Source organism: Pagrus major, chromosome 11 (assembly GCF_040436345.1).
Source record: "Pagrus major chromosome 11, Pma_NU_1.0".
NCBI classification, from domain to species: Eukaryota; Metazoa; Chordata; class Actinopteri; order Spariformes; family Sparidae; genus Pagrus; species Pagrus major.
In genome coordinates, this window is record NC_133225.1 from 32,035,197 (window position 1) to 32,107,285 (window position 72,089).

The following is a 72,089-nucleotide window of genomic DNA, read 5'->3' on the forward strand; positions in this document are numbered from 1 at the left end:
ATCACTCTACCTGCTTGTTCACACACACACACACACACACACACACACACACAGGGAATTCCTTTTGTTTTGACCTGTCAAGTGGAGATTTGTCCTTCCTTTTTTCCGAGCAGTGATGACGGGAGGAAGAAGACGGGTGAGAAAGAGAGAAAAAAACAGGGAGACACGAGGAGCAAGTTTCTCTTTTTATGTGACAAATAAAGAAATCAATAAATCATTGTGGGCCTTTGACAGGTTGTGGTGAGGAGGGGCCGTCCGCTGCTCATGGACTATTTATGAAGCTGTCGCCGTCTCTCTCTCTCAGTGTGTGTGTCTGCGTGTGTGTGTCTGTGTGTGTGTGTCGGCTGGGTGGTGGTTGGTTGGTGAGTCGGAGTACTGTCTGAAATATTTAAATGTTTGCGTGCATTTCACACCGGACCTGTGGCCCCACAGAGGGGACGGAGACTGCAGGAGGAAGAAGAAGAGGAGGAGAGTCACACATTCAGTGGGTTTGTTGTTGTGAGACTGAGATTTGTCATCATGACCACCAGCACTCGCCCTGATACATGCAGATACAGATAATATAAATCATGGTTTGTCCTGTTGTATTTTTGAAGAGCATCATTTCTTACATTGTTTTCAATATGTTGACTGTATCAGCTTGTATCAACACAAAGTGAGACAATCGTCAGGTTTCCATTCAAATGTAAGAAAACGTTTAACAGATTTTTCTGTAAAAGGAAATGTGAATTTCAATCCACTGCTGTCACGCAAATATTAGGAGATGGTTTATCGAGATAAGCAGTAGGTGGCGCTAATGCTTCAGATGATTCCCATCATAACAGTGTAGAAGAAGAGGACGACACACTCCCACCAGTCAAACCTCAAACTGAGGGAGTTTTGTGTCCAAACATATCACAGCTCCAGTGATCATCATTTATTTGCTGAATCAGTTTCCATTGCACTTTGTCATACTTTATTTTCATCGATACACAAACTTTCCCATCTCCTTTTAGCATAAAAACTGAACCACATTTCCACATCAAATCAGGTAGAAACTCCTAATTTTTTCACCCCAACCAATCTCACTCCTCATACCTGAACATGAGCTGCCCAACCAACAAAGGCAATAGTACTAGTTAATCAGAGGGCAAATCATGATTTTGCCACGCTAGTAAGTTGACAACATGCTAACGCTAATCTGTTACAATCAGGCTCTGGAGGGTGCTGCTCAGCTTTACTTCAAATCTGGCCTTGTGGCCACTCACGGTATTGCAGCTAAAGATTCCGCTGACCCTGAAGCATTTTCCTTAAAAAGCACCATTATAAAAGAGACGTCTGTAAAACTGCAAACAAGGTCGATTATGAATCTTTCTATAATGAATTTTTGATCCATGGAGGTTTTATATTTGTAAAACTTCCAATAAGCTGAGAAAAGCAATTTTAAAAATGTGTGACGTCATCACAATGTAAAATCTATGGTCCGAGCAGGAACTTAACTGCGCATATTAAATGGTCCGCATAACCAGGAAGTAAATGCCATCTTTGCATCTGGTATCATCTGGTATAAATGGTTACAATTAGCTCTCTAAGTTTCTTTCTATTTTTTTAACATTCTGTTGTGTTGTATAGGTTTTTCTAACTGTCATGACGTGCTAGCAACAAGCTAACAAGTAAGCTGTCAGCTTGTTTATTACCATGAACACAAACATACCATTTATTTTGACTTAATCCCACACACCATCCGGCTGCCACAAATACTCACTAGGGCACCAGATTTTGATGATCTGCCGCTGAAAATGGTCCCCAACTGAATCACTGCTTCCTCCTGTTTGCTCGATAAAAACTACAATGACTAGCTGTTAGTAAATTACTGAACATTTCTTTTTTTTTTTAAATTATATTTTTTTTGACACAATTTGACAGATTGACATCTTTGGGAGGAACCAATGGGCTTGGAACTGAGAGTCACAGACAGGGAAGGGAAGTCAGAGGGTATTTAAAGATGAACTAACACATCATATGGACTAACAGCAGCCTCACCTTAACAATAAAGTTCTGTGGGTTTGAACAATGTTTTTCTGTGTTATGACGGACCCAGCAGTGGCTTGAAGCTTCCTCTCAGAGCGCTGCTGAGTCTCTCTGCGTCTCTAAGGAGGCCGTGAATGGGCATTAGTTGATTAATGAATTAGAGTTAAGATCCAGAGGAGGGCTCTGCCAAACACTACAGTCTCTCTAACCTGCTGTAATCCAGCTATTACAGGCAGATTATCCTGATTATTACATCACTACAGGCTCACCAGGCCCACAGCTCAAATTATCAAGAGGGCTGGTTGAAAAATTTGTCAGTTTTTAATTTCAGATAATCCCTAAATGAGAGTCATTACCCTGTTAAACCTCTGCTGGGTGTGGATATGGGTGTGATTGGTGGAGTGGATAAGAAGCACTTTAAAGCCATAAAAACATTCGATAAAATACCATGTTTTTCTTTGTTACTTTTGTGTTGTCCATTGAACCTTTCACTTATAGTGTATCTATCTGTGAAGCCCAATATGTGCAGTGTACAGTATGAATGTGTGTGTGTGTGTGTGTGTGTGTGAGAGAGAGAGAGAGAGAGTACAAACAGTAGATGAAGCAGTGTGAGAGCTTGCGGCGATACTGAGATTTAAACTCATTCTGTCTACAGCTCCATCAGATAACGAGCTGAATCAGCACGCACTGTGGATATGCACAGAGTGGGATGCTCAAACACACACACACACACACACACACACACACACACACACAAAGAGAGAGAGAGAGAGAGTTAAAGTGAGCATCCATCTGACATTCATAGAGATACGGGGGAAAGACAAAGACTGACACCAGGCTTTATAATGAGCAGGAGTCCTGTTAGAGACACAACCGTCACTTCATCTTCATCCCTTCGTTGTTTCTCTATTTTACTCTCCTCTCTTCTTCCTCTATTCCCTCTCTCTAATACAGTGGTTCCCAACATGGTAATGGGGACCCCAGGAGGGCTCACAAGATAAATGTGAGGGGTCACAATATATTTAAAAGTACCTTGTTGAGTTTTCTTGAAAAAAGCAGTGGTGAAAAGTAACTAATTACTATATTTAAGTTCAATGTTAAGGCACTTTACTTGAGTATTTTCATTTGCAGCTACTTTTCAACTCCACGTCTCTACTTGCACAGCGTGATGGATCTGGTTTTACAGGTCTGTTTACTTCCTGTCAATTCTACAGTAACATTACCTGCGCCTCCATAGTGATCACACTGCTTTTCCATCCTTCACAGTTAGCTTTGTACATTTTGTCAACAATATTTACTGTTCCTTGTAAATAGTCTTTTTTTATAGCATTTTTGAACTTTTTTATAATCACCAATAAATAGCAGGTTTATCCAGTCAGCTCACGTCTGTTTTGCTAGACAGTGTTCATCATGCACTTTAATTTTTACCTTACGTTAGTAAGTTCTGAAAATCAGGCTTCTTGCAATGTTGGTGCAAGACTGAGTGACTAGCTAACACCACTAACGGTTATCTAAGACACTGATGTGATTATCAAAATGATCAGAAACACTATATACACAAACAAGCAGTAAATACTGTTAACAATATGTACAACGCTAACGGAGGCCGACCTAATTGCCAGAATAAATGTTGCCAATGTACGTTTGTGCAAATCACAAATATGTTGAAACTTGTTGTCATTACAACATTGTGCTTTCTTTCGTTAGGTTTAGCCACCAAAAGCCACCTTTTAGGTTAGAAAAAGATCATGGTTAAAATACCTGGTTTGGTTGCAACAAACACGGCTTGAGATGCCTTAAGTTCTGTCCAGTGGTTTCACTCTTACAAATGTTGAAACGCAGCCTCAAACTGCCGTCACCAGCTTGGCAGCCTTCTCACCTGAAACTTCACATTGTACAGTATATATATATATATATATATATATAGATATAGATATAGATATAGATATAGATATATAATTCATACATTTATGTATATAATCTTTGTTTTTGTTTTTATTTTAATTAGTTGAATTATTCCATAATCTTTTTACACATTACCCCAGTTACAAGTTTGGAATAACATTTATAACCACAACTTGAATTGTTATGACTACCCCATATTAACGGCCTTTTCATAGGCTATGTGTTAAGTATGAACTTGTTGGATTATTAGAAAGTGAGAAACTCATGACCCTCTATAATCCTTTATTAATGACTTATTTGATTACTAATGTCATATAATTGATCTATAAAGCATTAGCAAATTATTTATTAACAAAAAATAAAATGTTAGAAATTCTATCCACACTCTTCAAGAGTTCTCATCTATGTTAAAGCTAACAGTGAAATTCTCTCTGCACCTTGTGTTGCAAATATTTACCTTAACTTTAATAAATGTGCTTTTGAAAGTGAAATACTTTTTTTTTTCTTGTGAAACACTGGAGGATTTTTACCTCCTCAGGATCTAAAAATAAGCCTAAAACGTTGAGATCCGGGGCTCCTTATGGTTCCCATCTTCCATCTCCCTCTTCACCACTGCTCCTCATCCTCTCTCCTTCCTCCCTGGTTTTTCTCCTTCTCTCCTTCTCTCCCGTCTTGTTTCCTGCCTCTCTGTTAGCACTGCTGCTGGATCACTTTCAGAGCCCTGCTGTCAGTGCTAACCACACTGTGACCCCGCTGACCCCTCTTATATCCGCCGCCTTATCTCTCCCAGCCCACCACAGCACCCTGCACCTCAGCCCTCACCACGTACTCTGCTGCTACCTCTCCCCGTGGAGGAGGAGGAGGAGGAGGAGGAGGAGGAGGTCAGTGACGCGCTGAGCTTCATGCCTGTCCCTGCTCATTTCAGGTTAGCCCGTCTGCGTTAGCACCAGCCAAAGTGACAGCTGTCAGCGCCACTGAGCGCGCTCCAGATGCTCCCCCTCCATCCGTCCTTGGAGCGCCGCCAGGACGAAGGAGAGGAGAGGAGAGGAAGAATAAGAGGAAGGAGGAGAAGAAAAATTAGGAGATGTTATGAAACAAGATAATGAGAAAAGAGAAGAGAAAGCATATGAGCAAAGAAAATAAAACAAGATGAAATGAAAGGAGAGGTAAAAGAGGAGGAGCAAAGAAAATATAATGAAGGAAAGAGCGGAGAATAAGATGGAGAAGAGAAAGGAAAAGAGGAGGAAGAAGGAGGGGAGGAAAACAAGGAGATGTAACAAGGGTAAAGGACAAAGGCAAGGAGAGAAAAGTAGGAAGCAGGAGAGGAGGAGAGGACAAGGACAGGTACAGAGGTGAGGAGGAAAGGAGAGAGAGGAGGAACAAGATGAGGATTCAAGGAAATGCATGAGGAGAGGAGAGAAGAGAGAAGTAAAGAAGAGAGGAAGAAAGAGAAGAGAAGTCAAAGAACAAGGGAAGACAGAAGAAGAGGAAAAGAGAGAAAGGATACAAGGATGGAAGGAAAGTGAGGAGGAAACAAGATTAGGGTGCAAGGAGATGAATAAGGAGAGGAGAGAAGAGAGAAGTAAAGAAGAGAGAAAGAAGAAGAGAAGTCAAACAACAAGAGGTAAGATATAAGGAGAAGAGAGAAGAGGAAGGAGACAAGGATGGAAGGAAAGTTAGGAGAGCTTAGAAAGAGGAAAGGGTCAGGGGTGAGGAAAGGAAACAGGGATAGTCAGTGAAGAATAGAAAAGAAAATATGACATGAATCATTGGAGAAAATCAGCTGATAAAGTGACATTATTTGCATGATAGGAACATTGAATTCACCACTGATCGATATTAATATCAACATTAACCTTCATACCTCTCCAGCCTGTGTGTTTGCTTCCAGGTCAGCTCTGATCCCTTGTACTGTCACTCCGTTGTTCTGTGGCCCTGCTGCTCTCTTTTGGCCCCTCTGTGGCCCCGGAGCTCCGCCAGGTTCGTGAGCGAGCAGCGCCGCCTGGTGGCCGGAGGAGGAGCCGCAGCCCGGCGGCAGCAGCAGCAGCAGCAGTGTGCCGCAGTGCCGCGCTCTGTGCCCGGTGCTGGTCCGGGCTGCACACCGCTGCGCTCACAGAGACCGTGGAGGACCGAGGGAGGAAAACAAGTGTTCAGGTGAGACAGACACACTGTTTTACTGTTTACTACAATACGTTTTAATTTCTCTTTGTCTATTTTGTATTTTCATGAAAGACATGACGAGAGTTTGGAAGACGAATCGTAGCGAACATAAATTAAACTTGTTTAGTTTTTGTCTAATGTGAACACAAGCTAATAAATGAGCTTTTATTAATTAATTTTATGTAACACTAACTTTCCATGCACATGAAAAATGTCATTTGCATGAATAATAATAGAAAAGAAAAACGTTGTATTAATCTGTCTGACCCTGACTTGATCTGTAGTGTAACGTATCTAACGTGTGTGTGCAAAATCAGTCCGTCCTGAACATTTGCTCAAATGACTTTCTTGTGATTTATGACTTTCTTTGAATAATATTAACTCCAGTATTTATATTTTAATGATGATTAAGTCAGAATCCATCAATATTGTAGCCTAAATTATTACAGTTCTAAGTTAGTTAGAATATTAATATAACTAAATGTTTCTGGAAATGTCATTTAATTTCCAGGAACTTAACATCTGCCATGTGAATGATCTTATTTACAAATGATTCATACACAACTTCAGGTTCATTATTTCATTCATTCAGAATTCTGAGGGCTAATTGGACATGATGTTTGGTCTCACTATTAAAGAAAAATAGGCAGGAAGAAGATTTACTTTTCATGTTATTATTATTATCTTGGGCTTTTTAGCCTTTGATGGATTGAACAGCAGAGAGAGAGAGTGGAGGAAGAAGAGCTCTGACCTGACGAGGACTTTTAAGGTTGAAATGTCACAGAATGTCTTTTAAAAAATGAGGTCTTGCTTGCTTCTCTTTTTTCCTTAATCTCACTTTTTCCGCCTGCTTCTTGGACATCTTGCTCTAGTTCTGTTTGTGCTGCTGGTTCAGTACTTGAATCTTAATGCAAATGCAAAATGTTCAATTTCAGGTCTGAGCCGAAAGAAAAGATTTGACTCACAGACAGCTCCTGTAGTTCTACCAGACAGAGACGTCTGATCAGTGCCATAAAAAGCAAAAGCATAAATCCCTCAACTTCAAGACTGCATCTATCCTGGGTGCAGCATTTATTTTCTGGGATTTGGGAATGTGATTTAAAGATGTAAAGATTGTGTCTAATCCAGGACCCTGACCTGAAAACCTGAAAATGAAGCTTCAGAACTCTCAGATCTAAACCATCTTCATCTCTTCAGTGTGTCCAGCTTAAAGTGAGTGACGCCCGCCACAGGATGCCCTAATAACTCTGTGCATAAATAAATAACACACACACACACACATGCAGAGCTATCGGCTGAGCAGCAGAGCGGGTGTCTTGATTCCTAGACAGACACACTCATGCACTTTTAATGGGATCCCTCTCTAAAACGATGGGATTTTTCTGCCAAGCTCGACCCTTTTCACTGAGTGTGTATGTGAGTGAGTGCTTCACCGTGTGTGTGTGTGAGAGAGAAAGAGAGAGAGGGTGTGTGTGTGTGTGTGTGTGTGTGTGTGTGTGTGGATAAGGGTCATCCATCGGCCCAGGGGTGCGATTTCAGCTTTGCCGGAGGGAGGGTAAGTGAGTGGTCCCAAGACCCCGAAAACCCCAAGGCTTGAAATCAAACCTCATCGCACAAGTTACACACTGAGAGCGACGGCAACACGGCAGACTGAGAGAGCAAATAAAAATAGCTCTAAGCTGCTTTTACATGATCCAGAATACATCTCAGTATCTGGAGACAATCATCATGTCTTTTGAGATGATTAACATTTAAGCCTCCTTGTTTTCCCTTAAAATTTCACCTTATGGTTCCTGAAATCAGGTGAAATTTCTGATTTTCTACACCGAGAAACAGCATCACATATTTCATGTATTCTGGGTCTACCTGTTCAATGATTATACTCTGTGAAATATCCAGCCATCATGTTTTTATTCTAGATGTCATCACCCAAAAAGAAGTTTATCCTCAATGGTCTGCTGGAGCTTAGTTATTACAGATCCATGCTGCAGCCAAACATCGCTCAGAAATATCAGATGTTTCAGGCTGAAGTTTTGGGAAATTCATATAAAATGACAACAATACATCTAGAGTATTTCCTTTTGATTGATGGAGGTTCAGTCATAAAAAACATGAAGTAATTGTCAGGACAACAATCTCATGACAACGTTCATTCAACAGCTGTTCTGGCACTTTCCGTCATAACACATGATCTTCTTCAGGAGATGGAGTTAAATGTCCATGTTTAGATATGAATGCTTCACTCAGTTTAAACAGGATTCACTGAAGAACAAAATACATGATGTAATGAAAGGAGAAAGAGGAGGGTGGAGGAGAAATAATACAGGAGAGGAAGAGGATTGGGAGTAGGGAGTAGGGGGAAAAGGTGAGGAAGGAAAAAAGACAAAAGAAGGCAGCGTTTGCCTGGAATTGTAGATGTTTAAAATTCTGTTAAGAGTCAGAAAAAGCCACTTTCAGACGGAGCAAATACATTTATTTTGTCTAACCTTAAACATACTTATGTGAAATATGATGGTATCACAGGATTTTTCAAGATGATCTCAAACTTGCCAAAAACACTAAATATGTCTGAGTTCTTGTTAAATTAGTATACAATTATGCACAAGGCAAAGGAGATTTGTAAAGTGTGGCAGAAATTAAGGTAAATATCAAGATTATGGGAGGTTATTTACATGGAAAATATGTCAAAATAAAGGTAGTTAATCCAGATAATAAATGTCTGTATTGGGCCAAATGGGCTGCAGACTACAATTATTTAATTTATTCTTTCACATCATGTTTCCATTAACCCTCCCTTGTTTAAATCCAGAAAAATTGGCATTTCCACAACATCACATTATATTCTGTGTCTGTATAGTCTAACACTTATTCTGAGTGAAATATTCAAAATCTGCTCAATTCCAACACATTTCCCCAAAATGCAGACATATTTGGTGTCTGTGGAAACTTACGTTTTTCAAATAATTGCTTAATCATTCCATATATATATCAAATGTCAAACAATATTGAAAACCACCAGGGATGTAGCCAGGATTATAGAAATACTGAGTCCAATCCTGCCAAGCACAGTACAACCCCCTAATGAATTTTTGACTCCACCAACCAAACTCTGTACAATTTTGGGGGCATTTGAAAACAAACAAAAAATCCCATTTAACTATTCAAACAATTTTATAAACTTTATCGCTTTGCATCATGCTCTTAATATCATTTCAAAGCCTTCTCTACCAGATGTTATTATGGTGGAGAACACAGTATAATCCCTTTTATTTTAATGCATTCAGTTTTAGCCACAAAACATAAAATTGCAATATATTTAGTCTAGAAAAGCATTAGAATCAGTCCTAAAGTGTATGATATATCATTTAATCTCCCCAAATCCCAGACATATTACAGAGGACATGACCTCAGTGTCCTCAAAATTAGCTGCGACTCTGAAATATCCCCACCACAGCTTCCCAGAGCTCGGTTTGATGGTTAACATATTCAGTTTACAGTTAGTACACAGAAAAATCTGCAATTCCTCACATTAGAGAAACGGGGACAAGAGGGTGTTTGGTATTTTCGGTTGATATAAACTTTATAACAATTAATCTCTCGTTAAAATTAATTTTATATCATAGCAGCTCTACCTGGCTGCAGTTTGTGATGATGTATCCAAATTTTAAAATGTCTGCTCTGTCAACTTCTTATTTTTAAAAGATATTTGCACTTTTGCTTTGAAAAACTTTCTTACACATCTATTGTTCTGAGGCTAAAAAGGGATGCATTATGTGTGTGAGTGTGATTTTGTGAAATGCTTTTGGAGAAGCCGATTGAATAAAAAATGAAATGATAAAGCAGCTGTTCCATATTTATTACATGGTGGGCACTTAAAGGCTGAACACAGGAAATCTGTGCGTGTGTGTCGGCTGCTGCGTTACATGTCTGAGCACGAAGGAGCAGCAGTGAACCAAATGTTTGTGGTTTTTGCTTTTGCTTTACTTATTTATTCATTTATTTATTTGTTCTCTGGTGAGCGGGATTACCTCTGAATTATGGAACAGTCCCCTTTCTCTCCTTAAGTAAAAAATAACATCTGTCCGGCAAATGGAGAGCTTAGTGTTTCTCTATAATTAATGATAAAAGCCTCCAGAGTCGCACATAAAATATACATCTTCCATGCAGGACCCCCATAACAAAGAGAGCAAGAGAATGCAGAGAGAGAGAGGAGAGAGGAGGAGGAAGAGGAGGAGGAGGAGGGCAGCAGGTCAGTAAGAGAAGAGGTAGAAGAAACAAAAGCAGAGAGCAGATTAAAGAAAGCGGCCGGCGTCTGACAGCACAGAGGAGGGAGATGTGAGTTTATAGTCGCAGCAGATCTGCAGAATACAAGAAAATAATAGTGAATTTGTTCTGGTAAGAATCTCACATAATGGTTGTTTTTCTGATTTTATTATGATTAACTCTGATTTCTCAGTACACTTTTTGTAAAATCTCCTGTGTTGTATCCATTTTGAAAAGTCAAATTCTGCCAGATCTGATCTTATAAAACAATTCTTTTATTCTTTAACCCACTCAGATAGGGTGAATAAGGCAAATGTGGCACACTGCCTCAGCTCCGGTGGATGGAGATAAATTAAAGTCAATAAAACTATTTATTGCTACTTTATTAAAACCACATGACTTCTCAAATGTCCAATCATAGGTTATCAAACTGGAGGCCCCCCATGTGAAGATGAAGGTCAGTGACGTGGTGTTTAGACGATCTTAATTATGTGTAGCTTTACATTTGTCATGAATAAAACAATCCTTCTAGTTCTTATCAGGATGTGTTTATGATATGTTTGTTATCATAAACATTGTGTGTGTGTATATATATATATATATATATATATACACACACACACACACACACATATATATATATAGACATACTTAAGAGTCCTGAAAGCCAAAACAACCAGTTCGATCAGTCACATAGTGTCAATAACCCTGTAACACTAAAACACCCACTTTACAAATTATAAATGATATATTTAGTTTCAAATAGAAACTGTGCTCCAACACGTATCATCAATTATCGTCAAAAAATATACATCCTGCATGCTGTATAAACTGTATTAAGAAGTATTAGTAATCTATTACATACCCATTCAATATTTTTGTCCGTTTTACTATTCATATTTGTTTATTATTTCCATAAAGATTTGCCTTGTATACATGTATATTGTACAATAGATGTACATTTTTATTTTTCTACCAGTCTCTGTCGCCAAGTGCTTGCTCATGGGGGATGTTTGGTGTCTGTAAATTAAAGAGTATGGTCCAGACCTGCTTTAATTAAAAAAGTGTCATGAGCTAAAGTATGTTGTGATTTTGAAGCAATATAATATATTTAGATTATTATTTGATCACAGCCATTCTGTCATATTCTACTATTTTTTCAGTTTTACAGAGACTCACCATGACCATCATGTGCTGCAACATCAACTCAGCCATGACCACTTTAGGTGAGATATAACCTTTAATCCAAATGTAAGTAAAAGGGTTGCCAAAGCACCAGAAATCAAAACACAGGATTTGCAACTCACTGTCACCAACAACAAAATCTGATTATTGATGTTTTCTTATGTATGGTTTAGTCTAATAATAAATAAAGGGCACATTTTCAGCTACAACTAAAACTCTTCAAATATGGATGGAAAAAACCTCAAATTTATATTTGAAATATTTGGAAGTTCAGAAATACTGTGAGGTCACATCAGGTCATGATGGAGACATATCACAAGCAGGCAAGATAAAACTACAACAAACGTTACATAGGACAATGTGAAATAATCCTCGTGAGGAACCACACACAATTGCAAAACACATCACATTTTTAAGAACATAAACATTTCTGCTTCTGTGTGCATATCGTGTGATGGGCTTGTTGTAGGTATGGAACATCTCAGTTATCTAGACTTAAATATTCTTGTTCTAATCCATTTTTTAATTACTTTTAGAAAAATCAATTATCATGATTTATGATTCTGTAGTTTCAAAAAAACAAATAATTTTTTTTTTAAAATGCAGCTGACACCCACACCTACTACACACAAAAATCACACGACTGCTGTTTTAAAATGTATTTCTCATACACATAAAGACATATGCATTAGTCAGCATCATCATCTGCTGGGTCCCAGATGTGCATTGAACTGCTCCCATGCTGCTTTGTGTATTGATTAGTGTTTGGAAAAATGATTGGCTGTGGAAAGTAAACACAGAAGCACTCAGACGGTCATCAGGGAAACACATGCCATTAAATTTACAGCCAGCTGCACACACACACACACACACACACACAAACACACACAAACAAACACACACACACAAACACAAACACACGGAAGGATGACAACATCAATGACTCTGGAGAGTTTGAGCTGATTGTTTACTTAATTTATCTCCTCATGTATTTGTTTGTCAATCTTAGCTGTGTCTGTGAGGCTGCAAGGATTCTCAGTGTTCTGATAACAGTGAGGACTCATTAATGCATGTAAATATACCCAGGTGGTTCTCAATGAAGAGAGATAGTGACCTCCAGTGGTCTCAATGTGTCAGGACAACAACAACAGCTGTGGAGGATTTCAAATCTTCATTATTCACTTTTAGTTTTTGTATACATACAAAAAGACTCTTGAAATCCCACAAAACTAACATGAAAAGGCTAGAGTATGCAGACAAGTGTTTGTGTGCTTTTCTTGTAGGTCTAACTTTACTGGTTTGTTTTTTTTGTTCTAATGAAGGAGAATCCTGATCCTACAGCTGATAGTTATATTTTTTACAAAATTAATGAAGGTTCTCAGTCATCCAGGTCATGGTAATTCTAAGTGCTGTATCGTAGGCAGCTGGACATGTTTCAGTTTCTTGAAGACGGTTCACCTCTCATCCAAGAGGCTTCTTCAGTTCTAACTAACTGGAGGGGAGTTGCAGGCTTTTATATTCTGTGTGGGAGTGTCCTTACAGAGTTGTTAAGGACACGTGTGAGATCTGAGTTTCAGAGTCGTTAGGGCCACTTCATGTGGGATGCTAGGGCTAGGTGAGCCCAGGTGTGAATGGTTGTTAAGCTGACTGGGGAGGGAACTCAGTACTGCATTGTAGGTGGATGACAAGTAATGTCGTAGGCCACCTCCTGTGTTCAAGACAGTCATTCCGGTTTGATGGATAGATGGATTCTTTTACTCCTCTTTCAAACCATCTGTCTTCTCTGGCCAAGATGTTCACATTGTTGTCCTCAAAGGAATGATTTGTCTCCTTCAGATGTAAGTGGACAGCAGAGTCTTGACCTGAGGAGTTATAAACTACATTACTCTGTTTATGCCTGGGTGTTTTGTCCTTAGGATGGACAAGTTTCTGCCTCATCGTGTTGGTAGGTTTGAAGTGAACTGGGATATGATGTTTATCAAAGATCCTCCTGAGAAGAGTAAAAAAATGATGTATTTGTATTTCAAATCCAAGCAAAAATTAATACAAACACATTGTAATCCTCACAAACCTTCAATGTATTATGTTACCATGACAATATAAGTCACAAAGACTAAAGTTATGCTTATTATTAAGTAAGCCTATTTTTTTTTATAATAATTATATAATTAATTAATAATTTGGGGGATTACAAACCTTTTCTTTTCTTTTCTTTTCTTTTCTTTTCTTGTCTTTTCTTGTCTTTTCTAGCATAGTTGAGGCACAAGAGATAAAACGTTTCAAAACATTATAGAAATAATACAAATAAAAAAATATAATATACATATGTCATAAAATGTAAAACTTTTCGTACTTTTCGTCGTATTTTATGTTACTAATGTAATAGTACTTGTGTATTATACTATTTTTTTGTTATTATTATTGTTATATATATTTTTTATTGATCTTTAGCTTCTCCTTTGGTCTAACAAAATATTGACCGTACTAACATAATGCAATATCTACAATAATTTCTCGCGGAACCAATGTATGAAAACTGCTCCCCGTCGGAACATTATAGATGCTGGACGGGGGCGATGGAAAGATGGCGGCGGCCGTGGTACAAATGTCATGTTTGTACCGGGGGATGTTAGCGGTCAGGGCCACCGGCATCAGGACGTTTATCCCAGGGTTGGTACCGGCGCAGTTCCGAGCCTTCTCCGTGAGGAAGGAGCCGGAGCTGGAGGAGAACCCGTACTTCAGCAAGTACCAGGACAAGATCCAGAAGCTGCGCAGGTCAGCGGGCTAATGCAGCTAGCAGCAACAACGTTCTCCGCGATATCCGGATCCCTGTTAGAAAAGTCTGTTATTTAAAAAGTCACCTTCTCTTTGATCAGTTTAAATGCTATTCAGACTCTTCTTATCGAATCGAAATTCTGATTATTTAATGTTATATTCGGATTACATTCAGACCATCAAGCTGTTGATCCATGTCTGAAATCTTTAACATTTTCAGCCGGCTCGCTCCTCAACTCATTCATTTATCGAACGTACCGGCGTGATAATGAGCTGATGAGTCCAAAAAACATGAAGTTGATTCATACAAATGTAGTTTTATGCTGAAAGTAATAACGTGATTGAATGTTGTGATTGAAGGGGCTATGTCTCTTCTGTAACAAAACTGGGAGTTAAAGAGAAGTGATGGAGAGTTGATGGCTGGTATTTGAGCACAGCCGATACTACAATTTTGGGGCTGATGTCGATATAAGTAGGTAAAAAATTAAGACATATATTGGCCGACATTCATAAAACTGTGGCTCAAATATGGTGATCAGAAACATAATATGATGTTTATGTTACAGAGGCTGGATATTTTACAGTTTATCTATTAACTTTATTGTATAAAATGACATTAGTGCACTGAAACTAACACATTTCACTGGGAATTTAATAATTATAAATTACAATGATAATTCCTAAAGAAAGAAAGAAAATAGTTTCAGTGTTGACACACTGAACAACATGTATGCCGAGCAAACATTTCATTATAACTAAATCTTTGTTTTAGTATCTTGGCAGATCATTTTCAGCTGTTCAGTAGTTAAAAGTGTCACATATTCCTTTTGTCTGACCACAAAACAAAATCTTCACTTTTGCGATTCCTTAATAAAAAATGTCAGGCCACTTTTGCTGTTGGATGAAGCTCAAACTTTGGACCGGTAACACTCCTGTGAAAATGTGGAATAATATCACATGATGACTTTTATTCATAGTGTTCTGAAAATAATGTAAGTAAGTAACTGTCAGGGAGGATGGAAATTACTCAATAAATGGTTAGCATAGACAACTATTATTTAATGAGGTGAAACATGCAAAACTACTGTGAATTAGTTACAATGCAGGCTGAGGAATGTGGTAGGTGGAGGTGGACAGGGCAGGTTGAGGCACATTTGCCAGAACTATAAATTATTGCTTGCTTTGTTTGGTGTTTCACTGATTTGTCCATCTTGTTTTCAGTGCCAAACCACAGGAGTTCAAGGCCCGGCTGGAGAAAAGGAATGAGTCCAAGAATGAAGTGCTCGGACACTCGAAGCAGGCAGAGTTCGTCAGGTTCATGGAGCACGAGGTGGAGAATCACAACACCTTGAAAATATTCATTGAGAGACCAGAAATATTAAACCTGAAGTCAGAAAATGAAACACAGGCACACATTTTTAGTTTAAACTGGTAACGGTGTGCGTTGAAATGTCCTCAGTAATTTCACAAAGCAATACTCTCGTCAGCATGTGTTCAATATGGACATAATGGAGAATGATTAGACAATATTTTTCTCTAGTTTTAGTTCTTCCTTTGTCTGTGCTAGCTCCTGAGCACATTGTATTAATGTGAACTTTTGTTGTTGGAATCTTTGCAGTTGGAGAAAAGGGACAAGATGGCTGCTGAAGACGGAGCGTCAGGAGGTTTCACAAAGAACAAGGTGAGATGAGAGTGGAGGGACAGTTTAATCTGCCTCATCCTGCATAATATTTATTTTACTTCACTCTAAAATGGTTCTGTTTCTGTGGTTATATGTAAAAATCCTCTTGATTTGAAAAAAAAAAAAAGAATAATTAACAATATTTTACCATCACCAAAGTAATTGCAAAAGTATCAACACAACTCATCAAGTGATGTCCCAATTTTTTTTCCCAACTAATGGTCAAAAAACCCCAAAATGTTAATTGGCAATGATGTAAAACAAAGAGGAGCACCAAATGTTCACATCTGAAAATCTGCAATCAGAAAACTTTTGCATTTCATGATTGTCACAGATTAATATGACAGTTAATTTTTGTCATTGTTCTGTCCTGTCCTGAGATGTGTTTGTATTATTTGAACCAATGACAAAAATGAAGACTAAACTGTTTTCTTTGTGGATTTCACAATGTAAAAGAAAAAGATGATGATGATGATGATGATGTGTGCACCTGTTAGTGACTGTAACGTGTTGTCCTTCAGACGCTGGGCTCCATTCTCAACATGGAGATGATCCGGGACAAGACGGGGGAGGAAATAGCAGAGGTGAGGGGGGTTCTGTGTTCGTCACCTGAACCTTTTATCTAATTTAACTGCCAAGAGTCACATCGTCTCCTGTTGCAGTTAAACAACTTCTGTGTTCTCTTTCTCAGCTTTGGATGGGATATTATTCGACCAAGGACACAGTCAGCGCCGTCATCCCAGTGAGTTTCACACCAAGAAACAACATTTAAATTGATTTAAGTCATTTATGTCTCTTATTTTTTATTCCATGATTGAACTGAATTAACAAAATCAGGTTCGTGCCTCAAACAATTTTTCTGTGTGTCTGATTTTTAGTCTTGTTGCAGAACACAGTTATGTTTTCTGTTCCTGTGTGTTTATTTTTGTCTGTAAATTTTTTAGATGACATGATATCTGATATCTATAGTGGACGGTCACACTATGAGTTCTGGAACATGGGATTTATTTTTGTTGTTAATCCAGATCCAATGGCACACCCAGATATAATCCCTTTATCTTTTTGCTTCAAAATCCTGAACCCTGAGGTGTTGAAGCTTATTATTCTATCTGGATTCCCGAGTTTAAAATGAATCATGTCCATTTCCGCCATGTTTTTGGTGTTGTACAAAGGAATGATAATGATAAACAGACAGTTTCAAAGATCTAACAATGATGAACAATGTTCACACTGGCTCATGTGTAGTGATGATGTAATAACCTGTCTTCGCTAACATTACAGGCTCAGATCTACGAGTTGATTTTCAGCAGATCACAGTCCTGCCAGACGGTACGATCACTGCTGCTCACACTGAGACATAATGATGAAACACTGCTGAAATTGAACTGGAGTACACGACCCACCAGTCTGTCATCATAACCAAAAATAGTGGTTCATTTTGTGTTCAGGTTTTGGCTAAATGGCTGCAAAGCACCAGATTATGAATACTTGAAATCATTATGAAGAATCTGATTAGCCAGAATATGCATCACATATTTCCTCCCTATTTTTCTGTGGTTTCCTTCCCCCTCAGTTCCTCTACGCGTTGCCTCAGCAGGAGGGTTATGAGTTCTTCTTGGGTCAGTGGTCGGGACACGAGCTGCACTTCACCTCCCTCATCAACGTGCAGGTAAACACTGCACTCGCTGCTATAAATATATTTCTTCTTCTCAGTATGATGACTTTTACCTTGATGTGTTAACTACTGTTTTTTTTTCTCTCCTTGTTGTTGTCCAGACGATGGGCGAGAACGCTCCCAGTCAGATGATCCTCTACCACTACCCAGAGCTGAAGGAGGAGAAGGGCGTGGTCCTGATGACGGCTGAGATGGACCCCAAGTTTATAGTAAGTCTTAGTTCACCTGTGTGGACTCATTCTCTTTAATTATTTAGATTATTACAAAGTTGACTCCTTGTTTAACTAATAAATAAGACATTTTTATTTGCCGTGGCTGCAGGCTACACCTGTGTCGGTGGACCTTACCGCCCTTTTTCCTCATCTTTAACAATTATTTACAGATAACATATGTTATATGGCCAAAATTATGTGGACACCTTTCCCCACATTATTTTTCCACTAATCTTCCACTTTTTAATCATTTTGTGAAAGCTCTTATAGCAGCAGATAAATGCTCACGGTTTTGGAAGAATTTTTTTTAACCATGTTCATGTCTAAATATTAGACCTAAAAGTCATTAAATAGTGTCAAATTTGAATTTGTGAGTTTAATTGTGATTGATGTAGTGTTTTCTAGGTAAAGGAAAACGGACTCAAAAATAACTGTATCATAAATTTATCTTTTCACTTGCAGATTAACCTTACTCACTCTAATGACCATATTCCTACATAAAACCTTCCTCTGCATGAGAACACATATGCACTTCATACCTTTATAGTTGCCTACAATGCTTGAATGAGAAAAAAGATGAATTGTCCAAAAAGTCATTCTTAAATTTGGTTAAAATTGTTTGGAAAGGTCTTAAAACCGTTGAACGGAGTGTTCGCTAAATACCGTCTGTCCCTCCTCCTCACAGACTGTCCACCAGGCTCAGTGCTTGGCCAATCAAGTGCAGCTGTTCTACGGCACGCAGAGGCAGGAGACGTACCGACTGGTGGAGACGTTTAACCACCACCCTACAGACTTCAAACACATGTTGGTGATCGCGGAGCTGGAGCAGAGTGGCCTGGGGCCAGCAGTCTCCCCTGGAGGATCGTAGGGAGACCAGAGACGGACTGAAGCTGGATTATGAGGAACTGTTGGTCTTCATTTAATATGTGCTCCTTCGCTCAGCATTTTTTCCACAGGGATGCATCTGTCTACAGATTGTATGTATGTAAAGTTTGCAGCAGCGGCTGTGATTTGGGTGAAAGAATTTAAAAGAGCATCAGGAGCTTCTTATGAACTGACTGTGACTGGATCATCTCAAGACGTCTCCTCCACATCTTTTCATTTTGTACAACCACAGGAGAATAATGTGGTATTGATATGTTCAATAATACATACTTGTATCTTGCCCTCCACAAAGACTGTTAGCTCGACAACTACCCCAGCAAACCCATACAGCGTTAAATAAATTATCTAAGAAAGCCCAAAATCTTTTAATCCGACTGCTTTTATGCCTCTATTTCTTCTTCTCACACTTGGTGTGTCATTGGAGGACTACTTTGATTGTTATGAAGTATGCAGTGGTCAGGGGGACATAAGGGGACACGTATTTCACTTAAATATCACCCATAAGTAACACAATTATATAATATATGACTATTTTGGTCATTGGTTTCAGAAACCGTGTGTAATAAAAGATTTAAAAGCAAAATTCTTATAAGACAGGGACCCTGGGATAAAAAAGTTGGAAAAAATTCTCTAAGTATTTTTGTAATACCTATTTTGGCCACAAGAGGCTGGAGTGCAACACTACCTCATTCTTTTTTCACACATACATTTTTTTCCGCTGAAATTCTTTTCTTTAAAACATTTTTTGTAATTTTTTTTTAGTTAGAAAGATTATCCTGACAATACTTTTTTCCCACCAGTTCTCAAGTCATAAACAAAGGAGAAAAAACTATTTAGATCAGAGTTACAAAATGGATCACCAAACATCAATAAAATGTTCACTTGCCCCCCAGGGCTTCTGTAGGATTGCTATGATGAAAACCTCAGATACAAATGTTTATGTGCAAACAGTAATCTGCAGTGTTGTAAAAAGAGTCCAAGTCATACTGAAGTCAATGTCTTCAGTGTGTTAAAATATTACTTTGGTTAAAGTGAAAGTCACCCATACAGATAGTGCTTGAGTAAGATATTTAAGTATATTATTATATTTGAGTAAGATATTTAATGAACTGAAGCATCAAAAGTATTTTTTTTCTAACAATAAATGTAGCATTAAAAGTAAATTATTTATATACATTTACATGTATGCATTTAATGTATACTATGGGTTAACTGATTATCGTCCTTTTTTTATTTGATTGCAGATAAAATAAATAAAGGTCTGCAGCATGTTACCTGTAAAGTAACCAAAGTTATCAAATAAATGTAGTGGAGTAGAGGTATAAAGTAGCAGAAAATAAGTACAGGTACCTCAAAATTATACTTAAGTTCAGTATTTGGGTACATTTACTTAGTTACATTCTATCATTGGTAATCTGTAATATCTAATTAAAGCCAACAACCTCATAAAAATGTAAACGTTGGCTCCTACTACCGCTAGTAACCCAAAACTTAAAGTAGTAGTGTGAATGAACTACATCTGAATCAATGACGTGATGTCAAATTGTGATTTAAAACAATGTGTTTGGATGGATAAAAAAAAATAAGACCTGGTATTAACGTGTGTAATACAAATGTCAGTGCTGTGGATGAATGCAGGCAGGAAACATCATCAGAGCTGTAAATTATTTAAGAGTCCTTGTCTGTAGGTCAATTTACTGTATGCTATCATTTTAAGCTAGAGTGACGTACTTGTCGCAGCATGTCAAGAACATTCAAAGAGTTGAAGCTGATAATAATTGACTTTTACTTTATTTACACATTAAAAAATACTGTGCAAATCCCCAGATGCAGTCATTGAGGGATGTTCAGATATTCAGTCACAAACACAAAGAAAAAATTATTCCTCCTGACAAACATTTACTTACTCACACACAGAGTACAGAGAACTGAGGAGGGCGTCATAGGAAGATTTGTCTGTCACTTTGTCGTCACAACATGACAAGTTTGTTTTCTTCAAATCAGAAATTACTGTCATGATTATCTTGCTATTTTGCAATCATGGCATAAATTCTCAACCCTAGCTTTTGTAATCATTATTTTTTTTAAAAATCAATACAGGAAACCAAAACAAAGATCGTGAGAAACAACTGTGTTCGTCTCCTCTGGCTTTTCGTACTCGTCACTGTGGATCACAAATGGCACAAACAAAACAAAAACAGACAGCAGTAAGTTTTAGCTGGATCAAACAATAATGTGCTACAATTCTCTGAATTCTAGTCGTATCAAAATCTTACAAAAAGTTCAAACAATGTTAATTAAAATAAACATTTTTCTCACTAACATCTTCATCCATTGTTCCTAATATTGGCTGACTGTAACTCACAGTACAGTGGCTGGACTTCAACAACCGTTCACGTTCTCACACACAACCTGTCAATGTATGTCATGTTCATTATTGTAATGCCAAGTCACAACCACATTGTTAACAAGAGATTTGTCCTTTTCAATATTCACAGTGTATTAAAAATACCAAACTACAAAAAAACCTCTGAAGTGCTTTAATTCATCTAAAAATGAGAAAACTAAACACAATAATACTCTCCAAAATACTGATCTGAGGACGAGTCCAACATCATACTTCCTGGTGAAGTATCAGAGGATAAACTGAACCTAATCAATAAGTTTCAGATGGTTTGTGGGGCACTTCAGTGGTTCAACAGGTGACCATTTCAGGATAACATAAGACACAAGAAATTTGGTGCATGCTCGTTAATTCTGCTTTGCCCTTTCAATATTTTAGTTAAGTTACATTAATTTCAATACACATTTTGTGTAAAGTTGAGTAGAAGGAGAGTTCAGTAAAGTCTCTAAATTTTCACTACAGATTGTGTCTGCTGTGTCTGGTGTCATTGTGTCATGACAAGCGTCATTCTATGGACAGAAATAATCGAGGTGCATTAGAAGATACAGAATGTGATTACTAAGCTCCTCGTGTACCATACTTTGAGGTTGTTCTACCTGGTATGTGTGCTTCCACGACAAAGTTGCCAGATACATTGGACCATGCTGTAGCACATTTTAACTTGGCTACGCTTGTGCTCTCATATCAGAGCACTCTGCTGCAGCAGCGGCAGCCCCTGCTGGTGTTTCCTGGTGCAGCACTGCAGCTGGTCTGAACGTGGTCCCAATCATACTGTGTGCTTCACTGCTGTGATTCCCTGAGTGGTTCCTGTGCAGTCCTGTCTCAGTACATGGCCTCTGCGTCTCTGATGCTTCCAAACGACAAACTGAAAGTGCTTCCTAGTCTCTTGGTGACACCGCTGCCTTCCCTCTTCTTCTTCCTGTTCCAGTTCAACAAAGAGGCGGAGCTCTGGCCTTTACCTCCACCTAGCAGACGCTGCCGAGTGTTTTCTTTGTCGCTGCCGTGGGACAGCATGATGGCTCTCCTCTCCACTTGCTAACACACACAGGTAAAGTATTGGTCACTACACAGGTAAGCACACATATTGAAACAGCAGCCACTGACATCCCAAATACACACACACACTTACTTACCTGTGATTCATGTGAGTGTAGTGTGACCACACTGAGCTCCACTCCTCTATCGCTGCAGGTCTTCAACATGTTGACCACCTCGCCATGTTTGGCCCATTTACAGTCCTGTCCGTCCACTGCTACTATGTAGTCTCCTTCCCTCAGTCCCGCCTCCTGCAAACACACAAACATCATGTGTCAATCACTAAAATGTGAGATATTTCCAACCAATCATCATTCATCTACTATGTTAAAGTTTGTCTGAACTACAGATAGACTGTATAACTGTCCTCACTCAGGCTGCACAGTTTAAACAATAGTTTAAGAGTTACTATAGAAATTTGTTTTGGTGTCTCCTTTATGAAAGCCTGAGAACTTCGAATCTGGGAGCTCAAGTTTCATTTGTTATGGCGGTTAGGGTTGGTTGGTTCCGTTGTATGAGGGAGGCTGGTGATTCCGTATATTTTCACATATTTAACCTTATGAGTCAACCAGAATTACTTTGGATTAAATCAGAGGTGAGAAATAAGTAATCAGTTTGATAGATCTTCACTCATTAGATCTACGAGACCTAATTTAAAAGTCTGTTTCAACTTTTGTACGGCAAGTGCACTACTGAGAAGAATGACTGTATCAACTGGTGACTTTCGGCCAAACTGAGTCTGTGTGACACCAACACAAACACAAACAAGTTAGCAAGCTTAAAAAGTTCCTTTCAGTAGCTTTAACTGGCTTAGCACTATGTCACATGTTTCATTGCTCTAATTGGCTGTATGTCTGTCCAATCCAATCCAGAAGCATTTTGGACTGTTGACAACACTTCTTGAAAATCTAAAACAAATTGATTTCCCAGACCAATTCACATTTGTGAATTTGTCTAGAGATTCTGCCTTTATGTATGGAAGCCCTGATGGGCAAGTGAAGAAATTAATTTCTTCTGGTGAAATTTTTGTATTAATTTGTTTGTGTAATACTCATTTTGACCACAAGAGGCTGAAGTCCTCCACCCTACCCCATGTTTCACACTTTTTTTTTTCTCCTGGGAAAAAAATAAAATTTTCAGGTGAAAAAAAAGGTCTTCTGAATATTTTTGGGCTGAATTTTCTTTTCATATTTACATATGATTATTAAACATTCTCAAAGGAAAAAAAAATCCACTCAGTTCAGAGAAACCAAGTTTTTTTCCCACCAATTGGTTTCACAAGTCTCCTGGAAAAAAAGATTTCCACTCTGTTTTCATGTCCTGGTAAAACCTTTTTCCCCCACCAAGTCATAAACACAGCAGAGAAAACAATTTAGATCAGACCTAGAAAATGGATCACCAGAAAAAAGGGCTTTGGTACTTCCGAACACTGAGCTGACTACTGTAACCGATGCAGATGAAGTCTGGATGTTCTTACCGCTGCACAGCCTCCAGGCACCACTCCAGCCACCAGGACGGGGGAGTCCCCTCTGAGTGTGAGTCCCAGGCCACCCTCTCCCCTCTGCAGGCAGATCACTCGTATGGGGCCCCAGCGAGCCCGAGCACAGAACACTGACAGAGGCCCCTGCAGCACAGCAACATTTCATCTTCAAATCAAGTACCAGGACTACAATTTGTAATTGGAATATGAACATGTCTTACCAGTTTTTGGAAGATATCAGTGACTTGGACTGTAGAGAAGTTTGGTGGAGTGATGTCTGTTTTTTGATGGGTGTGAGCTGACAAGAGAAGACACCACAATCACTTCCTGCCATTTAACCATTGCATATTATTGATAAGACATGAGTCAGATACTTACACTGTATCTCTGGAGCCTCTGCGGTTTCATCAAAGTCATCCTCTCTGTCCAGCTCCGAGTACTTGTCCAAAGAGCGTTTGTGCGTGAGAGACAGCACGTCCTGCAGGATGTCCATCTTCCTCAGGATCTTACACAGACCGTGGACACGCATGGCCTCCTCATGTCTGATGACTGCACGCCGCAGGTGAGCTTTACCTGAAGACAGTGTTTTTAAAAATAGCGTCCCTGATGTTTGCACAAAGGTTAACTCCATAGAACTGCAACTCACAGCAGCTACCTGACGTCTCCACTGCTGTGAATTTGGACTAAATATGAACATATTCTTAGTGCACGTGAACTTACCAAGCTTTCTTCTTTTTTCAGGGTCTCGCAAAACTTGGCTGAGTTGTGGCCCTGCAGGAACGTTGATGTAAAACTGGAGGAAAGCCTTCCCTGCTTCTTCGCCACCCTCCTCCTCCTCTGCAGACACTACACGACAAGGTATTCACAGTTCATGTGTGTAGATACAGAACACAAAGAAATGTTTTGGGTAAGAATTATCAATGGTAAAGTTAGTGTGTACGGAAAGAAGACGCTTCTGAAAACCTCAAAATTCAACTCATATTTTTAATTTCTTTAAGTAAAAAGTCATTCAAATTCCTAATCAACAATTACTAAAGATACTTCTTGTTTATAAGAAGCCACATGTTAAAGTCATGGCACACCAATCAAACATTCTTCTTCTTCTTCAAACATTCAAATGCAGGTCTGTCTGTCTTTGTTTGGAGAGGTTTAGTCAGATTTGACAGGGTTAGGGTTAAAAAACAGGTCTTTCTTTGTTTTCCAGCCTACGACAAAGATGAAAAGCGCCCTTGTATTGTCTTCTTAATAACCATGACCTGCTCCAGATATTTGGAAAAAAAATGTTCTAGCATGTTTGAAGATGTCTTGCCATTTTTAGACATAATAGTACATAGATACAAGTATCTAAATTACAGTAGATATACTCTTAACTCTCCATTTTGAGGTCATTTTTGAAGAAAAATGTTTGACTTGTTGAGTTTAGTCTGTTTTGTTATGAACTGTTTTGTTTGATCAATGTGACATGGGCAGTTAGTTTTAAAAACACATTCTCAGGCCCTGATCACACCGAGGCGCATTGCTAGTAAAGTTGGGGCCACTTCAAAACCACCTTGGAAAAGCGCGTTCGGAAAAACAGTTGCACCACTGCAAAAGGGCTGTGTGTGCTACAGGGCAATGACATGTAGCTGAAAAGTTAGGCATTTAAACTTTTATGCATGTCTAAAAAAACGCTAGAAAAACATGACGGGCAACACAAGAGAGAGAGGAATGAACACCGGGCCACATGAAAACAATGGTTTTGGTGGCAGTGCATTGCGTTTCTAGCGATGTGTCCCAGTGTGATCGGCCACTAAGACAACTGCCCACCGAAGAATGTTCCCTATGGTTGGAGAATGTTTGATTAGTGTGACACGGGCTTTCAGCTATTTTATATGAGAAGGGGCAGAATTATACTTTTCTTAGGGAGCTAGTTGTTTGACTGCTGTCCCACCATGAGATCCAGCTCTGCAAAATATAATTTGTTTATCTTGCTATTCTTTTTTTTTAAGTTGTACATGTACAGTATATGTGTAGGTGTGTTTTTTGTATATTAATGTGAATGTCTTCTTGTATTTTTTTTATGTGCAAACAAAGACCATTAAAATTAAAACAACCAACTGTGGATTGGGAAATAGTTGGATACAACAGTGTAAACACCCGCCTGCATATATCAAAGTGAAATGCTCAGAGTGGTGTGGTACTGTGGACTTACACGTGTGGTCGCAGTGTGCAACAGCAGCGTAGTAGTGTGAGAGGGCACGGAAGTGTTCAGATTTGACCTGAACCATGGACGCCCAAGAAAACGGCACATAGTCCTTCATCAGAGGCTGCGTCATGGTCTGCTGCACCAACAAGTACACATCTGACACCTACATGAGACACACACATATATACAGCATGAAAATCACTATATATCAGCAGGAACAACAAAACACAACCAGAGACGTGTTCACTCACCCGTGCAGCCTCTTGTGCCAGACACAGTTGAGACGTGAAGTTTGTGTCCTGCGTGGTGAGTGTGACACGTTCAAACACACACTCCTGCACCTGGGCAACCATCAGCCGTACCAGCATGCAGAGTGATGGACTACTCATGTCCAGGCTTGGAGCATTAGAGAAATTCTCCTTCAGATAATTAAATGCACCTAAACACACACAAGGAAGTGGACATAAACACAGAAATATGAGTAATTTTGTTCCAAAACAGTAAGTTAGTCATACAAATAGTCAATTCACGACAATTTTGAGAGTCAGTTTTTCATTTAAGTAATTTGTCAAGCAAAAAATGCCAAAAATGAATTGGTCCCAGTTTTTGATATTTGAGGATGTGCTGCTTTTCTCTGTGTAACATCATATTAAACAATGATGAAAACAATAATTAGCTGCTGCTCTACGTAAATGTTAGGATAATTATAAAGTATCAAAAAAAGAAAAATGGATAAAATGTGGATACAAATTGAACTACAGTATACGTTTTCAAATAAGGTGAAACAGACTTGGGTGTTTTTGTGTAAAACAATGTTGCCTTCGTGTTTGACATCCTGACAAAAGGCTGATGGAGCATTCAGGTGGGTATGTTCGGTTTCAGTACCTGCAGCTCTCTGAAAGGCATCTATAGCTTTGTCTATTCCAGCTGTTGCAGAGCGGTCCTGCCGTGCTCCAATCTGTGTGTACAGAGCACCGATATTGAACAACACACTTCCTTTTTCGAAGGCCAAGGTACGTTGACAGGACGGGACGCCTGTCAGAGAGTCGTACCTGAGAGACGGACCAGAAGGAATCAAATTACTTAATCTTAATGCATCCTTTTTAAAAATACAACTATGATCTTGAGGTTAAAGTGCATAACTTTAGATTTAGGGCCAATTTAGAACGTTTGCATCATCATCACTTTCATACTCATGTACATACACATAGTCCCCCACATTTTTAAAGACAATGCACCAGGACAATGACACTAAAAACAGAGATGAGGCCAGCAGAGCTGCAACGATTGTTCGATTAGCTGTCAACTATGAAATTAATTGCCAACTGTTTTGATGATCGATTAATCAGTTTGAGTAATTTAAGAAAAAAAAGTCTACATTTTCTGATTCCAGCTTCTTAAATGTGAATATTTTCGCAGTCACATGACCCCAATTCAACCCAATTCAAGTGTTTCACCTGTGAAAGACCAGAAAACCCCCAAGTCATAAAAAAGCATAAAGTGAAGAGGGCTGCAGTACAGGCTTGTCAGAGCATGGATGACATTTCAAACAGACTAATCACAGAACTCATTGTCATAACTATGTAACTAAAGTACTTTTATCACAGGATTCAATAAACTTTTCCATTAGAAAGTACTGGTATCCTACCAGTGGAAGTGCACACCCAGGTTCCTGTGTAGGGGGAAGAAGCGCTGGTCCAGATAGTACATCTGATTGTAGTACTCCATCAGTAGCTCCAGGCCAGCCTGGTTACGACTGGGTGTACGCATGGCCTGGCCCAAACAACAACATAGATATACATGTTATATTATAGACAGATAGTTTTCCTCTCATCCTTACAAGATGATATTCCTGATATTCTACATCCCCCTTCAATGAAAACCAGCCTTCATACTTAACTAAATCACCGCTCATTAGTTGTATGAGAGTATTTATTAACCTGTCTGAGCTCCATAAGCTCCTTGATTTCCTCGTCATAGAGCGAGCTGTCCTCTCCGTAGTGCTCACAGATGAAGTCCTGTGAGGGAGACAGACCGACGGTCACATGAAGACAAATCTGTTCAAGCTCAAGTATTCTCTAATATTTAAACAAACTGCAGAAGACTTGACACTCCAGCATTTTTTTTAAGTTGGAAAAATCAAGCTTTGACATACAGTATATTTAAGTAATGTTCAGAATTTGTGATTAAATGCAACTTCTCACAACTTTTCACAAAAAGAAAAGCCCTTTTCACACAGACTTGAAGGCCATTTCTCTGCCTTTGTTTGTTCACACTGAACCAAGCAGTGTTGGTATAAAGCGGCACCAGTGTGTCATTTCATACAGCAGCACGCCGGTGCTGCAGAACCAAAAGAGGCGTGACGGTACACATCATGACGTTGACGTCTGTGTGTGTTTTTTTTACGTGTTTCCTCCGGTTTCCACCTGTTAATCTAAACATGTATCCACCAACCGTTTATAATCATATGGATGCAGTTATAATGTGTTGTGATTGAGATCCTGACTCATCATGCATCATGGAAAGTGACAGTTATGTTTTTTGTCTAAATTACATAATTACATAGTCACCATTAGTCAACAGGATGCTATCTGGCTTTCACTCGTGGGGAGGGATGCTGTTTTCTGGGGGAAAGTTCACTGAAGTATCAGTCAGGAGGGCTGACCGTCGCAGTGACTTTTTTCAATACAAATTGCTAGAGACAGTAAACTACAATAACACAATAGTGGAAGGTGACAAACACAGGGCGAGTTAAAGTTTTTTGCTCTGAATCACGTCACATAATCCCCACCATTCAACTGCGGTTAGCGCCTGGCTCTGCTGCCGGGTATGGACACTGTTTTTCCAGGTAGAAATGTGACAAAGAGTCAGTAGGACAGACAGGATGACAGACACTTTTCCATGTGTAACTGCGGTATTTTTTTCCTCATATAAGTTGCCAAAGACACTACCAGTGACCGGCGCATGATTCCCGCACTGAAGGGCAGTGTTGATGGGGCTAAGGAGATGCATTAACAGTTTATGGGATGTGACCTTAATTTGGTATTTATCACAACAAATAAGCTGAAACACTGCTTGTGAAATAAGGAAATTGATGTTAAATACAAGATTCACATTTTTTCTCCCATAGAAAAGAAAATTCTCTAAATGAGATAAATCAAGGGGATGAAATATGAATAGATGGATGCCATCTTCACCTGGATAGAAACTGTGAAGTCCACCTCTTTGGTTTCTTTTAATCCCAGTGGGATCATGGGAACATTGATGGCCTCGCTGTGAAAATAAAAAACAGTGTGTGTTTGTGTGTGTGTGAACTTCCACAGGTTCCACTATGCTAACACCAACATGTAAATACACAGTTGTAAATACACAATCACAGTCAGGTCAGCACTACCATCTGCTCGTCTTCACCCGAACCCAGCAGGCTCACTGCTTCATCCTGCTAATAAGCAAAGCTAAATCCAAGTATTAACCCTTACAGTCCCGACACCCCCCACAGTCACCCCCTCCCATTCACAATGAACATAAACACGCACACACACCATGGGGTCATTAATGACACTGTAATCAGGGGATTTATCTCTCCCATGACCCCGAGCTGCACAGGGAAAAAAAAAAATCTCCTTGCTGGGAAGGACTGCACGCATGCACACAACGGACACACACACACACACGGACACACACACACACACACACGTGTGTATGAGAACCCTCACTGACATAATTTCCTAGCCTCTTACAACAACTCTGACTGAAACCTAATTCTAACCTAAACTAAGTCTTAACCCCCAAAAAGCCTTTAACGAATTAAGAACCGGATAAAATGTCCCCACATTAAGGGTAAATCTGGTATATTACTAGATCTTCTTAAAATGCTTGTTTTTGCCATTGTATTCTAAATGTCTGACAGCGTTATGGAAAGGATCCCAACAGAGGTAGACTTCGTTGTTAAAGAGTAAAATCCCATTTTGTTTATCTGGAAACTGCTGCTACATCATTCTCACTAAATCCACCAGACTCAATTTACAGAAACAGTAATTTCATTATCATAAAACACATTCAAACTCACAAACAACATTAAACTCACCAAAATTGTCCTGTTTCATCTTTCCACTGTACCAACAATCACCAACTCTTTTGGTCAAAATAAACTCTAAATTCACCTCATTAGTGTCAAATTTCCCCCGTGAGTTTTCACATCTAACACAGTGAATTTTACTGCTTTACCAAATAGATAGAAGCTTCAAGCTTCATTCATAACATCAACATTGAAATTTCGAAAATCTTTGATTGCTGCGCAGCGTTTTTTTCTTATTTCTGCATCACAGTTGATTGAGGAGTCTCATTCTCAGGTTGTCAAATACCAACATTGAAAATGCCATCACTTGGCACTCAGTGCTTCATTTAATCTGATGAATCACTTTATATAATTGAGGAAAACCCTCAATTACATAAAGTGATTAAATTATGACTGCAGACAACTTTATTTTGTTTCTGTCAAGTTTGCTTGTAGTGAGTTTTACAATGATAAAATTACTGTTTCTGTAAATGGATTCTGGTGAATTTTGCGAGAGCAATGTACAGTAGCAGCTGTTTGTGGTTAAACAAAGAGGATTTTAATCTTTGACAAAGAGGTCTCTTTGTAGGGATCCTTTTTGTAATATTGTCAGACATAAAAACAGGCACTTTTAGAGGACTTACTTTGACTGTTGACATTACCCACAAAGATCATGTTGCAGCCTGTGTCATGGCTGAGGTGGTCTACTGGAACGATCCAAAACCATTTGTACCCATCAGTCATTAACGCGCCAAAATATATTAACATAGGGCCCAGATTAAAAAATACCTAAAATCCCCTTTAGAAAAATGTCAAGCTCTAAAACATGATTAGGTTCCCACAAACATAGAAGTACACAAGCACATACACACAGTGCACCGTGTGAATACAACAATATAATGGATGCTTGTTGTCACTAATTATAATTGTCATTAGGCTAATGAGAGTGATCTGGAATTCAGGAAACAAATAATAAACGGGCCTTGTTTCTGCGTGTGTGAGTGTGTATGCGCGTGCATCAGTCAGCCGTCTACCTGTCTGTCTGATAGACCTCCATGTTGCTGTTGAGTTCCTCCAGCTCCTCTTTGAGCAGCTGCAGGTTGGAGTTGACAAAGCTGAGCTCCAGAGCCACCGTCTCCTTCACCTTGTTGTTTGTTGTTGCCCTGTAAACACACACACACACACACACACACACACACACACACACACACACACACACACACACACACACACACAATGTAACAGGAGGAAAAAAGGTTCATTTAGAATTTAGTCAACATGCCAAAACTTCAAAAGGTAAATCAGTTATTGCCACTGAGCAGGAGTAGGTTCAGGCACCAACATCACAGACACTCCCACCTCCTTAACTGCACAAGTTGTATTAAAATTGAATTAGGTTAGGCCAGACATTGAGTTCTTATCAGAATGTGACGATTTGTCACATCATTTATCATTTTATCATTAGAAATTTAATAAAAAAATAATTTTGGCTGTTGATCAGACAGAAAAAACAGTTGAGGACTTCAACTTCTGCTCTGGGAAACTGATAAGCATTTTAAAGTATGTTCTAATATTTTATCCATTAGTTTCCTTGGTAGGTCACTGGGGAAACGATTACGGGTGATACTTCCGGTGCTCTGCAGAACTAGCAGAAGTAACAAACTGACACACCAGCCGCATTTCCATGGCTTAAGAAGCATTAGCTTATGTGGGCTAAGCAATAATAATGTTGTTGTTGTTTTTGCACGATAAAGTTTCATCAGTAAAAGATATGCCGTACCAACAGCTCTAAGAACAAGGATTGGTTTCTTGTTAACAATAAGTGACAAGATGAGCTGGAAGTCCTTCCATAATCTGGCCAAGGAATCCTGGGGGCTGGTAATAAAGTGGACAGACCAGTTGAATAATGTACAGATCAATGGATGATAAAATGATCAGTAGTAGCATTTCTAAAGCTTAACTTAAAGCACCTTACTACTTCTAGATCATTTCAGTAACTAATTTATCAATTAAACATTTCTTTGTTCTGGTGCTTTATAAAATAAGTGTCATGCATCTCCCTTTCTTCATCCGTTGCTCATGCTACTGATCACTGTCATTTGAGAGTGCAACTAGCAATTATTTTCCTCATCGATTAGTCTGCTGATTATTTACACGATTCATAGATTAATTGTTCATACTGTCAAGAAACTGAAAAATGCTCATCACAATTGTCTAAAGCTGAAAGTGATGTATTCAGATTGCTTCTTTTGTCCAACCTGGAACCAGCAACTGTTTGACATTTATGTGTGAAAAAGACTGAAATGAAATCGATTCTTGCCAAATAATTTTCTTTCAATCGACTAATGAGTAATCGACTGTGTTACTGTGTGTCCTTAGCTTAGCATGACAAATAACACATTCCACCTCTAAAGCTGCCTTGAAGGAGAATCTGCATTCATGACACCATAAACACACCCGGTCATAGACTTTTCTCAGACAAAAAGCCTCTTTAATTTATGCAACTATCATCTCTCCACCCTCTCCTCCATCATCCTGTGTTTCATTCACTTCAAGACCCTCCACCCCTCCTCCAATCACAGAGGGAGGAGTAAAGCAAGCTCAAACTACTGTGTGGAGGCCTGAGGTCAATGACACACAATGTTCCTGGAAATCTGAGGCATCACTGGGTTGCCGCAGTAACTGATGATATTCACTTAGTCGGATATGTGGTCCAGGAAATCCCCCTAACTATGTTATCATTAAAGTTAAAGCTGTGTGTGTGTCTAAGGGACGAACAGAGAATTTAAAAGAGGAGTAAAATGTGTGATGAACAGATTTCAGCTGAGCATTTTAAAGAAGAGGACAGCACAACTGCACTGAATCCACAAGATGAGTAATATTACGCACAAAAGTGAATGATTCTGGCAGACTTTTCAATAAATCTACACTTTTCCGATGCAGAGAAATAATAAATACAGATAAAGAGACATGCGTAGATTTCGCATGGGCAGCCTGAATATATTCTACAAAGGGGAAACAGTGTTAGATAGTTTTCTTCATTTGAGAGTTTTATCCGGTAAAAACAAAGATTTAAAAGAAAAGTCTTGATGCTGAATGAGTCGTCAGATTACAGAAGCCCTGAAGGGCAAGTTTTTTCTGGTGTTCCATTTTCTAAGTCTGATCTAAATTGTTTTCTCTCCTGTGTTTATGACTCGAGAACTGGTGGAAAAAAAAGTTTTGCCAGGAAAATCTTTCTAATTTGCTTCCCTTTTTTTTTTTATATCTGTGAAAATGTCTTTAAAACCAAGAGATTTTTTTTTTTCAAAGAGGCAAAATGCTTTTATTTTTATTTGCGTAACCAAGCGGAAAAAAAACAATTCTGGAGAAAACACAATTTCCATGTGTGATAGCGAGTGGGAAAAAGACATTCAGGAGGAAAAAATATTCAGCAGAAAATAGTCCTACACAAAACACCAGTAGCGCAGCTGTTGTTATGTTCATCAAAGATCTCTCGAAAGTGAATCCAGCAAGTCAATGCTTGTTCACCTCTGTCTCTCAAACAGATGCCTGTGTGCACAAGAGTAAACACACCAACACACATGTGGTGCAGTCTGGTTCTGGTTCTGACTGTGAGAGCAATATTCAAAAATCACTCATGCAGCAAATATAAACACTTTTTATTTTTAGGTCCACATTTGCTGCTTGCTAAAGCAAAAGTGGTTGCCAAGGGCCAAAAACTGGTTGTCAGTTTCTCCAAATGGTTGCCACTGTCACTTCCCACCACTGCATATGTATGTACAGTAAATATAAATAGACATGATAAATTGTACAGACCTTTTAGGAGGCAGATGTTTAAAAACAGTATTTTCAATTGTTTTTGTCATGAAAACCAGTGTCTAGTGTAGAAAGTGAAAGTTGTAATTCCAGGACACATGACCAAACTGGGCTCAAACATGCAGCTGAAGCTCACCTCTGAGCTACTGTAAGTAATGTTAATCTGTCCAGTTAGACCACTTTACCTTCACTTCTCTCTTCATCTGTCAGTCCCTCCCTCCCTCAGTCACACACACACACACACACACACACACACACACACACACACACACACACACACACACACACACACACACCTATATCTAGGATCAAGCCAAGGGCAATCTGATTAGTCAGCTTTAAATGGGCTGCCAAATATCCCCTTCACACACACCCACTTGCACGCACAACAGCTGTGGAGAGAAAAATTAGTTTCTTCCTCTGAGTGTACGCACTGACTGACTGAGGAGACTGAGGAGCTGAAAACTTCTCATATTTTTGTAATAACAAACCAACTGACATGTAGACCAGGATTAAACTTGTTACTGCCCCTCAGCTGAATTCCCACTCTGCAACATGCATTACGTCTTCATCAGCCAATCACAAACCCTGATGAGTTACAACCCCTCTTTCATCTGTAATTAGCATCTTAACCCCCCAACCCCCCACCCTCCCTACCCACGACCCAGTTCCAGAACAGTTTCAGAGTGAGTGAGGTGAAAACGAAAGCGAGACACTTTGTTACATTGTGTGTGTGTGTGTGTGTGTGTGTGTGTGTGTGTGTGTGTGTGTGTGTGTGTGTACTATTACAGTTCACCGGAAAAGAGGAGGACAGACAAAAAAAAAAAAAAGGTCTGACTGTGCCAGACAAATAAGTGGGGGATGAGCTTCTGGGGCTCTGTTGGGAATCTCTGCATGGGAACAGGACAGGAGGTGGACACAAAGCCGGCTGATTACAGGCCGTCGGGCTGTGTGGGGGGGTCCTCTTTGTCTGTGTGACCTACCGTCCCAATAGAAAGGGCCGGAGTGCTTGTTTTATTTCCCCTAAACTGAGTCATCACCTTTTAGGATAACAGCCAGAATCCAGTCAGAAGTGGAGAAAGATAGGAAAGAATAAAGAATTAGTCAAGTCTGCCTATTAGAGCTGATACAATTAGTTGAAGAAAAAACTATTCACAACTTTGATGATTCAAAATTGTTTTAGTCAGTGGGTATGCCAAATATTCACTGGTTCCAGCCTCTAACAGGTGAGGATTTGTTGCTCTTCTCTGCTTTACTCTGTTTACAGCCTGCCCTTGTCGATCACATCTGCCCCCAGTCGACTCATTCAAGTCTCGGCTCAAAACATACCTTTACATACTGTATAAGCCATTGAACCCTCCTGATCTGTACAGGCTGCTTGTTTTGATGTGTTGGTGTTTTTCTGTGCTCTGTATATTTCTTGTGTTGATCTTTGATTCTCTGTGACATGTTTTTCTCTCTACAGATTTCGCTTTGGTCTGCGGTTTTAAAATGTTCTTTAAAAAAAACAAAACTTTAACCTAATGAGTATTTTTATTCATCTGTATTCTTGATAAACAGGTTTGTCTGTAAAATGTCAGAAATTGGCAAAAAAAAAATAAATAAGAATCATCAGTTTACTAATGCTCAAAGTAAAATCTTCAAATTATTTTGTTTTCCAATGGACAGTCCAAAACACAAAAGGTATATAGTTTACGTAAGACAAAGAGAGGCCATAAATCATCACATTTAAAAAGCTAGAATGAGGTCATAAGTGGGTTTTTTGCTTGAAAAATTATGATGAATAAATTATCAAAAAAGTTCATAATTTTAATTCTAGTTTCATATCCTTATTAAATTTATATTTTCAGAATTTTGACCACAAACACACCCATTTGAAGACGTCACCTTAAACACCTTGGGGGCATTTTGTCACAATTCCTTTACATTTATAGAATGAAATAATTGACAGACTAAACAATAATTAAAATAATTAGAAGTAGTAGCTTCGCCATCTATTATCCATCCTTCGCTGAGAAAGTTCTTTCAGAAACTTAATTAGTTATAGCCAAACAAGTCCTGAGTGGGTTGTCTTTCAATTAAAACACTGTTGTTCCTGTGTTGATGCAATTAGATTCTGACACAGCAACACTAAGGAGGCAGAAAGTAGCTCCTTGCTTTAATGAAGTGACTCCTCCTCCTCCTCCTCCTCCTCCTCCTCCTACTCACAAGTTGAATCTTTATGAGTAAAGGAGTGGCAGCAAGTGTGTTTTTAGAGAGTTCTTCACAGTGGGCTATTCATGCTGTTCTCAAAAACTATGCACATATATTAAATGTATCTTTCAGCCTTTGGTAATCTACCAGAGGCTGAGAAATACTTGAGGAGAAAGAAAGATGGAGAGAAGCTGGAGGGGATAAAGATGACGCTAATGTTCTCAGAGAGAATACTTTGATGTCCTGCCACTGTTTCTTTTTTTATTTCCCTCAGTTCTTCACCAATAAAACTTTGATGTGCTCTGTGAATGACAGCTAACTGCTTTTAAAAACAAACCCAGAACCATTTGGTTTGGTCTTTATTCTTTAATTGTGTTTGATTATCATTTTGTATGACTACAAAAAATATTAATATAAAAAGGTAGAAGAGACACAAGCAAGCAGACAGACACATAAATACACACACACAGTGAACACAAACAGAGCCATAAAACTGGGTGGTGCTGGTGTGTGTGTGTTTTGGAGGAGAGTGATCTCTGACCTTTTCCCATCACAGGACATCACCACAAAAGTGACAGAGCCAACAAGTTAACAAAGAGCAACCAACGCAGAGGAAGAGAACAGCATTTTTCAGTATTATGGTAGAGAGGAGAAGCTGGTCTGGGAGAACGTTTCAGATGAAAATGACTGCCATGAACAATGAGTCCACCTTACTGCATTAGAAACCACTGATGAAGCAGACAAACACGTCACAAAAAGCATATCTTAACAGTTTCTTGCCATTGAATTCCATTTTTTTTAAACTGCCATCACCATTGCAAATATTCGGTTATGGACATAATTTCACTTCTTTTAACTAATCTGGTGACATTATCTTTACACTGGCTCAGAGATGAATTGAAGCACCTTATTTTCAACATGGTCCATGAAGATAAAGTTGCTCAACAGCTGAAACTACAAAAACCCAAGGCTGGGAACACGTTCAAAACTAACTTTTTACAAAATACTGTAATGTGCCATATTATCCCCCGAAATGTAGATTATCAGAGCAGTATAGAGAAAAACAGCCGTATGACTCATCCCAGCACCTCACCTGAACAGGTTCTCTGCTCCGGCTCTCATGCGCATCTCCTTGTTGATCTGCTGGTTGATCCGAGCTCGCCGGTGCTGTAGTTTACTGCGCTGAGTCTGGGCGAAAGGATCACAGCCCTGCAGAGAAAATACAGATGAAGAGAAGATAAAAGAAGTGATGGAATAATCAGAATGATGAATTGAAGCAGCAAATCTGACTATTGTAAGTGCTGAAGAGGTGTCAGCCCCCCGCAAGGCTGTATGACATATGCCAGACGGAGAGGTTTTGAGTGAGGACATACTAGTCTCACATAAATTATCTTATTTCAACATTTTGCAAGGAGCACACTCAACTGCATCTTCCAGTCAGCAGTGATGAAGTTACAGGTAGTTGAGAAGTTAGCTTTCATTTATGAGAGCTGTTCAGCATTCATTTGTCAGAGCTACCATTAGCCTGTCTACCCTGGCTAGCTTGACTTTAAGCTCATCATTCTCTTTCTCAAAATGCTTTCCCATTGTTTTAGTCACAGTAGCTCTCAATGACATAAAGTATCCAGGGTTGAGGTTACAACAAATGCAAGTACTTTAAATCCCTCGCCCTCTACCAAACTGATTGGCAGGATATCTGCTTTGACCGGCACATCACACTTTCTCATCCAGGCTAGCAGCACCATTATCTTTGTGTAAAAGCACTGGACATTTTTAACCAGACGGCAGGCCATTTTTCAGCCATGTTTGTGGCAATAGAGCATAGTATTTTATGCCAAAACCTGATCTTTTCCAAACCCTAAACAAGTGGTTTTGTGCCTAAACCATACCTGACCATAAACACAGTGTTATTACAACAAAAGAAAGCCTTCCTGATAGATTTCACATGCTTACTTTGACTTTATCAGTAACCTATAATATGTTTTTGTTAGAGCTTATTTGTTGAAGTGCAGTACAGCTTTGACAAAAAGCTGCCTGAGAGGCTTGAGAGTCCATGCTGGACGGGACAGCATGCTGGAGACGATTGGTGTGTCAAAGGGTGTGTCAGAGCTGTGGGGAAACTGAGAGCTCAGGAGGGAAGAGCATGAGGATGCTAAACATGGTAATAACCTGTCATGGTCCAGCAGGAGGAGAATATGTTTAATAGAAAAGGGATCAGGTAATATGTCGGAGCTGCATATGTGTCTGAAAATGTAAAGGCCTCTTGAATCTCTCTTCAGCAGGCACTCTGCCAGCAACACCAGAGCAGTTTCTCTACAGCTGATTGTTAAATGCCTGCCCACTAAAATCAGTAATCTATCAAACAATGCACCACTGTTTCACACTTTAAAGGTAAACACATGTACAGTAGGATGACAGATGGCGCAGCTGCACTGTAAATATGCTGCACACTCCCTTTCCTTATCCCTGTGTCTTTTCTCATAGCCAACTCGCAGTTTCTCATTTTCTCACAGTCTTTCTCGCTTTATCTTTCTGGTTCCCTCTCACCCAGTTAAGGTGTTTGTTTAGCATGCGCACGTCAAGTAATCCTCAGAGTGCCTGCATGGATTAGACTTCTGGCCGAGCTCCCACCTCTGCTCTACCATCGGGGGGCAGGAGGATGGAGGCAGCTCGACATCTGTGCAGATAAGGTCTGAAAGCCGCAGTCAGAAACCACCGACGTCCAGGTGACTTTCTCTGAGCTCACGCCTTGTTTTTTTAGCAACACAGATACAACCATGTAATCTTTAAACTGCTGCTGCGATTGCAGTCTTCTACCAACCAAAGGAGTGCCTTGCTTAAAGGCACCATGTCAAATCATTAATTTTCTTTATCCCTGTTTAACTCTACTGTATTGAGATTACGGCTTAGCAATATATCGTTATTACATCATTAAAGGGATAAGAGACTATACATCATTTTCGACTGTGGATATTGTAAAGTGATGTTTTTTAACCTCCCAGACTGTTCTACTTCTTCTAATTTGCAATATTGATATTGAGGTATTTGGTCAAAAATATTGTGATATTTGATTTTGTCGCCCAGTTCTAGCATTTATGAGGTGCTTTTGAGGAGATTTAAAAATAGCAAGATGTAAATCATGTATCACAAACAACCCTTCAAATATCACAATAGGTCTGGGCTCCAAATCTGGTCAGCCCTAACTGAGATGGTACCACTGATAATACTACCATAATTAGATGCCATCAGATGTAAGTGAGAAAATATGCTGGGTTTTTTTCACAACTTGGGTGAGGTGGTTTTAAAGACTATCATACTCACATTAATGCTGTCTTTTCTAATTTTCTTCTTTTTATACAATAATGCTTAAGGTAACAAAAGCAACAAAATACTTTGGTGGAAGTCATACTTGCCAATAAAGACGTCAACTTTTGGGGTTCTTTTATGTCTTTTATGTTACTGATTCCAAATATCAAGAAATGAAGCCACAGCTCTTTTTATGAGACTTTGCCTAAGGAGCCTCATGTGGAGAGATCACATTTTGTTTTTCGAATCAATCTTATTATCTGACTTATAGCAGCAAAAATGAGTCAATCAAAAGGATTGCCAACTATTTTAATAACCAAGGAATAGTTTCATTTGTTCACGCAAAAAAATCTCATCTCCGCAAACATTTGCTGGTTCCAGCTACTTTAATGTGAGGATTTGCTGCATTATTTGGTCATTTATGACAGTAAATGAAGAGTCTTTTGTTTCTGAAGCATTTGTTGGACAAAATATGTAATTTGAAGAAGTCAATGTGAGCTCTGGGAAATTGTGAGGAGCATTTTTCACATTTTTTTTAACATTTTATACACTAAATGATAACTCCATTAGTCCATGGAAATAACTACCATATTAGTCAAACATGACATAATTGTTAGTTGCAGCCCTACAGAGATTGAACAAGGGGGGTCTTGCCTAGGTACAGTATGGTAACAGGAGTTAATCTTGTACATAATGTACTTTTTAAATACCTGACATCTATTTTATGAAGCTACCAAGGACCAATACTGAAGCTCTAAAAACGTTTTACAAACCCTTTCCTGAAGACTGTCCTACTGTCTGAGAGAGTAGGTATGTATGTATGTATGTATGTATGTATGTGTGTATGTGTGTGTGTGTGTGTGTGTGTGTGTGTGTCTCACCTTTCGGATGCTCCCACTGTGGCTGTCCTCAGTGGGTAACGTTAAGGGCATATCGTCGTCCGAGGCACCGTCTGACAGGGACATCTCAAACTCTCTGTGGAGTAATGTCAGTATTCTTTTACTCAAGTGTAACTATTGGAGATATTTACTAAACATCGCCCTGTACTTAAAACACAACGCTCAGCTTCAGAATATGCGTGAACAAACACCTTACAAGCCAACAATGATGAACTTAAAACGGTTTGTTGAGTTAGCTAACGTTGACGAGTTACCACTTGCCTTGTCGCAGGTTCCTCCATCGTGAAGTAACGACAAATGCGGCCGAAAAGTACCTACATTTCTCAAAAGTGTGTACAATTCCCAGTTCAGTCACAACTCCGCGGTTCAACCAGCAGGAGATTAAAATAAACAACTTTTTACTCCTGAAAACAGCCCAGCTTTAACTCATTACATTGTGATAGCACCTCCTCCGCTTGCTTTTTTCTGACTGTGTGCAGCTGCTACAGCTTATTCAAAGAGGCGGGCCGCGAGTGTAGAAACTAGCCAATCATATTGGAGTATTTGAGAACGACAGTGCGAATGACAAATCAGAGCGAGGATTATGACCGAACGACAGCCTGAGTTGACCAATTACAAGTCGCTCGAGGCGTCCCCCTGCTCGGCGGGCCGTTGCTACGGCAACGTCAGGGCTGTGGCTTGTGTGTGGGCTCCGAAGAGATTGTACAGGCTCTCCGTGGGGCTCAAAACATGAATGTAAATGATTATAACTTCATTTTTATTGTATTTTCTACGGAGTCTCCGAAGGTACACGATGGTAATTTTTATTCTGAATCACCTTATTCTGAATTGTTCCCTCACAATAAGTTTTGTATTCTCTCCGATCCATATCAGTGCAATCAATTACAAACCAGGAAAATGTATGTGCCAGACATTTACAAAAAACCCTTTTTTAAAAAGTTTTTGCTATTGACAAATCTTAAACACACACGCAAACACAACAGTAAAACTAAAAACAATGTTTATCAATACACTTTTTGAATTTTTCAGTAAGTCTGATCTAAATCGCTTTTTTCTCCTGTGTTTATGACTTGAGAACTGCTGGAAAAAAAGGTTTACCAGAATCATCTTTCTAAGTTCCTGATTTGTTTCCGTCTCTCAAAAACCTGTGAAAAAAAAAAAAATCAGGAGGGAAAAAATGTTCATGTGTGGAACTGAGTAAATGCTTTACATTTTTTTTCCCCAGGAGCAATATATATGTATATATATATATATATATATATATATATATATATATATATATATATATATATATATATATATATATATATATATATACATATATATGTATATATATATATATATATATATATATGTATATATATATATATATATATATATATATATATATATATATATATATATATATATATATATATGCATATGTATATGTATATATTAGATTTGTTTGTACAATCTTTTGGTGTTTTCTTATGTTCTATGCTCAAAGTGCCATTATAACACCAGCAGTAGTAGTAACCAGAGGGCTCCAGCAGAGGGAGCATGCAATTGTTGAGCCTGGCTGCGGGAAACATGGCTTTATCCTTACAGTCCTCACACACGTGATCTGAGGAAAGTTTGCGTCACATAGATGTATCTTGTGTTTAGGGTGCACGGAGAAATTAAAACTCCTCTGAAGAAAAAATGAATGCTCTTAGTCCTATTTAGAACATGGGGTCATGGTGCACTTTCAGTCTCTTGTGGTCCAAAAGGGTATTATAAAAACAAAAACTGAGGAAAATGAGCCTTACATTTTTTTTTTTCCTCCAGCCCAAAATGTTCTTTTCTGACTTGGTTGTACATTGACAACAAAAAAAGAAAGAAAAAAATCACTTTGTTTCACTTACCAACAAAAAATCCCCCTGAATTATTTTTTTTACACGGTTTTACACATAATTTTTTTTTTTTTTTCAACAGAAACTTAGAAAGATTGCCCTGGCAAACTTTTTTCCCACCAGTTCTCAAAACATAAACACAGGAGATGAAACAATTTAGATCAGACTTAGAAAATGGATCACCAGAAAAAACTTGACCCTCAGAGCTTCTGTCATATTAGCTTAAGAAATCAAGCAAAACATTGATATCTGAAAAATGTACATGAATTTCAGAATATCATTGTGTTTGTTGGTCCCCCTTTTAAAGACAGCATCCACTTGAGCTGGCATGGACTCCACAAGCTGTGCAAAACCTGATGGCTCATGTTATCCCAGCATGATTTGACAGTGTTCAATGGGGTTAAACATTTAATTTGTTATGGACAAAAATAGTATTACATTCAAAACAAATTCAAAATGAAGGGATTTTGACTGACCTACTTTATTTTATTTTAATGTTTCCAATGGTCCCAAAATGTATGCAATATCCTACAGTGCATCTGACATCCAAACTAGCTTTGCTGTCTTGTAAACTGAAAGTGAGACCAGTGCAAGCTCAGCTCACTGTCTCAGCTGTCTACAGCTATTGTCTATATCAGATCATTTGCTGGATGATTGCTGATTGAATTTGTTTTGTGCTTGGTCAACAATTTTGTTGTTAAAAAAACATCACAGTTGACCTCTGTGGAGGGAGAGTTTCCCTCCACAGTCTGGCCATCATAAAAACCTCTGTATAGTGTAATTCTTACTCCTGGACAATCGGAAATCTCACATATTTTTTTTTCACTTTAGTCCTCTGTGTCTAGATGATTGTCATCATTATTGTCTGTTTCCTTCCTCACAATGTCACCATTTTGCAGCAGTACGACACAGCATTCTTGTCCACCAATTTGTCCTGATTCAATTTAGTTTAGTACCGTGACTTTAGACACAACTAGATTGTTTTAGGGTGGTGTAGACATAATGAAATGACCTGACCTCAGTCACTCTTTCTGTGCATTGTCGGTCTCTGGCAGAGGCTGGCACTCAACCTCAGTGCTTCTCAGTTAATCTGGCCACTTCTCCATATGACAGGTCCTCCTGTCCTGGTCCCTGGCCAACCAGTTCATTAACTCGTTCCCAGAAATCCATGACTTTGTCCTCAAAGGCAGCTGGACAGTTCAGAGGTGAAGTCTTCGGTCATTATAGTATTGGGCTGTACCCTTGGACTAAGACCACTTAACTACAAGAGTTTTGTTGGGGCAAAGGCTCTCTATGAGGAGTTTCATTTGCTGTGGGATGTGGTGTTTGAGGGAGTATCTGGATTTTGGGTGAAAATGAAGGAAAAATGAGACTTGAATGAGTATCAGAGAAAATAATCAGAAGATGACACAATGATTTTGATGTCTAGTTTCATATAAAATAATGTATTTTTGTGTTTCAGTATTATATTTTATATTATATCATATCATATCTGACCAAGGCACATCATTATTATTTATTTTTTCTGGTGATCCATTTTCTAAATCTGATCCATATGTTTTCTCTCATGTGTTTATGACTTTTTTTCATTTTCTTTTTTACATATTGTATGAGTTGTACTGCCAATAACAGCTTCACTGTAATTGTTGTGCACATCACAAACAATATTTATTTATGTATATATTCATTTAAATCTTTAACAAATGAAGAACTTGAGACTTGAAACATTTTTTTGTGAATGTCAAGTTGCTTTCTATGTGTATTCTGTTGTTTGGCCACTTTAACCCTTTTTCTAACCAAGTAAATACACACACTGTGTTGCTATAGTATGTTTAAGTACATTGATGTACACTTTGAGTGCATGTTTAATGTTTCAACATGTTTGAAATGTTACATTTACACTGCTGAGAAATTATTACCAAACCTAAACTGTAGCATACATAAACATATCTTAACTGATCATTTTGCCTCCTCCTTATAAAACTGAACAACGCATTTCCCTGAGCAGAATGAAGCTTTCATCCTCAGTTTTATCTTTTTTTTCAGATTGTGCTGTGGAGGTCACAACAGAGTGAAAGTCAGATTAATCATGTTCTCACAAACTACTGTGATGAATCATGTAAACCTGTAAAAATAAATATCAAAGTTATGACATTCCCTGCATTTGAATTCAGACTTTTCAAAGTCAAACTTTTTGCTGCTCACTCTGACACACTGCCCCGCCAGCATACGAGAGTGTGCGACATTTTGAAACAATCAATAATTTAGAGTGCTTTGTTCTCTTTAAGCACAAACAATGAGGAGGACCTGCTGTCACAGTGAAAATGTCTCTGTTTAGTTAAAGCTCCCCTCAAAGTCAAGTGAGAAGAATTAACATTGTATGAGGCTAGAAAGGGATAAAGAATAGAACAGAATAGATTTTTATTTAATGATCATTTTACTCACAAAGTACAGAAAATGAACATGGATTTGCACATTTTGACAATTTAGTCCATACAGATTCAATAACACCTTGCTAGACATACAATTATATAGAATAGAATATAATAGAATAGAATAGAATAGAATAGAATAGAATAGATATACTTTATTGATCCCAAGCTGGGAAATTAAAGTGAAATTAAGGTGCAGCAGCAGCATTACACACAGAGATGAATGACATCACAGTGAAATAAAAAGAACAACCTAGACATATTAACATAGCAATATAAAATGTAATATAACAAATGTATATATATAAAAAATATGTATAAAAATGTATAAATGAGCAGTGTTGATGTATACACAAGTAGTATTAATTGTAGTGCAAAATAAAAATAAAGTATAAGGTGCAGTGAACAGATGAGGTGCAGAACAGTGTAAAAACATATAAAGTGCGTAGAGACTGCATGTTATGACCAGAGTTTTAGCTGTTATGATGCAGTGTGATGGCATGTAGCAGGAAAGATTTCCTGTATCTGTCCCTTCGACAGCGGAGCTGAAGCAGCCTGTGAGAGAAGGAGAGAAGGTATATAATTATTTTTAATTGACATTATATGTATGTTCTAACAACAAAAAGGTGTTATTTCTGACATACCACCAGGATGTCAATAATCCATCAACTACAATAAGAACTTCATGTAAAGCAGATTTGATCTGTGAGCAGCTTCCACCTAGTTGACACAAACTTCCATCCCTTCTATTTGACATCTGTATCATAGATGTTAAAGTTTAAATCCCACACATGCCGTCAGCTTCCCCGAACACAGCTGTGAGCTCAGAGCTAATGATATAGCTTCAGTGAATTTGGGACAAATCTGCGCAACTTCATGCATTGTCACATAAACAGAGAGCGAAAGTCAGTCATTGCAGTGGAGAGTGAATGAGAAGTAGTGCCCCTGCTGGTCATCGGCTACATGATACCATTCATTAGATCTTTCAAAACTGCATGAAAACTAGCCCATCATTTCAATCAAAATTAGGGACTGAATGCCATAATCATAATATTTTGGCTTTATTTCAACAATTTCAAACTTTTTCCTCAATAAAAAGTTTGATTATGTTTTGTCCTTGTGGTGACAAAGATAACTGATGATGATGTATCATTATCTGGAGGTTTGCTGCTGAAGATCAGATCAATTTCCAGTCCCACCAAAACCAGCGTAGTCAGCCTGTCGTCATCTGATAAATGCCCTCCAAACCAAGATTTCTTTTTAAATCTCACCAAGTAGAATTAGTGCCTACACCTAAACAAACTGTGACCGTAAGACAAAGTTCTGGTACGCCTGTTGCTGGTATGCTGCAATAGTCGTGTTCTGGGAGTCATTAGCAATCGACCTATTCAATCATTTAGGCATGACGATGTATTGTGATGTGTTGAATTGTTTAACTCTAGACTGAGCCAGGCTAGCTGTTTCCCTCTGCTTTCAGTCTTCATGCTAAGCAAGGTATTTACATCCTGATTCCAGCTCTCTACTTAAAGGGGCTCTAGGTAACAATTTGTATATATTTGAGTACAGTACAGTACTTAAGTAAATTGTAGTTGCATTGCATGTTATTCTCGACTCTGAGACTAAGATTTGTGTTTCTTCTGTAAAATTATAATTGGTTACAATTTTCTGTTATCGTTCTGCTAGATTATTAATAATCAGTATCAGAACTGAAAAAGCAATCTCGGTTGACACCTATTATTTACTTCATCCAATTTACATTTCAGTATTCATATTATCTGTTTATTTATGGTGGAAAGCATAGCACTAGGGGTAGGCCAATTATCATGCCTATATTCAGCTTTTTTCCGATTATCTGTGATTTATCTGTCAGATTGCTGATAAAATGAACTAATTAAAAAATGTGCTACTTTGGCACTGATGCAACAGCTTCTCACACACTCTCCTATCCACAACACTATCTGATTGGTAACATGTAACTGTTAATAGCCTATAAACACTGAGTAATCTGAATCTGCAAAGTAACTACATACTAAGGTTGTCATTTAAATCTAGTAGAGTGGAAGTATAAAGTAGCAGAAAATAAAAATACTCAAGTTAATGGCAGACATTTTTTCTTGGCCATGATAATGTTAGTCCACTGGACAACAAGAGGGAGGGAGATCAGTACCCAAATCTCTTGCAAACACCACTGTAATTCACTGTGATCCTATCACAGCCACAGCTTTAGTATGTAAAGCAGTTTATAACAGTGTGAAGACAGGTTCCTTGAAGGCTATGACACACAAAGCACCATGTAACCCCAATGTCACTGGTTTGATTCCGGCTGACAACCTCTGGAGCCTCCAGTGATGTGTATTGTGGATAATGTAGGTGCCAAGTTTTGAAAAGCATTCCTGTGATCTCGCATTGCAGTCCTCCTTGCATAACACTGCTGGACTCATTATAGACAGTTCAAAACAAATGATCAAAATCGACGCAGCAGAGCCAGAGATATTGCCTTTTTTATTCCATTCTATTCTTGTTTCTTTTCAAAACCTGGCGCCTACATTACCCAACATGCATCTTCTTCTGGAGCCAAAAAATGGCTTTTAACTTCTTTTTTCACATATGCAGTAGTCCTCCCCAAGACCGATAAACAAACTTAATAAAATAAATAAATAAAATTGGTGGAGTAACCCTTTGATGGCTTGAACATCAGCAGTCAAATTTTCAAGTCAGTGTGTAACCTGACTGGGAGGCAGTGTAAGTTGGCTGGGATAATATGCTGGGATAATCATTGCTTCAGGGTGTATTTTTCCTGTGAAAGACCGAAATCAAGTTACCAAACCAAGTACTGGCCAAAATAAAATGCTTGTTATATACAGTAATTTATTATCAACCAGGAAATAACTGGGTGGCTGGGTTGTGCCTTGCTGCCATCAATGTAAAATACAGAACACTGATATTGCCGGGTGGTAGAAGCGGTCACAACAGCTCTCAAATCTACAGTCATACAGGACTGTGTAAATTTACTTATACACAGTAATGTTTTGAGCTTAATACTCACCATTTTAGTTTAGCGTATTAGCGTTTGAACGCTCAAAACTAAACCCAAAAAACAGCTTAGGCTGATGGGAATACATACCTGCCACCATTAGGCTGTGAAAAAGAGGGAGATTTTCTGGAGTGACACAAATCAGACAGGGTTGTTTACCGATGCTCCTCTCTGCCTCTGGGTTGGGTTGCCAGGTCCCACTACACACATCCCACAAGAAACTGAGACACCCATTTGATTTGTATCAAAATGAAATCAGGAGGTTAACAGAAGAAATTACCAATGGGAAGCACAGTGGGAGAAAGGTTTAAAAATAGGGAGACTCCAGTAAAACTGGAGGTTCACAGGTAGGGAATAACATTGATCATCTCATTACACTCATCATACACTCTTCTTCTTCTTCTTCTTCTTCTTCTTCTTCTTCTTCTTCTTCTTCTTCTTCTTCTTATTATTATTATTATTATCAGGGCAGGAGTGGCACTCTTTTTCAGACCGGGAGGTTTGTGGCTCGGACCCGCCCACTTTAGTTCAAAACCTATTATACTGGAGATATATAATTATAGTCCGCTATAGTGCACTATTCTCAGCATCAATATCATCATTTCCAATTCAGTGTAAATAAGTATATCTTCACAACTATAATTTATTTTCACAAATATGAGAACACAATCCTGGTCTGGACTGTACGTCTAGAGTTTGTTTTGATTTAAAAAGTTGCTGATTTTGAGCTTGTAGAGCTTTCCTTTTTTCATTATGGCATTTCAGCATCCTCTTACTTTTTCCATCTTGTACTTTTTTGTCTTACTCGTATCTTTCACCACCATGTACTCCTCACTGAAGTGTATAATTCGGGGTGGACTCAAGGCTCAAATGTAATTACGTAATTGAAACTGAAGTGATGCACTCAACTTTTGTCATCCTCAGAGACCTCCACTGATCTGAGCGGCCTCACAGGCTGTTTTGTAAGCTCTCAGCAAACCAGACAAATATTTTGGCACACGGCCATCTAATGGCTTGAACATCAGCATCAGAATCTTATAATCAGTGCAGAACGAGACAGGGAGCCAATGAAAGTCGGCTGGGATAGTATGCAAATCTGTCTGAAATGAATTGCAACTTGAGAAGGTATATACTGCTGTGTGCCTGCTCTTGCCTGATCTTCCTCATTCCTTTAGGTTGTGTTCTTATCATGACAGACCATAATCATGGCATGTTAGAGATCCAATTACTGCCAAAAAAACCAAAGGCTTGTCATACACAGTAACATAATATATTATTCTAACACAAAAAGACATAAAACACTCATTGACCTAAATTGTTCCATAAAGAATTCAAGAGTTTATTAAAGTAAGCAAGTGTGACATAAATGCATTCCATTAGACATCCCTGAGACAGACATTATCTCCTAATGAATTCCAGTATATAAGCATCTCTCTGCATAGTAATGAATGAACCCCATGTTTCACCATATGTATAACCATATATTTATACACACGCACACACACACACACACAATGTAATCCTATAAACGTAAGAACAAGCAAGTTTAGATCAGTCGCACAAACCTCCACTTGCACACACACACACACACACACACACACACACGGAGAGAGAGAGCTTTATGTTATGCTTAAAAGTGCTTCTGCTTTAAAATAAATTGCGGTAATAGCATTAGCTCGGCAGAGTAACAAGGAAGAATCATTAACTTTTACCTTACAGTCCTCATAAACAAGGACCATTCCAAAGAGTTAACCTCAACCATATAACAACAATTCATGAAAACCAATAGTCTGACAAACCGCAGTGCTTTGATCAAGTGGTTGTGTTTTCTGATCTGGCTGTTGGTCTATTTTCTTTCGATGGTGTTGTTTTCATGCCACCACTCTAGCAGGAAAGAACATTACACCAATCTCCTGCACAGTCATTACATTACAACAGAGGCACTTAACAAAATAACATGCAAATATTACACCTACATAACCCTGAGACAAAGTACAGCCAAGGCTAACTCTCTTTTTGCAGATAATAAGTGATAAACCAGTATTGGCCACATAAAGAAACCTGATAATGATAATTAGAAAACATGTATCTTTTATGCTGTAATGCAGCCTGTATTTAAAACTGCATGATATTTGTTTTGCAAAAGTGGACTAAGCCAGCTCAAAGTGTGTGAAGACTGTAGAAGACTTTCTGGTAATGCTCCACTTGGAAACAGTGACACACTCCCAACATGAAGATTAAATTAACTCCTGGCCATGGTGTGTGAGCCACAAGAAATAAGAGAAACACAGACAATCATCAGTGCAGAACATGTTGACAAAAATACCTTTGCCAAAACAAACTATGCAATGGACAGAAAGAAAACTTGAATACTTGAAGCACATGAAAAACTATGAATATAAATGGTCTCAACATGGTCATTTTTTAAAATCAAAAATGCCAAGTAGGTATGCACTTTCATACAGGTTTTTTAGAAGCATATTTGGAATAAAGTAGAAGCTGTAGCATAAACATGCATAAACATGTAGCTTCATTCCATTTCAAACTGTTGCAGCACACCCTCCACCAATAAACTGACAAGCACACATGGACTGTCTTTCCAACGTGAGATATTATCTAGTCAGAAGTTTGAACCACATTAAAAAGTTTCTTTCTCCACATTACAATTCCGTGAACTTCTCCTGCACAACCACCTTGCTGAAGGTGGGCGTTGTGCCCACTGTGGTGGTAGATGAGCCCAATAAGCTGCTCTGTGAGCCAGCAGATGTGTGGCCATTGCTGTAGAGGACTCTTTGAGACCCAGAGCTATCACTACTCTTGGACAGACCTCCTGCCTCTTGGACCAGCTGCCCTCCACTGCTTAATGGCCCTCCAACCACCAGGACTCTCTGAGACCCTGAAAGTCCTCCTGACTGTAGAGTGCCCCCTTGCACAAAGGAGGTCTGGCTCCCCTTCATCACTTTCACTGACCCTGCAGGGACCTTGCCCTCCACGACCATCATTGTCTGGGAGCCAGGGAGGTTGCCAGTGTGGATCATGTTGACACCGCCCCCCTGGACCCCACTCCTCTCCACCAGGACCATGCCGGGACCCTGGGCTTGTCCGGTGGACATCAGTGGCTGTCCCTGAATAACCATGCCTTGGGCAGGACCACTCTGAGTGGCGTTAACCAGTACCATGCCCTGCAGGTTGGTGGCCGGTGCCTCAGCCAGCAGCATGGTGTTCTGAACCTGTGGCTGGACTACGTAGTGCATTGGCTGCATCACAGGGGTGGTGGTGTAGTAGACAGGCTGCTGCTGCTGCAGCAGGAGCATCTGGCCTTGATTTGCCATTCCTTGCTTTGCTGTGGTCATCCCTTGTCTCATCGTAGCTGTGTTTTCCTTCACCACCTGAGAGCTCTCAGATGTCTCCCTGACCACATTCTGAACTGTTTTGGGGATGGCTGGCTGCAGCTGGGGTGGAGGGGGCAGCTGCTGGGTAGTCACCACACTTGATACGGAGCTCTTAGTGTTGACAGAGGGAGTGGGTAGTGGAGTTAACACTTGTTTGACTTCCGTTGAGATCTTTTTGCCGCCACACACCTCAGCCAGGGTCTTGAACTTTGGCCCGAGTTCATCGAGGAACTGCAGGTCGTTGTCAGACTCCAGGAGGCTGCAGCAGCCCACTGAGCCAGCACAAGAGCTCTGACCCTCGTAGTCATAGACCAAAAGACCATCCTTTACTCCTTGGTTCTCACTGCCACTGTTCGCCTTCTGTTGAAAGAGCAAAAGAATCATCCCTAAGGTTAACTTTTTGTTAAGTGAGCACAGACCTTCAAAAAACTACAATTTCATTATTATTCTGTAGAAATACCAAGGGCTTTTTTATGTTCACATACTGTAACGTCGCAAACTCATGTCCGTCATCAAGTGCACATATTGAGGTACTTAGCTTCAAAAGCTCTTTAAAAAAGGTTCTCGGATGTAAAGGCCAAACTAAATGTTTTCTTTAACTAATAGGACACGATTTGGATTTAGTTTTTGAATTTGTAGTTGAGCTCGTTCCAGCAATACCTCTTTTATCCAGTATGATTTGTTTTCTATGAAAGGCCTGGGAGGAAAGTGTGAAAAAAAGATCTGGTGATCTAGTTTCTAAATATGTTCTAAAATGTTTTCTCTTGTGGTTTATCAGTTATGACAGCTGAAAAAAGGTTCTGCCAGGATAAAATGTAATAATAATAACAATAATAATAATAATAATACATTTCTTACATTCTTTTCATGTGGAGCATGCCCTGATGGGCCCTGAGGGGCAAGTACATTTTATTTTTCTGGTTATCTATTTTCTAAAAAAATAAAAGGAACTGCATGATGCATCCTTACATTCATCCATCAGACTTGGAAAATGGATCACCAGAAAATCAAAAATGCACATGCCTCTCAGAGCTTCTGTAGAACAGGTGGGGGCAAAGAAAAGCTTTTTTTTCTCTCTAGGTGAAAACAAAAGTCTTCCCAAGAAAATCTAGGGTGATAAAAAATAGATGGGCAAGAAAAGCGTAATTGAGAGCTCTAAGCCACACTCGGTGAGAAAACAAATAAATAAATTAAAAAAAGGTTGACAGTTGAAAACAATGCTCTGAAAACCGGGAGGAGGGGGGCAGGGTCATTTGAGAAAACAGGAGAAAAGTTTGTTTGAAAAAGTTTTGGCAGTGTTTGTCTTTGTTGTACTCATTTTGGCCACAAGGGGCTGAAGTGTTACCATCATGTTCTCAAGTTCTAAAATGATATAGGTTTTCTCAAATGTGTTTTTTAACACACAATGTTATGCTTGATCTGACTTGCTGAGAATAAACATTATTTCATCCATCACACAAACAACAGATTAGCACCTTATAGTACATCCCTAGCCAAAAGAAAGATGGGACAGTACTGTTAATTATCTTGCTGTGTTTTTCTCCCACTCCCACAGATGAAAACAAAATAACTTGATAATGGCAAAGAAAGTGTGTCTGTTTTCCCACCTTGCGAACTCTGTCCCCCACGTGTTTCACAAAAATTAAGGACTTTAGAAAGACTGTCCTGGCACAAACTTATTTTGACCCGTTCTTAAGTCATCGACACAAAAAAAGAAAACAATATAGATCAAATTTAGAAAATGGATCACCCAACATATTGTTTAAACTTGCCTCTCAGGGATTCCCAACATTTGAAAATCATCAACATAAATGGATGACAAAAGCCTGTTGTGGGTTACTGAAGACAAATTGTAGAAATGAATCCTCACCTGAGAATAGTACTGTCTCAGGAAGTGGTCTGGCAGAGCCATGCCATCATAAAATCCTCCACCGACTCCTGATTCTCTACTCTCAAACTCAGAGTAGAAGCCACTGCCGCGCCTCTGGTTCATCCTCCCCATTGTCCCTTCTCTGTGGACACTTGAAAAACCTTCCGGGTAGATCGCCCCATTCATCCCATCCATGGAAGTGACAGATTTCTGGTAATCCAAAGTTCCCATGGGCGCTATTGCTGAAGTTCTGTTAGCCATGCCCGTTTCGAGCATCTGTCCATCCATTTGTGTTGGCATGGTCATTAGCGGCACCTCCTATTATGGGCCAGTGATCAAAATGTTAGAGCAGATACACAGTTATTCTGCTGCCTAGCAGTCAAACATCACTTCATGCAGCTTTCAAGCAGCACCTCAGTAGCAGGTGACCAGTATGTATGGAAACATCCCTGTCCTCAACAGTGGTGTCATGTGTTTTAAAGGTAAATATGTTGGTCTTACCGTATTCTCTCCCTGGCCCTCAGTGCGGTAGTTAATGAGGTGTGATTTGGTGTCAAAAGGCATCTCAGTAAAGTTCCCTGGCAGTCCCGCAGCCCCCCCACATTTACAGAAGAGCAGCAACAGAGGAATGACTGTAAAAACAACAACAACAAAGTTTTAGTCTAACTTGAAAGCTGTGATGTGGGGACTGCAGTGGTGGTGTGTCCTCCAAAAAAGGAAGGGCAGTTTCAATTTCCTTGGCACAATACAATATGGTTATGTCTTCTTGTGATAAGCAACCATGTAGTTCTTTACTAGCAACACATGTTGTTTCTATAACTTCTGGTGCACGTAGCATGCTGTAATACATCTGACATTTTGTTATTGTCTGACTGTCTGGCCTCTTCAGGGTGGCGTCAGATTTGGCCGATTGCTACCTGCTGCTCAGACTCACAATCACATCTAAAACTAAAGAGATCAGAATTAACTCTGATTGATTTTCCCACCACAACTGCTAGTTCCTTGTGGCTGTTGGACTATTTTAAAGGACCTGAAAACATATTTTGTCATTTATTAAATCAAGATAAAAACACTGTTTTGTGCCAATGTAACAACCGTTGTCGTCATTTTTATACACAGCCTTGATGAAGATTTTTTTTTACTGTTAATAAAAACTCTGTAACATGTTTTATTTTCTTTAATTGATCTCTGTTTTAGAGAGTAATAGAGACATATTCCAGATTTAAAATCAGGTTTTCATAGAGTTCTAGTGTCTGGGTATAATCCCTTTATCTCCCTTATCTCTATTATTTAATAGACTTCAATTGGCTTTACATTCATTATGTAACATCCAATGTATAGAGAATATTTTTTAAAATGTATTGGTGCCCCACATATTAATCTATAATTAACTTTAATTGGATTTAACCTACCTCAATCTTTCTTGGGATTGTCTTGAATTTAAAAAGCTGTTGATCACACAACCCTTCATTAGAATGAGCATCACATTATACTTACGCAGTAAGAGCAGCAGGCCTAGGAGTAGCAGTCCAATGCCTGCAGGTCCTAACTCTGCTCCTTTGCTGGTCTGACCATTGGCACCTCGTTCTCCACATTGCTTTCCATCCTCACAGGTACAAACTGGGATGCTCACTTTTTGTGGTTGTGGACAAGCCTTCCCCTGCTCGTCCTTCACCACCAAGGTCACTTCATAAATACCAGGCCACATGGACTCCTGGGCCCTCAGGATAGCTGCAGTTTCTGCCAGCAACAAGGAAAACATGAAAAGTGTACAAATTTATTTTTGTTTTATACTCAAGTTAACAGTAATCTAGAATAAAGAATCAAGCTTAAATTAGCCTTTTTCCAGATCCTACTTAAAAACAAGGTTTATAACATTCTGGTGATCGGGGTTGTGAGGTTTACTTCAATAATGTATTCCAATACAGCTACTAACAATAATCTGTCACAACCAAATAACTTGGCCCTATTTTGATGTTTTCTGCGTTAAAGACTAATAATGGTGAAATACCCTCCCATTTTTTTCTCTTCTTCATTAAAGACAATTATGATGAAGCTGTAAGATTAGCTCTGGTTTCACGTGAGACCAGAGTGGTGTTGTGAGACTCATGAAGTGTTGTGATGTGCTCATATGCATGATAGTTTATCGTTCTTTATGTTAAAATGTATTCTAAAATCATGGCTGCCTACACTTCAGTTTAGTTTGGAGTGTGATTCTGTATCAGTGAAGTTGTTGCATTTTTTGAGTAGGCATTCTACAGCATTACCCACCACAGGATCTGGGTCACAAAAGTCATGTCAAGTCAATAATCAAGGTTAATGATTAACAGGTTTGGTTGATCAGCATACCTGCCAACCTTCAGACATCATGGCCTAAATCAGTTTTATTTTTTAGAGTTTTATTAATTTATGATTTTTCCATAAATATACTAATATAATAATATACATACTAATATAATAAGCCCTTATTGGGAATCGCTCGTAAGTTTCAGAGAGCAACAGAGACAACCCATAGTAATTCACTGTAACTCCTGCCTGCCGGTATGCACTGCAATGCAGAGGCTCAGTATGTCAGATTTCTTTTTCTGTTCAAAGTATTCTGTTACTCCACAAGCCTGCTGTTGATCCACTAGTCTTATATGCATTAGTGTCCCAGTCAAAACAATCTTAATGCTATTTTACAGGACAAACTTTATTATCAACCCTGTGAATTTACTCTGTATTTGTGAAGCTTTAAGCACTTTTCTAGAATTGAGAAAGTCTTTTAACTTTGGAAACCCCTACTTGTAAAAAAACAAAACAAAAACAACATACTAAGCCATTTTAAACTTTGTAGCAACTGTATTTGTAAATGTTATCTACCATAACTTAATAATTGGCAGTGTTCTCCTCACCATTGAGATGCTCCACCTGCCATTTGCCCTTAGTGCCCTCTGGGACAATGGCAAAGTCAAATGGTGCTCCATTAGGGAAAACATCCTCATCCTTGGCATTCACAATAACAGCATTATTCGTAGTACACATAGACTGGAGGTTACTGGTCAGCTCGGGGCAGTGGTCGTTAGAATCTTCCACTTGGATGGCTATGGTGCCGGTTGATGTCTTTCCATTTATATCTGAATTGGAAAAAGAGAAATAAGAACATAAATTCAGCATTTCCTTTATTTCCATTCTTCAGAGACAAGTACATAGTCAAGCATTTCATCCCGGACATGAGGGAAAACAGGTGTACGCAATTGTTTGCCCAGCTAGTGGTGGGAACTAAAGGTGCTCTAAGATTGAAGCTGAAGCAAGTTTTCTCTATATTCCATTATTTCCATAATTTTGTACTGTTTTGCAGTGTGTGACTATTCACCACAAACAGCAAGTGTATTTATTTTCTATGCCAAAATAAATAAATAATAATAAATTATTCTACATCTATGCTCCCAAAAGATAAAATGTTGTTACTCTATGGCAATAGAGTCACTTTTTACAGCTACTTCACTAGTCTGACATGTAAAACATCTAGAGCTGGAACAGACACACAGGTGAAGAGTGTACCTTCTGGAATGCTCAGCACTTGAGCATAATAGGTCCCATTGACCAGGAATGGAGATTCTCTGTCAGGCTTCTTGTTTAGTTTGATCTCAGCTGTCTTTGGATCGATGGTTAGCCAGTTGTCAGGGTCTGAGCCCTTGGCATACCTGCAGCAGAAATAAGTAGAATCAGTTGTTATCATTGAATAGAGTAAGATGACAATGTAGTTTTAGGCTTTCGTGTGTTTTGAGTATGCACTGACCTGACATTCTCAGCTGGTTTCCCAGTGTCTCCATCTATTGCAGGGTATTTGGCAATAACCTCACTAAAGTCGATTTCGCCTCCCTCTGAGATGGGAATAGATTTGACTTTGGGGTCAAAAGCTGCCCCCTCAGGCTGATTCTTGACATTGATTTTGATTGGATAGGTTTTGAAATTGGTCCCACTTTGCCATGATGATCCTCCAGACCAACTTCCACCACTAGTGGAACCACCTGTTCCGCCTCCCCCACCTGCACCGCCTCCCCCCCCAGCACCTGTTGGTCCGCCTCCTCCACCTCCTCCGCCTCCTCCGCCTCCCCCTCCTGCACCCCCTCCTGCACCCCCTCCGAAACTTATACCAGCTCCAACATTTCCCCCAGATCCACTATGTGGTGGAGCCTTGTTCCTCACAGCTATTCCTAGGTCAAGGTCCTTCACGTCCTCAAAATTCACAGCCTGTGAAATGGCACACACAAACACAATAGACAAAGTTCATTAATATAACTATAAAAGATATTAACATTTGTCAATACAGACTCACTACATTGAATAAAATAAGGACTTTACTGCAGATGCTGTGTATTGGTTAAATCAGTGTTGTTAATGTAATGTTCAATCAATATGGGATAAAAAACACAGTTTGTGTTTAACACTTTGAGACAGCTAAAACTCAAAGGCAGGCAAACAATCTGCAGAGTTGCCACCCTTCAAAGCATTGGCATACCCTCAGAGAATTTTCATCTGAATGTGGTGGAAGGGTTATTTTACACTCATAATCCTAGGTGCCATTTTTTCAGCTAGTGCTAAGGTAAAGACAAATTTTGCTTTGTGAGCCCGCCATGTACCAGAAATGGAAACAAATGACACCAGCTCTGGAAACAAACTCCTGGTTAAGGCCTGGACTCTACTATCAGAATTGCCCCAAACTGGGATTAGGATTGTGGGGTTTCTCTGAGCGGTGTGTTTTTAGTGGAATTGTTATTGTCATTGTCATTGATTGTCCACCACCAACACAACATTTGAGCATTAGGTGGTTCATATGTGCACCTGGTACTGGAACATCTAAGGTAAAAGACTTTGAATGTTATGAAAAGAAAAGTTAACTGATCACCATCTGGTGCTGAGTTGGCACAGGCGGTAGGAAAGACTGCCGAACAGACCTGGTAAGACCAAACTTATAATGAAGGGGAGTGTTGGACTGACTTCCGCCTCCACAGAATTTATGCAGTGCAGAAAATTCTTGTTTATGAGTTATAACTTATAATTTATATTCCAGTCCTGTGTACACCTGCTCCCTTCATAATGGGCAGATTACCTTTTATAATTTGTCATCAAGTATAATCTGCAATTACCAGATTAATCCCACAAAAGATTGGAAGACCTAACAGTATTTTTCCTCTCAATTAGAATTGCAGAAACAAGGTGCTCAAGTATCTCATTTGGTAGAGTATGCGCCCCATGTACAGAGGCTGTGTCCTCGCTGCAGGGTTCTGGCCAGGGTCCAAATCTTGCTTGTGGCCCTTTGCTGTATGTCATCTTCTCTCTAATCCCGTTACCTATCCATCTTCTGCTGTACTATTAACATAAAGCCAGGAAAAGGGCAAAAATAATAAAATACAATTGCAGAAACACTTTTGTTGCTCATTCATCATTACCTTGTCAAGCATTAGGATGCCCTCATTGGTCTTGGGGTCTGTTTTAATGCTGAAGTATCCTGCCTCGTTGCCGCTGACAATGTCAAACACAGCCTCCCAGTTGTCTGTTCCCTTCATGTCCAGGTCCTCTGCTTTGAGTCTCATTACCTCAACATTGTATTCGTTCTCCTCAATGTTGGCCTCATACTGCAAGTAAAAAACACATTATGATATGAAAGTAGAAAGGGTTCATTTTTTCTTTTTTCTTTCAACAACACAAAAGAAAACACTGAAATTATGCAGCTCATAACCATACAGTTATATGTACAGTTTATATATGAACAGTAAACTACAGAAGAGTGTAAGAAAGAAAACTACATTTTCTTTTTCCAGAGTGGGAAGGTTGTCATTCACATCTCGGACATTAATGGTAACAGTTGAGGTTGCAGAATATCCCCCTGGTTCGCCATCCAAGTCTTGAGCTTTCACCGTCAGAGTGTACTGATCAGCTGTCTGAAATTAGAAAATGGCCATAAATTACTTTCAAGGACTGTATCACATATTGCTGTGAAACAGAACTAATGTGTGAATTCTGAGAATTGAACTTGAACTATACTGTGTATAGTAATACACATAGGACATGTATGTTCTAAGTTTGCTACATGGTTGCACCATGAAGCAATGCTCCCATTTGCTGTAGTTTCAGATATCACAGGATTCATAGCCAACGAACTTGTCAGTCTGGTCCAGTCAATAGTCATCGACATTAAAGGAACTTATTGAATATGTTGATCAAATTGCCAATCCCCAAGAGGATTACAAGGCCATGTGTATGTGGGTCATTCATAACTTGTCCTCCCTGAATTCATGTTATATGTCAGTCAGAGCCACTTGTGTCAAATTATCTAGGACCAATCAGTGCAACAATTGGTGTTGTATTACGAGAAGAAGTCTCTGCACATGAATTTTTTACCCTGGTGAGCATCTAAGACAAGACATCTTGGGGTAATTCATTAATATATAACGATGTATTGCCAGATACATAGTACAAGGGTAAATCTATAAAACAATAAACTTTTTGAGGCAACAGGCATGCTGCAATTTCTCTACATAAGATGATGATGGAATGAAATAAGACTGAGCTGCTTTTGGTTTGAAGATGGGGAACACAAGTCCCATTTTCTTTTGTCGTAGTCCAATGGTGTCTACAATGATACTTCAAGGAGAACAGTTAAAACAAGTGTTAATGGAAACATTCTGCAATAATGTTTTGGTCACTCTGGGGCAAAGTAACAAGCTGTAAACACAACATTGAGGCATATGATGCATAATGTTGTTATGGTGAATGTGCTGGCATACTATTCTCCATGAACACATCCTACAGATATGGAGCATGTCAGCAGTTATTTCGAGTTAGAGATGGGTCTAGCTCTGGTTTGGTCCCTAGTACTGACTCCTGAGAACAATATCTAGCTCTAGCTGCTAAATGGCCCACTATATTCATCAGCTAGTTCCCTACTTTGTCACTGTGGGAGCTGGTTCTGGGCAGGTAGTATACAGTGGGTTAGGGTTATTAGGGGTAATTTTTGTAATTTCCATCCACCCACTGCTGCTGCTGGAAACAAGGTCCGTGAGAACAGATATGCAGGCCAGAAAACAAAAACAATGGGCTGAAAGAAGCTACAAAGTGCAGGCTCCAGAATTGGATGACATTTCTCTTTTCAGCACCCACTTTCACTTTAGGGCCCTGATTTACCAGGCCGACAGTCAGCCGTCAGCCTATGTCGAGGCCTTTGGTGATCATGTGTGGCCCTACTTTTGTGGTGTATATCTGCTGTTCTGAGTCTTCTAGTTTTCCTTTTGGACAAATACAGACTACCTACCTAGTCGTATGGAAAGTTACTTCCTCTAATGTAGGCAAAGTCTTCGTTGTGTGATCAAGCACAGGTTTTTGGGTGAGACACAGGCGACAAGAGGTTTCCCAATTTATGCAGCTTTTTGATGTTGTATTTGGACACCTATGCTTAGTCATTTGATCCATGTTTGGTAAAATGGTTGCTTTGAGCAGTTTATAGTATGTATTTGTCATAAATCTTGTGTAGGCAGAATTAGCAATAGTAAAAGTCATGAGGGCGAGAAAAGACAGAAGTACATTGTCTCAGGAGAAGAACTCCACCCCGTTGTTACCATCTTGTCAACACCTTGAGTTAATGTGATTGGTGACTGGACTAACTGACACTGATCAACTGATGGTGTGAAGGAATTATGTTCTCTGGAATTTACAGTAGCCCTGTGGATATGTTGGTGTTATCCATACTTCTCTATCCAAGGTAGGCTTGTTGACGTAGATGGTCCCATCCTTGGAAATGGTGAACATGTCACCAGGTGGATTCTGATCCAATAAGGTGAAGGCAATTAAAGAGTTCTTATTTCCTGGTTCATCAGCATCAGTTGCATTTATTTTCATAACTGGAGTTCCTGTAAATAACAGATAATGAAACGATCATTAAACTTAAATATGCCCTGAGTAGTTTTGTTGCAAACAAACAAATTGTTTTTACATTGTGTTTTTATTCATGCCCAGTGCCCACATTGTGTAAATAACAGGGCTGTCAAAATATCACCTTAATTTCAATTAATTAATTAACAGAAAAAGAACGCCTTAAAATTAATTGCGCTCTATGATGCCCCTTAACCTTACGTCACTGAACACAGTAGCTTTGTAAACATGATAGAGGCAGATAATGAAACACTGCTGCACATACTGAATGGGAAAGTCCCACTGCAGCCAATGTTTCTAACTGCCAACAGTTAACATTCTTTCTCAAACCAAGAATGGGCTGTGATTAATAGTCAGATGTTATACAATCACTACCAGACACTGTTGTTTCAGCCTGATTCACATCAATTGCATGGATATTGGCACAGATACAAATAGCATGGATGTTATCAAGGATAGTGATCGCTGTTACTTAAACATAAGGTCTTCTTGTGTATAAAGGGGCTACAGAGTTTATTCACGGTCAAACTGTGACCTGTACTGTACAGTTGGTGGCAGTAGACAACCTCTCTGCTAAACGTTCCATCTGCTCCAGCAGCTAACAGCTGTCAGCTCTGAGCTCAGCCTGTCCCAACAGCTTAATCAGAAGGAAAAAATATATATATAGATATATCTATATATATATAGCTATCTATATATAGATATATATGTACATATATACATATATATATATATAAATATATATGCGTGGGACAAACAAAACCGGGACGCACTCAAAAAGACTATTCACACACATGTGGTTGTGGATAGTGCAGTATACATTCTTGAAATTGGTTGCATGGTTTACAGCTGATCGAGAGGTGGCAGTGATGGGCCAAGAAAGATAAAGAATACTATGTATAAAACATGGATGCTAGCAATGCAAGATTAAAAAACTCTTCTTTAAAACACAAAATCTGCTTTGCATGAAATACATTCAACATGTTTGATTTCAAATATACATACAATGTATAGTGATGGCGATTTGTGAGAGCTGTATATCAAAACAGAAACACCAACCTTTAGGGCTGAGTTCATTCACTTCCCCGAGTTGAATTGCTTGAAACACCGGAGGGTTGTCGTTCACATCTACAACCTTGAATCGTATCTCAACATTTTCCTCTGCTAAAGTGCCATTTCTGTACTTAGCAACACCATGAAGCTGAAACAGAAAAGTCAAATGTCTTTATCGTGCATTTACAATAAGAAATGGCCTGTGGCAGTTTAACAAATTGCTGCCAAATTGTTGAATATTTAATGTGAAAAGCAGCAATTGAATCTTAGCACGGGAAAAGTGACGTTAGAGTCAAAAAGTACAGTAGAATACAAAAGAATCATTCAAGTGACACTCACATCATATGTACTAATGAACTCCCTGTCAAGCTTTTGGGTCACACTAATTAGTCCATTGATAGCGTTGACCACAAACACATGATAGGGAGGCTTGCTTGCACCAGCACCTTCAAGAGAGTACAAAATATTCTCGGTACCATCGTCAAAATCTGAGTGAATCTGAAATACAGAGAAGAAGAGCTGATTAGGATGAACGCAGTCTAATTCATAAGAGTTAAAGTGCACCAGAAGAAAACAACAAAAAAGGATTTGCACCAGACAAACAAGAATGAATAACTGCAACGTTTTTAAATGATTTATTTGATTAGAGAAGAACCCCAAACTCCTAACCATCATTCATTGTTCAGTGCTTATCAATAAACATCTCAGTGCTGTCCCTCAAGTATTTAATGTCTCTCCAACTTGCTGGCTTCTTATGCTCCCTTCAAGGTCTCCTCCCTGCAGAATCAGTATAAGCTTGACTGTTTTAAAAGAGTGTTGTCTTTGTTGAGGAGTCTGAAAATGTTGCTGTGGCTCCCTCTAGTGACTGATGGTGTTTTTTTTTTCTTTTTTCAAAATTTCTTCTTGCAAATCTCCAAATGTTAGTGAAACATACTATTGAAGCTCATTGAAACTGAGGTTTGTGTTTTCATTTTGCTGAATGTACTGTAAGCATACTGTGTGTACAAATGGTGTGCTGACCATTTGTTTCTGGCAACTGGGTATGAGAAAGATGAAATTGGTTACTGACCAAAGTAAATAGACTATAAAACATTTATATGTAAATAACTGTCTGAAATCACTGGATTTACTGTTCATCAAATTTGAAAATCCAAAATTGACACAGATGGACCCCACGTCTAATACTGTACATGGATTAACCAATCCAAACCTTTAATTCTTAGCTCATTTTTGACTAAAAACTAATTTAGTAAGATAAGAATAAATGCCTCATACTTTGTGTTGACCGGTCTAAAGTCTTGAAATTTGGTACAGGCATACTCTGGGCAAGTATCTAGCCATATGACTTAGGTAAAATGCAAAAATTGTGCCTATAAAATGGTTTCACTACCACTACCAGACACTGTCAAAATATGGCTTCATTAATATTAGATTCTGTCCACTAAAGCCTTACGGATAAATGATTTGACTCAAAAGTCAATTTAGCATCTCTGGCCTGGCTCTCGCTTGGCTAAAGTTCCATCTATCAGAAAGAACAGAATGCATTATCTTATAGCAAAATAAATAATTGACTGATCTGACTGTTCTTGGCCCTTTGCTCTACTTTGTATATTTCACTTCTTGGCCATATAAGCAGATGAACATTCTCAAGCTAAAAAATTTTGGGACTTGCCTGTCTGTGGTGAAAAAACAGATGTCAGAGAATTGGTCACTGGCCCCACTCGACAGAGACACCATTTTGATCAGGTGATGGTAAATCTTAATAACAGTGTTATTCCTCAAAGCTCAACTGTCAAGAATCTTGGTGTTACATTTGATTCTACCCTTTCTTTTGATCAGCACATTTAATAAATTACCACGGTCACATTACCACTTAAGCAACATAGCTAAAATTAGGTCTTCACATGAACAAGAACATATTATCATATTAAACCATATTAAACTTGGATATTAAACCAATCCTAGTCTTACTTAGTCTAGATTGTTTTATGTAATATAGTCTGGTAATTGCAGTCTCTTTGTTAGTAAACTAGTTTCATCTTGAAAGACCTAATCAATGACATTTTGGACAATATGTCTTTTTGCTATAACCTCCGACAACTCATGGCAGCTCATGTACCTTAAGACCTCCCCTCAACCCCACGCTTAATCTCTGTTGTTTATTTGTTTATTTTTAGGTTATTTTGTAACATTGAATGTGCTTCTTACAGGTGCAGAGAGGCACCCGATGACCTCTGTTCCTTATATGCACAATATATGATTATGCCTATGCTGTTTCACTTTTTTCATTGTTGTAAGATTCCCCTACGACACTTTAAGGACCACTAGGTGCCTGTCTTGGTGGGAACCTGGGTAAATGTGACGAGAATGTCGGCAGTACAGTATGTAAGGGTCGAGGAAAAAAACAGTACAATACCCACACACTGCTACCACTACATACAGTAGCTTAAAATCAGAATGGTCTTGTCAGAAGTTGATGTGTTGTCCTCTTTGCCCAGGTTCTTTCTTTAATTCCATGTTTCACAATGGTCATGTCAGTAACAGTATCCAGCAATTGAGCCAAATTCCTTTCCACCACTCCACTATCCCCAGCCTTGTCTCCATGCTCACAGCCAGGCAGTGCAATGAACATTTCTGCCATCTCCACATCTTTAGATTGAACTTGATCTATTACCTGCGGCACATTGTAAGTTTTCTTGTGAGCCATCTTGTCTCCATCTATCCTCTGATCAGTTAGTTGAATTGTTTGCTTCAGTTAATGAAACAGAACTATTTCAAAGGCCTATGCTATAATGCCACTATTTTTTTTATACAGTTATCAGCTAAACATCCCTTTCTACAGTTATTCATTCTGGTTGCTGAATATGTTCAGGGTCAAAGGTAGCTGGTAGCATTACAGACAAAGACCAATGACTCACCTTGGCAATAGATGCGTCTTTAGTGTAGTCTTCATTTTCTATCAGTGGTTTCCTAGGGGGAATCCAGATAGCCTTCACCACAGCAACAGCACAGAGCTGCAACACAGTAGACATAATTACTTCACAATGACCCCGTACTTGACATATTTATCTGTCGTCCACACATGTAAAGTCTGCATATCACTTAAGGTTGGAATATCAGATATTCCAGCATATGATCAAATTGTATGAAAAAAACAAAGACAAAAAGAAACTGTCAACAGAGACGACAATGACAAAGTCTTTCTAAACTCATAGACAACTTTATGGATTAAGTGTGTGCTGTCAGCCCTTTTACTGGAAGCAAAAGAGCTCAGTCTCACAGCAAGAGCAAGATATCATACCTCCTTACACAGTGTGTCATTACCCTCCAGCCGAGTCAAAAGTCTGTTGACTAAGTCTACTGAATCTGTTGTAGACGCAATAGAATCTGTTTTTAATAAATTCAGAGTAAAGCACTGCCATGCTACTAATTTTAAATCTGGCTATGTTGTGGTTTTATTACCTTTATTCCTACATTTCCTTTTGTCTTCACACTGGACATGAACAGCGGCTGGGTGAAAGACCAGTGCTTATCTGCTATAGTAATAATTACGATGGCCACTAGAGGTCACTGCCCAGGAAGAAACTTCAAAATGGGTCGTAATAAGCTGCTTTCACAGTCGACCTAAATGGTCCTGTTTCTGTTGAGGACAGGCTGGATTTGCAGTGTTATTGAAGGGAAGTTTTGTTGTTTTTCTTGATAGTTTGGGGAATTCATCATTATGCAGGAATCTCAATCTCTCCAGAGTTCTTTGCATAGTTTACCTTCTTGTTGTTTTGGCATTTGCCCCAACAGCACTTTTCTATGAGAGCTATTCGCTAATAAATTGTAAGCAAAACTGGGGAGTCTTTCTCAGTGATTTGACTGGGCGTTCAACACTGAAAGAGAAGAGTCTTGACACTCACTGTTAACAATGATATGTTTCACTTTGAGATCATTTGATTCCCTCAGATTTTAAAGGGAAAATACATTTGACAAGAATTTACATAGTAATTTGAGTTATTTGAGAAACTTAATTTAATAATTGTCTCCCTGAGGTAGAAATGTGGGAAAGAGTTCAATTCATAATGTAACACTTTTTGTTTATTGATGTTGGATTAAAGGCATCACATTCAAATGTGCTTTGACAGTCGTATGTTGTGAATCAGAGAATCCAACTACTTATGAAAGATCTTCCTTAACCTCTATTTTTAATAAAACATGAAAGATTACCAGTTATGTCAACCTCGTCAACCCACATAGTTAAAATGGCAGCTCTATCCAGTTTGAAGATGGTGGAGCTATGCAGAAAAATAACAGTGGTTATAAAAAGAAAGAAAGACGTTCTGTTCTAACAAGAACAAAACACATGGAATAGTGTGCCAGATGTCAGTCAAGCATAGTCTGAACATGCCTAAACAGAGGTACGCTTCTTCCTGAGAAGAATTGCACTGTACTGTTGTACTGAGCCCGCCTGGTGACATTTGAGGTGAAAAAAGAGGTTCAAGAGGTCATTGGTTCGATTCAGAGTGATGACTAATGATGTTTTCCACTGTATAAATTTAAATTTATAGCCACCCAGTTTCGTGTGAACTTTACCAAAGAATGTGTTGAACTTCAGCAAGAGCCTGGTGCTAGTGGCTTATTATTTAATCATCCACTCTGGATAATATGTGTGTAACTGCGTATTGCTTTGAAAATGAGCACCATTTCGTAGAATGAGATACCAGTCCTGCTGCGTCAGATGGCCGTAGAAATGTAATTAATCACAAGAGAAGTCTGTCATACAGGCAGCTGTGGGGGGCAGATACTGGTAAACTAATCTAAGCCAGTACAGACTCTAATTCAAATATTATTTTTGAGAATTTCGATGGATATTTTAGACATTTCTAGTGTGTGGAGAATACAGCATCTGTGTGGAACATGCACTCATAACACTCAAGAAGGCATTCATGTAATCTTGGGGAGCTGTGTGCCATCAAATAGCGGGGCGAGCATACAACAGTGCACCAAAGCACATATCGCTTTCTCTATGCTTTTGGTGAAGGAGTGGTACCAAATTTCACACTGACATGCACAACACACCCACCTGTGCTGGCAAGTTCAGGCAGTCTAAAAAGAACCCAAACCAGCAGAAACGCTTCAAAGCTCAGTTTACGAATGGAAATTGTAAGGAGTAGTGGAGTATCCAAGTTTTGATAGTGTGTCTATTTTGTTGTTGATACTAGTTTATCTTTCCCTCATTATTTTAATTAAAAATATCAATAATAGCCAAGCACAATTAAAATAAGCCAGAAGGGCACAGAGGGAAGTGTCAGAGCCACAGCCTTTAAAGTATGGATACAGCCCTTGACGAATTATAGGTTCATAATCTTGGATATCAAAGTTGATTTTTTTTCACTGCATAATAAACAGCATCACTCCTGACAACCCACAAAAATCGTAAAAATGTAATTATCTTGTTCCCATGCATTAAGAAAGTAGAGGCCAAGACTTAATTACCTCTTGGCCATGCTTTATTAATTAGTTGCCATGACTTAATGATCTGGTGACCACGCTTTATTAAATGCCATGCACTTGTATTTCTATTTTCTCAAATGTGACAGGCTCCATACTACTGCACTCCATTCATGTAAATAAATAAGGTGGAGAGATGCATTCACATCCTGTTGCAGAGCTCACCTCCTGCTGCTCCTCTGTGCGGTCAAACTGAAATTTGACCTGCCAGCTGGAGAGTGAGGGTGGGACTGACCTGTTGTTCAGTGAGTACGGACTGTTGCTTTTTCTTATATCCACTCATGAACAAACTGAGTGGGTGATGTAGCTTCACTGTGTATCACATTCACACGTTTTAGTGGTCATATTGAATTTAATTTTTACTGAACTGTTAACAGCGCAGCATTTCAGCATCAGGTTTACATTTCTTGACATTCCTCTGCCAAGTTGGTGATTATACCTGCCAGAATTGTATTTGAACTTGTTACAACTAGGAGATTGACAAGAATGTTTTTTTCTCTACTGGAATGCTCATAGTTAGGTCCAAGTATTGTTAGGGCTTGTGTGTAATATGATTCACCTGTGAGGTACCGTGTTGCTGCTTGTGCTTAGACAAAAGGCCGACACACCCTATGTGCCACTCCCAGGAGTTTTAACTAATCCTCATCCATTAAGTTGAAGCCCGGGCATGTCAGGGTAACAGAAAAGGTACCATGAGAAAATGAGAAGGGAGTGGCTTCACATCTTTAGTGAAAAAGGAGAACTCAGACTCACGAGGGACATCACGTGTATGAAAAACCGCTGAGCACAAAGAACATACTGAATCAACACTGATGATGGGAACTATATGTCTTCACTATTCATCTGAGAAAATATCTCTTTGGTCTTTGCAATCCTTCCATCAAATAAATAGCTATTTTGTATTAGTTCACATTGTTTTCAGTCTGCAATCCAAACACTTGCAAGCAATAACATTTTATATATTGCCTCAATTGTTAGGTACACCACAACAATGAAATAAGAAATATTGGTGGTCAGTCAAAGTACAGCTGGTTGAAGTCTCCCACTGAATTCCAGATGAGTTGTAATTGAGCTGGAACCAAAAGTTTTTGTCATCAATGTTGGAGAACATGGGATCTTTATAATAAATTATAGCCTGTACTTTGTTTTTGAATCCATCTGGAAACTTTTCAACAGAACCACAGAAATAATGTACAGCAAATACTCAACGTATGATCCACAGAGGCAGAATATTGTACTTTAAGCTGGTTTCAGCACAAATATAGCTTACTGTGACATTTATTTTTTTTCTTTAGTCAAGCAACTTAATATTAAACCAGCAGCTACAGGTAGCCTAAATAACAAGCAGCCCACTGTTGTGCCATTTCACTTAACAGCTAAGTACAAAACAACAAAACAGAATGACATATATTACTCCAGACTTCCATAAAAACTACACAGTATCAGTAGAAAAACACAGCAGTTAAAAAAGACAGGAAACTCCTTCCGTACTCACCGCAAACAGTAACAACACGAACACGGGTGGAGAAACCCGAAACATGACTGAAGAAAAGTCCTGGTATCTGTATCAAGTGAACCAATAGAGTCCAGATAGTCTGACAAAAGTCAGACAGAATGTGAGCTGTAACAGGAGAGGAAGCTTTTGATGGAGGAGGAGGGGCACTGGCACACACACACACACACACACACACACACACACACACACACCTTGTATGTAATGTATTACATAACGGCAAAATAACCATCCTATTTATGAACCCAAGGGTGTTGCACGTACATCCTGTCATATTATCTTAACCATACTGACATACAGTGGCTTGCAAAAGTATTCATACCCCTTGAACTTTTCCACATTTTGTCACGTTACAACCACAAACCTAAATGTATTTTATTGGGATTTTATGTGATAGACCAACACAAAGTGGCGCATAATTGTGAAGGAAAATGATACATGGTTTTCAAACGGCACAGAAAAGTGTGCTGTGCAAAAGTATTCAGCCCCCCTGAGTCAATACTTTGTAGAACCACCTTTCGCTGCAATGACAACTGCAAGTCTTTTGGGGTATGTCTCTACCAGCTTTGCACATCTAGAGACTGAAATTTTTGCCCATTCTTCCTTGCAAAATAGCTCAAGCTTGGTCAGATTGGATGGACAGCATCTGTGAACAGCAATTTTCAAGTCTTGCCAGAGATTCTCAATTGGATTTAGGTCTGGACTCTGACTTTGACCATTCTAACACATGAATATGCTTTGATCCAAACCATTCCATTGTAGCTCTGGCTGTTTGTTTAGGGTTGTTTAGGTAGGCTGTTGTTTAGGTAGGCTGCTGGAAGGTGAACCTCCGCCCATGTCTCAAGTCTTTTGCAGACTCTAACAGGTTTTCTTCCAAGATTGCCCTGTATTTGGCTCCATCCATCTTCCCATCAACTCTGACCAGCTTCCCTGTCCCTGCTGAAGAAAAGCATGATGCTGCCACCACCATGTTTCATGGTGGGGATGGTGTGTTCAGGGTCACGTGCAGTATTAGTTTTCCGCCACACATAGCGTTTTGCATTTAGGCCAAAAACTTCAATTTTGGTCTCATCTGACCAGAGCACCTTCCTCCACATGTTTGCTGCCCCCCCACATGGCTTGTGGCAAACTGCAAACAGGACTTCTTATGGCTTTGTTTCAACAATGGCTTTCTTCTTGCCACTCTTCCATAAAGGCCCGATTTGTGGAGTGCACGACTAATAGTTGTCCTGTGGACAGATTCTCCCACCTGAGCTGTGGATCTCTGCAGCTCCTCCAGAGTTACCATGGGCCTCTTGGCTGCTTCTCTGATCAATGCTCTCCTTGCCCGGCCTGTCAGTTTAGGTGGATGGCCATGTCTTGGTAGGTTTGCAGTTGTGCTATACTCTTTCCATTTTCGGATGAAAATTGAACAGTGCTCCGTGAGATGTTCAAAGCTTGGGATATTTTTTCATAACCTAACCCTGCTTTAAACTTCTCCACAACTTTATCCCTGACCTGTCTGGTGTGTTCCTTGGGCTTCATGATGCTGTTTGTTCACTAATGTTCTCTAACAAACCTCTGAGGCCTTCACAGAACAGCTGTATGTATACTGAGATTAGATTACACACAGGTGGACACCATTTACTAATTAGGTGACTTCTGAAGGCAATTGGTTGCACTGGATTTTATTTAGGGGTATCAGAGTAAAGGGGGCTGAATACTTTTGCATGGCACACTTTTCAGTTTTTTATTTGTAAAAAAAATTTGTAAACCATGTATCATTTTCCTTCCATGCCACAATTATGCGCCACTTTGTGTCTATCACATAAAATCCCAATAAAATACATTTACGTATGTGGTTGTAACGTGACAAAATGTGGAAAAGTTCAAGGGGTATGAATACTTTTGCAAGCCACTGTACAGTCATAGTCAAAAGTTTACATACACTCATTTTTCTGTGATGAATGAGTGGAACACAAACCAAAAGTTTGGTTCAATAATTAATTTATTATAGGTCCTCTGAAAATGTGACCAAATCTGCTGGCTCAAAATACAGTTAATTCTGATATTTGGTTAAATGTCTCTTGGCCATTTTCACTTCAATTAGGTGCTCTTGAAAGCCATCCACAAGCTTCTGGTCGTCCTCTGGCTGAATTTTTAGTCCCTCCTCTTGACAGAATCAGTGAAGTTAAAATAAATCTGTGGCTTCCTGACACAGACTCATTTCTTCAGCACAGTCCACATATTCTCAATGGGGTTCAAGTCAGGTCTTGGGAAGGTCATTCCAAAGCCTCAATTCTGACTGATTGATTCATTCCTTTACCACTTCTGATGTGGTTTTGGGATCATTGTCTTGTTGGAACACCCAACTGCAGCCAAGAGCCAATCTTCTGCTGATGATTTTAGGTTTTCCTGAAGAATTTGGAGAAATTCCTCCTTCTTCATTATTCCATTTACTTTCTTTAGAGCCCCACAGCATAATACTACCAACACCATGCTGGACAGTAGGTCTGGTGTTCTTGGGGTTAAAAGCCTCACATTCTTTCTCTCCTCCAAACATATTCTGCTCATTGTGTTTTTTTCTTTGTCCATGTGATGAGCAGCAAACTTCAGTGGAGCTTTGAGGTGCTCCGTCTGGATCAAGAGCTTCTTTCTAACACAGCAGCCTCTCAGCTCACGTTGATGAAAAACACACTTGACTGTGGACACTGACACCTGTCTTCCAGCAGCTTCTAATTTAATGCAGACTTGATTTTTGGTTGACTCTTGACCATCCTGACTAGTTTTCTCTCAGCAGCAGGTGATAATTTGTGTTCTCTTCCTGATGGTGGCAGTGACACAACTGTGCCATGCACTTTATACTTACAGTTGTTTGTACAGTTGATCTTGGGACCTGTAACTGCTTTGAAATGGCTCCAAGTGACTTTCCTGACTTGTTCAAATCAATAATGCACTCTTTCAGATCAATGCTGAGCTCTTTAGACTTTCCCACTGTAGTGTTTGTGGCTGAGTCTAACGGGTATATCAAACAAGGCCTATTAAAATGGGCCCAGGAAAATCCTCAATTATCAATCAGAATCACAAAAAAAAAAAAAATCAAAATTTGATTGACAAAACTTTCTATAATCACCTAAATCGAATATATCGAAGTTACTGTATGTTTATTTTTGAGGCAGCACATTTGGTCACATTTTCATAAGACCTATAATAAATTCATTATTGAACCAAACTTCATGAATTTTTTTGTGACAAAGTAGTTTGTGTTCCACTCATTCCATCACAGAAACATGAGAGTTGTGGAAATCATTGGAACTGAAGACTGTCATGATGAACATGTTCTTTACAAGTGGATGTGAACTTTTGACCTCGACTGTAAGAGCATCTTCTTCCTCCATTTTTTTCT

General features: G+C 39.0%; 3 protein-coding genes across 4 annotated transcripts; 1 reads left to right on the forward strand and 2 right to left on the reverse strand.

Moving 5' to 3' along the window:
• Positions 1-14,083: 14,083 nt before the first annotated feature.
• Positions 14,084-19,112, forward strand: atpaf1 (ATP synthase mitochondrial F1 complex assembly factor 1). 2 transcript variants are annotated; one of them, XM_073476366.1, is made up of 9 exons: positions 14,084-14,298; positions 15,520-15,628; positions 15,917-15,979; positions 16,501-16,563; positions 16,671-16,721; positions 17,261-17,308; positions 17,553-17,648; positions 17,756-17,863; positions 18,552-19,112. In XM_073476366.1, the coding sequence occupies exons 1-9, from the start codon at positions 14,084-14,086 to the stop codon at positions 18,732-18,734; spliced, it is 936 nt and encodes a 311-aa protein (XP_073332467.1). In that variant the 3' UTR covers positions 18,735-19,112. The 2 variants fall into 2 exon arrangements, with proteins under 2 accessions (XP_073332467.1, XP_073332466.1); XM_073476365.1 differs by having other exon boundaries at positions 14,107-14,363.
• Positions 19,113-20,579: 1,467 nt separating this feature from the next.
• rhpn1 (rhophilin, Rho GTPase binding protein 1) lies at positions 20,580-40,534 on the reverse strand. The gene is made up of 16 exons (XM_073476807.1): positions 40,384-40,534; positions 40,109-40,198; positions 37,015-37,130; positions 30,947-31,075; positions 29,053-29,128; positions 27,796-27,873; positions 27,504-27,628; positions 26,741-26,907; positions 26,107-26,294; positions 25,862-26,018; positions 24,391-24,516; positions 24,049-24,243; positions 23,892-23,968; positions 23,668-23,814; positions 22,281-22,441; positions 20,580-22,179 (listed from the first exon to the last, which is right to left on the reverse strand). The coding sequence occupies exons 1-16, from the start codon at positions 40,405-40,407 to the stop codon at positions 21,978-21,980; spliced, it is 2,058 nt and encodes a 685-aa protein (XP_073332908.1). The 5' UTR covers positions 40,408-40,534; the 3' UTR covers positions 20,580-21,977.
• A 9,592-nt stretch (positions 40,535-50,126) lies between these two features.
• LOC141004313 (desmoglein-2.1-like) lies at positions 50,127-64,727 on the reverse strand. Its single transcript, XM_073475744.1, has 13 exons — positions 64,614-64,727; positions 62,035-62,193; positions 61,702-61,843; positions 60,460-60,620; positions 58,521-58,655; positions 58,164-58,349; positions 56,510-56,964; positions 56,272-56,414; positions 55,623-55,844; positions 54,226-54,468; positions 53,230-53,360; positions 52,729-53,046; positions 50,127-51,218 (listed from the first exon to the last, which is right to left on the reverse strand). Exons 1-13 carry the CDS (start codon positions 64,725-64,727, stop codon positions 50,127-50,129), a joined length of 3,501 nt encoding a protein of 1,166 aa, XP_073331845.1.
• Positions 64,728-72,089: the final 7,362 nt, after the last annotated feature.

Coding starts and splice junctions, on each gene's coding strand:
- atpaf1 (XM_073476365.1), top strand. CDS start 14,134: ATGTTTGTACCGGGGGATGTTAGCGGTCAGGGCCACCGGCATCAGGAC. Junction 16,564..16,670: donor CGGGGGAGGAAATAGCAGAG/GTGAGGGGGGTT, acceptor TCTCTTTCTCAG/CTTTGGATGGGATATTATTC. Junction 17,649..17,755: donor CCTCCCTCATCAACGTGCAG/GTAAACACTGCA, acceptor GTTGTTGTCCAG/ACGATGGGCGAGAACGCTCC.
- LOC141004313 (XM_073475744.1), bottom strand. CDS start 64,727: ATGTCTACTGTGTTGCAGCTCTGTGCTGTTGCTGTGGTGAAGGCTATC. Junction 56,415..56,509: donor AAACCAGCTGAGAATGTCAG/GTCAGTGCATAC, acceptor TTTCTGCTGCAG/GTATGCCAAGGGCTCAGACC. Junction 51,219..52,728: donor TGAGACAGTACTATTCTCAG/GTGAGGATTCAT, acceptor CTCTTTCAACAG/AAGGCGAACAGTGGCAGTGA.
- rhpn1 (XM_073476807.1), bottom strand. CDS start 40,407: ATGGAGGAACCTGCGACAAGGCAA. Junction 27,874..29,052: donor ACTTCACAGTTTCTATCCAG/GTGAAGATGGCA, acceptor TCTCCCTCACAG/GACTTCATCTGTGAGCACTA. Junction 23,969..24,048: donor AGAGGCTCCAGAGATACAGT/GTAAGTATCTGA, acceptor TTCTCTTGTCAG/CTCACACCCATCAAAAAACA.